Source organism: Papaver somniferum, unplaced genomic scaffold (assembly GCF_003573695.1).
Source record: "Papaver somniferum cultivar HN1 unplaced genomic scaffold, ASM357369v1 unplaced-scaffold_21, whole genome shotgun sequence".
Lineage (NCBI taxonomy): Eukaryota > Viridiplantae > Streptophyta > Magnoliopsida > Ranunculales > Papaveraceae > Papaver > Papaver somniferum.
The window spans coordinates 18,182,431-18,254,347 of NW_020631041.1; the positions used below are offsets into that span (position 1 = coordinate 18,182,431).

At 36.5% G+C, this 71,917-nt stretch overlaps 5 protein-coding genes and 1 pseudogene across 12 annotated transcripts; 4 read left to right on the forward strand and 2 right to left on the reverse strand.

Moving 5' to 3' along the window:
* Positions 1–2,368: 2,368 nt before the first annotated feature.
* Positions 2,369–3,817, forward strand: LOC113339874. The gene is made up of 6 exons (XM_026585096.1): positions 2,369–2,508; positions 2,639–2,772; positions 2,867–2,932; positions 3,198–3,272; positions 3,419–3,491; positions 3,606–3,817. The coding sequence occupies exons 1-6, from the start codon at positions 2,446–2,448 to the stop codon at positions 3,648–3,650; spliced, it is 456 nt and encodes a 151-aa protein (XP_026440881.1). The 5' UTR covers positions 2,369–2,445; the 3' UTR covers positions 3,651–3,817.
* A 19,084-nt stretch (positions 3,818–22,901) lies between these two features.
* On the reverse strand, positions 22,902–24,408 carry LOC113339713 (UDP-glycosyltransferase 79B30-like). The gene is made up of 2 exons (XM_026584945.1): positions 24,387–24,408; positions 22,902–24,289 (listed from the first exon to the last, which is right to left on the reverse strand). The coding sequence occupies exons 1-2, from the start codon at positions 24,406–24,408 to the stop codon at positions 22,938–22,940; spliced, it is 1,374 nt and encodes a 457-aa protein (XP_026440730.1). The 3' UTR covers positions 22,902–22,937.
* A 92-nt stretch (positions 24,409–24,500) lies between these two features.
* On the reverse strand, positions 24,501–28,117 carry LOC113340058. Of its 8 annotated transcripts, none has more exons than XR_003355283.1 (8): positions 27,853–28,117; positions 27,647–27,724; positions 27,017–27,080; positions 26,190–26,295; positions 25,636–25,679; positions 25,409–25,542; positions 25,168–25,232; positions 24,501–24,878 (listed from the first exon to the last, which is right to left on the reverse strand). XR_003355283.1 is itself a non-coding variant. In XM_026585275.1 (8 exons), the coding sequence occupies exons 3-7, from the start codon at positions 27,121–27,123 to the stop codon at positions 25,226–25,228; spliced, it is 342 nt and encodes a 113-aa protein (XP_026441060.1). In that variant the 5' UTR covers positions 27,124–27,187; positions 27,647–27,724; positions 27,853–28,117; the 3' UTR covers positions 24,501–24,878; positions 25,168–25,225. The 8 variants fall into 8 exon arrangements, 5 of the variants coding, with proteins under 5 accessions (XP_026441060.1, XP_026441062.1, XP_026441058.1 ...); XR_003355282.1 differs by having other exon boundaries at positions 27,647–27,756; XR_003355281.1 differs by having other exon boundaries at positions 27,017–27,187; positions 27,647–27,756.
* Positions 28,118–36,970: 8,853 nt separating this feature from the next.
* On the forward strand, positions 36,971–38,972 carry LOC113339714 (annotated as a pseudogene).
* A 488-nt stretch (positions 38,973–39,460) lies between these two features.
* Positions 39,461–41,505, forward strand: LOC113339886. The gene has a single exon (XM_026585106.1). It carries the CDS (start codon positions 39,946–39,948, stop codon positions 41,170–41,172), a length of 1,227 nt encoding a protein of 408 aa, XP_026440891.1. The 5' UTR covers positions 39,461–39,945; the 3' UTR covers positions 41,173–41,505.
* A 5,848-nt stretch (positions 41,506–47,353) lies between these two features.
* On the forward strand, positions 47,354–57,069 carry LOC113339918 (endoribonuclease Dicer homolog 3a-like). The gene is made up of 25 exons (XM_026585141.1): positions 47,354–47,738; positions 47,835–48,006; positions 49,112–49,225; positions 49,350–49,484; positions 49,575–49,644; positions 49,719–49,783; positions 49,895–50,026; positions 50,117–50,269; positions 50,447–50,582; positions 50,717–50,822; positions 50,906–51,098; positions 51,204–51,364; positions 51,611–51,829; positions 51,932–52,197; positions 52,274–52,548; positions 52,804–53,324; positions 53,603–53,700; positions 53,864–54,102; positions 54,215–54,424; positions 54,718–55,200; positions 55,327–55,587; positions 55,706–56,032; positions 56,147–56,360; positions 56,476–56,587; positions 56,675–57,069. The coding sequence occupies exons 1-25, from the start codon at positions 47,563–47,565 to the stop codon at positions 56,880–56,882; spliced, it is 5,046 nt and encodes a 1,681-aa protein (XP_026440926.1). The 5' UTR covers positions 47,354–47,562; the 3' UTR covers positions 56,883–57,069.
* Positions 57,070–71,917: the final 14,848 nt, after the last annotated feature.

Below are 71,917 nucleotides of genomic sequence, written 5' to 3' on the forward strand. Positions count from 1 at the left end.
GAACTGTGTTGTTGTGGCCACTATCTTGAGTTCCAAAATAACCGAACTTAGCCAATAGAGTTCGGTTTTTTCGCAAAAAATTTAAAACTACAAAGTAACCGAACTTAGCCAATAGAGTTCGGTTGATTCGCAAAAAATACTTTTAACCGAACTCCTTGTATTAGAAGAACATAAGTCCATAAGTTTGGTTCCTTCGCAAAATAAGGATATCACCGAACTTTAGTTTACGAAAATAATGAGAAGTCCACAAGTTCGGTTCGTTCGCAAAAATGTTAAGTTTTCTTTGTAACCGAACTCTACCTTTGAAACTTCGTAACCGAACTCTACCTAATTCGCCAAGAAATAAATTTCGTAGTAACCGAACGTTTGCCTAATTGCATATATGCATATATAAGCCCAGTTCGGTTGATTCGCAAAATATGTTGAAGTTTGCGAACCAACCGAACTTCTAACACTAGGTTACTTTTAACTTGCAGTTCGGTTGGGAACTTGGTTGCGTTGAAGTTTGCGAACTAACCGAACACTCAAGATGTACCCAAATAAATTGTTAAGTTCAAAGTTCGGTTACCTACCATTTTATCCTAGGTAACCGAACATTACAATGTACGACCAAAACCTCCATTAAAGAGCGAGTTCGGTAACCTGCGTGTTTGGAAAACGTAACCGAACTACACTTTCAGGTGTGTTCGGTTACATGTTCTTGACATATGACAACCGAACTGACCCAAATCTACATAAAACTTTTCATTTTTTTTGAAAGTTTGGAGCAATTCAACCAACATTATCTAAGTTTGAAGCACACCTGGGTATCCAAATACCCTTCCTCCGGTTGTGGTTGGTAAAATCCATCGTTTTTCATGTTTTCCTTCTTCATCTTCTCTAATTTTACTCTCTCAATAATTCTACTTCTTTAAAAAAAAACCATCTGATTTTTTAATCTCACTAATTATCTTTAACTTAATCATCTCACTAATCATTACACTAACTATTATTAACACTAACTAATCATCACCCAAAATTAATCAGGAGGATAATTTAGGCATTAATATAAATATCCAGATAAGGGGTGACCTAGATTTACTTCTAATGTCTTTACCCAAAATAAAACCATGGTCCAAAAAATCCATGGTCCCCAAAAAATCGTTCTGTTCCTTACTTGAACCGTGAGTCCGAGACTCATGATTTGAATTTGACTCGGCCCAAGTCATATTGGATCATTTATTTCTACTCCTTCTGTCCAAGTTATATAAGCGGAATATCTATAAGGGGATGATCCAATAACATGGTGTTTTTTTTTTTTGAAAATATCCAATAACATGGTTAGAATGACATTATCATGACATGGTGACTCTATTTATCCTACAAAACCCAAATGACGATAAATTTGAAGCTAATTTTTTGATGATATGTTCCACTTATAAATCAATGATCGCATTCCGAGACGTATCAGAATACTATCTACCATTTTGAAATCAGTCGTTAATGATCAATGGTAGAAATTAAAATTTGTGGATGTTGAAGTTTCGTATCTCAGAATGCTCTCATTTTTGTAGGAATGTAGAATTTCGTAAGAGGAACATAACGCCAAAAGATTATCTTTAAATTCATCACTGTTTGGATTTTGTAAAAAAATATAGCGTCACCATGTCATCATAATGTCATTCTAATTATATCATTGGATCCTTCCCTCCCATTTCTATATATCTGATTATCTTCCATTAAAAGGAAAATATAGATTTCATAACTTTATGTCATTTTTTTAATTTACCCTTAACCTATTCCCGATAGTTAGATTCACTAAACTAATTTTAATGATACTCATCAATCACAAATAGGATACATTTGCGAAAAATTATCTTCGAATTAGAACTCCCCCTACATAACTTGGATGGAGGGAGTGTTTATTTTCTTTTTATTTCTGACTCGTTTCATACAGTCAGGTACAATTTCTTTGGACATATATCTGACTGCATTCGAAATTTTTTCTATAATTCTACCGGGGAATACAGTAATTTTTGAGTCAGATGATTTTCAGAAAAAAAAAAAAAAAACAAACCACCGTAGTATGTACAGTGAAGTATATCATCAATCACTGAGCCCCAGATTTTCAAATCAATGGTTAATTCTATAAAAGATTCTCATTCACAAGTAGCAAATTGCTTTTTGCCATATAAAATCTACAAAAGATAATCAATTGCAACTGGCAACTGCTTTTGCAATATGAGATCTAGCAATAGAATCCTCCTCAAGCAATAACATTTAATATAGTTGACAAAATCTCCAACTAGAATATGAAACATATAAAATCTGTAATAGTATCCTCTCTTTAATGGGTTTTAAATGCAAAAAAATGTATATAAGCTCTCCTTCTTCTTCATAACATGCATCAAGCAATTCTCTTCATTTGGTTTCGTATTTCCCTTTGATATCATCTCATTGAGAGAAATGCCGATGTTACAGACCCTCAAAAATGAACTTGCTCAACTTATGGCGAAGAATCGCGAGGATGTACGTGTAAAAGATAAATTTCTTCATTCATTAGCCATTCATCTTCTTTTTGTCATGGATGTTAGATTTTCTTATTGAAATGTTAAATCGTCGTCGGTGATTGCTATACTCTCTTTTTTAATGAATGCAGGGAACTTTCGGAAAGATGCAGGATGAAATGGTGACCAAATTATGTGGCGAGGAACCAGAGTTTATGGTCGATGTGCTGCAAATTTACAGTTATGATACGACAGAGAGGTTAACCAAAATCGATGACCTATATATGTACGTAATATAAATCAGGAACAAACAACTAGTTTTCTTAATTATTAGTCTCATTTTCGGTTCGCTGACAGATCTTATTCCCATAAAATTGCAGGAACTCTCAAATGAATATCCGCGCACTTAAAAGCCTAGTTAGGCAAATAAAAGAGAGCAGCCTTAGGTGCGTATATCAGGGTAGTAATCATGCAAAAAAAAAAAATAGTATTTGGTAGTTGATTTATTTTTAATTTTATATTGGTAAAGAAAAAAAATTGGACCAAAAAAATAGGGCTACAAGAAAAAGCACCACAAATGGTGGAATGTGCAGAAAAAGAAAAAAATTGTACAAAAGGGTAGTTTATATATTTATTTAGCTTCATGAATCAAACAAATCGATTGCATCTGCAAGTTGAATCATTTTCTGGGATTGGTGTTGGACGTTACAGTGTTGGCTGTGAGAAAGTAACTCTTGCGTGTACTGAGTTCATGAAAGCTATCGAACAACAGTCCAGCGTAGATGGGTACGTACTTAAGTTTGCATTTTGTTGATTTATTTGTGTACCTTGTTATTTACTTCCAGTAAAAATATTCAAAATACGTATAAAATTTGATTTCTTTGGTCGTTCTTTCACTGGTATCACTACTTCATTTCGATGTTTTTCATTAGGTGTGAGAGGGCATTGACACAGATCAAACGTGAATTCGATCACATAAAAGCTGAATTGAAGGAAATCATTGAGGTGACAATTAACAAGTGCATAGTTATACCTCTTCATTCTTGAGTATCAAGGAAATTAAGTGCTTTTCTTGATTCATTTTTTTTCTCTTGTGTGCTTCTCTTCTTGGATGTGCAGCTGAACCGGGATATCCGCATATTGTCTACACCACCCCAAGATTAGAAATATGCGCAATAATTTAGTACTTCGCCTTCTGTCGAAAAATGGCTGAAAGTTAGCGACTTCCTGTTGTCTCAATAAAAAATTCGAGGAAAACTTAGTACTGTCTCTTCTTTTGTTGGAAGCTGAATGTGTTTTGGTTTCAATAATGAATAAAATATCGGTTTATATCTGGTGCTTTAATTGTGTTATCCAAGTGATACATCATGAAACATTATTTTATACTTGCGATGCGCCAAAATCAATTAGTTTCAAAAATGTGCCGAAGCACCATAGACGCCAATCTACAGCGGCTGCTTGTAGTATTCCCTCAGTTCCGAAAAATATCTTTATACCAAGAACATAGGCCGGTTTCCATAGAAAGTACGAGTTTACTAATCCATTATGGAAGGACCATTTCATCCTCTCTTTTCTCTCTTAATACCAAAAATGGGACCATGCTTCTATTTCCATTTTTTCTCTAATAAAGAGAAAAAAAAAACTTATTACATTTAAGTGTTATTTTCTCTAATATATATATATATATATATATATATATATATACAAAACTAGTCATAAAAATCCAAGGTGACCAAACTTGTGGTACCAAAATCCCACTCAAATGTTGGGATCCATTAAAACTCCATCTTAAATAAAATTGATACAAAAACCCCAAATTTTTAAAAATTGATACAAAAACCCCAAATTTCAAAATTGGTTTCATCAAATTTTATGATGAAACCAAAATTTGGTTTCATCAAATTCTTTGGGGTTTCATCAAATTTTATGATGAAACCAAATTTTGGCTTCATCAATCGCGAGTTACCTTTATTTTGTTGGGGTTTTTGTGTTACTTTTGTTTTGATGGGTTTTTTGTGGATGGATAGTGACACCTTTGGGGTTATAACTCGCGGACCGATATATATATATTTGATAAACAAGGAGTTTAAGATCGAAAATAAGAGAATACGAAGAAACAATATCATGCGGTAAGAGAACAATACCGAGAAATTCGACAAGAAAAAGAGATGGATTATCGGAGTAAGACAAATACAAGTATGAATAAGATCCAAATAAATCGGAAGAATATTGGTTCTCTTTTTTTTTTTTTTTTTGTAAGTTGGTAATGCATTAAAACGACTAACTAGGGGAGTTAGGAACCCCTACAACATTAATGGTAGAGTTGTCTAATGTAGAGATATGGTGTTTATCCCTTACATTAGATTTATCTACTTCTAATTTTGACAAAATACAAGTAGGAGGGTTCTTGTCCCAATTAACAAAGTTTACATAAAATTTGGCTTCCTCAGCAAGAGTGTCGGCCACTTGATTTGTATGTCCAGGAATATAGAAAAAACCCAAAAAAAATTGTTGAAATAGTACTTAGTTTCATCCATAAGCGATTGATTCTTCCATTCTATTTGAGATGGTTTCCCATTCAAATAGTCAAACAACTTTTTGCAGTCACCTTCCACACTGAAATTTGACAATCCATTGTCCAATGCCCATTTTGTTCCGTGCCACAAACCTAAGGCTTCCGCCTCTTTAGGGGTAGCTGCTGAGATAGGACCTGCTCTTCCTTGTTCGAAGTCTCCTGTATCATTTCTTAAGATTAAAGAAAAACCTGCAGGCAATGTATTTGATACCCAGGCAACATCTATATTATGCTTAAATTGAGATTTCCAGGAGAAATCCATTTAGGTGGTTCTACTGCTGTAACTATATCCTGAACCAACAAACATTTGTCACTGTTCCAAAAGTCTAAATATCTCTTTATTTCTGCTCCTAACTGGGTACTCGTCTTTTGTTTATTTTCAAAGACTTTGTCACATCTTTCTTTCCATATAAAACATGCTTTGGTTAGAATTGTTTCTAAAGAGATATAAGGTTCTTTCTTTCCTATCTATTCTTTACAAATATCTAGAAAAGTTATGGAAGAGTTAAAGTGCAAAGTGACAGGGGAAGGCGAAGTTGCCCACACAGCTTGAGCAAATGGACAGGAGAGAAGAAGATGTTCTAAAGTTTCATTTTCAATATACCCAAAGGGACAACTAGGATGAACATCAGGCATGAATCTGGACAGTTTCAAATTAGTAGATATAGCATCTTGTAAACATTTCCATGCAAATATTTTAATTCTTTGGGATACATTAAGTTTCCAAAGATGAGACCAAAAGGAATCAGGTTGTCCTAAGTTGTGTAGATTTTCGGTTCTTTCATTGAGTTTGTTGTACATGGATTTGACAGTGAATATACCAGAATTGGTAAGAAGCCACCTGAGCGTATCATATTTTCCTTTGGCTATTCTGATATTGCATATTTTCCTAGCTATATGATCTGGAAAGTGTCCAAAAATAATTGTAGAATTCCACTTCAATGTCAATGGATCTAAAAGATCATTCACAAGTGTTAAATTAGAGTTAGTAACAGTTTTGTAACTGCTAAGGTTATTTTCCATCTATGGTACCCAATTATCTTCCCAGATGTTTACACTAGTTCCATCTCTTATTTCCCAAATGCTATTCTGTTCCACTAGTTGTATTCCTTTACTGATGTATTTCCCTATCCAATAACTAGAAGTTGGAATTTTTGCCTTCAATGCAGAAGTTTTTCTGAAATATCTAGGTTTTAATTGTGTCACCCACATGCTTTAGGTTCAGTTAACAGCCTCCATGCTAACTTAGTAATCATAGCTAAATTGAATTTATGAGCATTCCTAAATCCTAGTCCTCCATTTTTTAGAGGTTTACAGAGACAAGAGTAAGATTTTGGGTAATATCCTCTATGATTAGTTTCTTTTCCCCACCAAAAGTCTCTTTCAAAGTCATCTACTTTTTTTGTGATTTTGTTTGGCAGAATAAAGCAACTCATTTGGTAACTAGCCATACTGGCTAAAGTGTCTTTATTGAGAACCAGTTTACTTGCCTGAGCTAAGGTTTTACCTATCCAACCTTGTATTTTTTGCTCCATATTTTCTACTATTCTTTCAAAAAGTTGAATTTTAGCTCTACTAATGAAGAGAGGTGTTCCTAGATAAGTATCTCTTGGGTCAATTTTTTTTTATCTTTAACAGTTTACTAATCATCCTTTGATGCTTAGGCTGGACTTTTTTACTGAAGAAGACACCAGATTTTTCGAATTTATTAGTTGGCCTAAAGCTTTACTAAAAGTTTCTATTAAGGTTAGGATATTATGACATTCTTTAAGGTCGGCTCTAATAAAAAGGAGGCAATCATCAGCAAAAAATAGATGAGAAATGGGGCTATTTTTTGGAGTAACTTTACCTCCATGAATAGTTTTCTCCTCTTCACTAGTTAAAAGCATTCTAGAAAAAATTTCCATACATATTATAAAGAGATAGGGAGATAAAGGATCTCCTTGCCTTAGACCTCTAGTAGGTTTAGAAAAATCCCCAGGACTCCCATTGATAAGGACAACAATTGAGGAGGTAAAGATGCATTGATGAATTAACTTACAAAAATTCGAATCAAAACCAAATGCTCTCATTGCTGAGATTAGAAAATCCCAGTCAACCCTATCGAAAGCTTTAGACATATCAATTTTGATACCCATTCCAGCATGTTTCACTTTCTTTTTCTTAAAGGAGTGAATTATCTCTTGGGCAATAATGATATTATCAGATATTTGCCTTTTAGAGAGAAAAGCTGCTTGGAAGGGAGAAATGAAATTATTTAGAAGTGGTTTAATTCTATTAGATAGAATTTTAGCTATAATCTTATACATGGTGTTGCACAATCCTATAGGTCTAAAACCACTTGGGTCTTTAGGATGTCTACTTTAGGAATAAGAAAAAGAAGGGTTTTATTAAATTCTGGATGTAGGGTTCCAGAGATAAAAAAAAATGTTGAATGGCCGAAATGACCTGCTCTCCTACGGTTTCCCAATTTAGATTGAAAAAGCTTGCTGGGAAGCCATCTGGTCCTGGTGATTTATTTGGTTTAAGCTGTTTTATTACTAACCAAATTTCTTCACCAGAAGGTACAAAATTGAGGAGAACATTGTCCTCCGAAGAAACACAAGGAGAAATGTTCTGAAAAATATCATAACCAGATAGAGGAGGAGGACAAGGAGCTGTAAAAAGATTCAAAAACAAGTAATTTCAGAGTATCCTGAATCTCATGTCTTTTAAAAGTTGTTTCATTATTACTTTTTTTAAGACACTCTATATTGTTCCATTTTCGTCTTTTTAAAGTTTTGGTATGAAAAAATTTAGTGTTTTTTTCTCATTATTTGATCATGTTATCCCTAGACTGCTGTTTTGCTATAGCTTCTTGGGAGTCATAAAGATTTTCCAATTCAGAAAGTTTTTCCTTAATCTTATACTCTTTCTGAAAAACATGCGAAGAATTATTTAGGTTATCTATTTGGTTTAGAACTCTCTTAATTTGTTTAAAAGGTAAACAAAAAATGTTTTTCTTCCAAAAAACAAGATTGGTTTGAAGCAACTTAAGATTCAAAATTAAGGATTCAGTTGATGAATCTCTGATAATATGATTCCAAGAATCCTTAATAGTCAGCACACAAGAGATTTCCTTTTGCCATGTGTCATAAAACTTAAATGTAAATTCCATTTTAGAGCACTTAGTATCTAAGTTTAAAGCTATTGGCCAATGGTCTGAGCCCACTCCACAAGATGAGATAGCTCAGAATTAGGGAATTGAGAAGTCCATTCTAAATTGGCTACAACTCTGTCTAGTCTTTCCTGGATATTGCTAGCTCCTTCTCTATGATTATTCCAAGTATAATCATATCCTATAAAGCCTAAGTCTGATAACCCTGCATTATTTAAGATGTTATGATAATAGCTACAATCAGATTTTTTGAAGGGTAATCCTCCACACTTATCATCTTTTCTAAAAATCATATTTAGGTCCCCTAAAAGGACCTAAGGCAATGAGCATTTGTCCACTTGTTCTGAGATCTCAGTTAAAAAATCCCATGCTTCATTTCTATTACTAGGATAAGGACTGCCATAAAAACAGGTGAGCAATCATTTTTTGGACTCAGAGTTAGTTTGAACTAGTACATTAATCATATTGAGGTTCCATTCAACTATTTCAAAGTAGAATCCATCTACCCAAGCTAAGGATAAACCTCCTGCCAAACCTATAGGGTTCACTATATGAGTATCAGGATAATCCTTAATTAGTCTTTTAATTAAATGATGTTTGAATTTAGTTTCTGAAAGGAATAAAATAATCTCTAGTTTATCATTTGTGATTAACTGATTTAGGTGATTTTGTGTAAATGGGTTTCCACAACCTTGGACATTTCAAGCTAAAATCTTCATAATTGTTACTAGGGCCAAAACAATAGAACTCTAAAATCAAACAAAGTAATGAAAGACCATCAATAATCAGAAATAAGGGCAAAGAAAGTAAAGCAATGAAAACAACCTTATCTATAACATGCAAGCAGATTAACTCATTAAAAGAGTATAAGTGAATAATTGAATTAGATAGAAATTAGAGTTACCTGGAATTCAACCTTTTGCTCAGATGGGAAGTCCAAAAAGAAAGGTACTGGTAAAATGTCATCTTCATCCTGTTTCTGCTCCTTTAGATTAGAGCCATATTGATCTAATTGCAATAGTTCATCTGAATTCGATACTAGGATGCACAAACCCTCATATGAAGAAGAGGAGAGGTATTCAGGGATTGCAATATTGAAAACCGACCTAGGTTGAGTTCTAGGAGATGCAATAGATGATTGTGATGAATGTATGACATGATGAATGGGACTAAAATGAGATGCTTTAATAGAGACAGAGCTAGAACCCATAGATACTAGAGAAGATAAGTTCTCCTGAGCATCTTCAAAAGATGAAGATGAGAAGGATAATCTTCTATTGACTAAGCTAGGAACTAGAACAGGGCTAGCTCCAACAGGCGGATTAAAAACTGGTTCAAGATTAGGAACCGGTACCTCATCTATAGGTTCCATATTACTGATGACTCGACGAGTTTCCGAGTTGCCCGATTCAGCCGATCCAGAACGAGATCCATGCAACGCAATAAAATTTTCAGGAACATTGAATGGGAAAGTACGCTTGCCTAGGATCGAAGAAGATGCAAGAGGCATATCTTCGTCATATGTCACTGGTCCTAATACTTCATAGTTACTATTATCTTCAGGGGGAACCAAAACTTGATCTGCAGGCAAAGGATGTTCTTCTCTAAATAACTCATACAAAGTTTCTCTATTGCCAAGAATTTCCAAGAACTTCTCAACAGATTCCATATTTCCATGAACATCAGTATTGTTAGTAGGGTTCCATAATTGGATAGGAGTATCATCTAGCCAGAAGTTATCATCTCCTGGGGCTGGTGAGTGCTGCGATACATCATAGATATCCTCTAAAGGTCTATGCTGATGGATAGCGCAATTGTTGACCTTATGACCAAATCGAGCACAAAAGGAACAAAATTTAGAAGGGAGATTATGGTAGGTAAATGCAAGTTCCCTAACAGGAAAATTATCTACCTTAACTAGCAGCTTTAGAACTAGTGGCTTTTCAATATTAATCCAAACTAAGACTCTTGGTATGCAATCAAAGCTCCCTGTACCATTACACACTTGACTAACTACCCCCACTCTGCTAGATATTAACCCTAGTCTTTCTCCAATTCTGTGTTCATGTCTACAGTTAGAAGTAATAGCCCAGAGAGGAATTTCTTTAACAGCCTCGGTAATTATTTGCATACCTGGAGTCGCAGTAGTAGCCGAGAGTACATTACCATAAGGATACCAAGGACCATTCAATGTTATCCATTTCAGATCATCCGCCTTACGAAAAGTAATGATAAAGAGATTAGGGTTCGTTTCTCTTATTTGAAAACTTATGTTGGGCCCCCAGAAGTGACGAAGAACTCCTCTTATATCTTCTACTAAATAAAACTCGGTCGAGAAGATTCTAGCTAAAATGTTGTTCTCTTTAATCCTATAGTCTCTCATTAATGCAGGCGTTACAGGAAGTATACCTACATCAGTGTAGTTAGCGTAACGCCGTGCAAACAATCCACTGAGGTGTTTGTATAAATCATAGCTACTCATAATGAATGCAAGGATGAAATGGAATGAATGCACTAAAAGGATAATAAGAGAATCACAAAGGAGAGAAGAACATTGCCAAAGAAACTGCAGAGAAGAGAAGAAGAAAATTGGGTGATCAATTAAATTCGCAACTGCTAAATATATCTAACTCAGAATCTCGAGAAACAAACCTTAAAAAATCGACAGAGAATATATTATTTTAAACCTCGTCCAATAGAAACTCGACAACCAATTTAGGTGAGAGTCAAAAAGAGCTTTTGAAGGAAATAAATGCAAAGGAGGGAAATAAGTGAGATTTCAAACTATGTCAGTGATAAATCCTTCAAGCAAACAATCAGCCGCAGAGAGTTAATGCATGCTGCAAACTATGGAGTACTAATGCCGCATGAGCCTAGGTAACGGATTAGCTAATAGGCTAGACTAATGCAGATGAATCAGACGATAAATGCTAATAAATGATGGATGTAACAAGACTAAAAGAGAGGATTAAAATCTCGAACAATGGTCGACAATAAAATCAAAACCCAGGATACTAATGCAATAAAAACAGGTGCATGCATCACTACACAGTTCAGATGCCACTAAGCAAAATAAGCCTGCCCAAGCGTCAAACACTAGAAGATTAGACGTCTGGGCATCAAAGAAGAAACGTAAAGAAAAAGGGAAGGCGTTACTGTTTTGGGAACCCAAAGGATTAAAACCCACTATAAAGAGCATCACTCTCGTACGACCAAAGATAACAGAGAAGAGAAAAGAGGGGAAAGAAAAAAGTCGGAAGATTTTAATAGAGTCATGGCTTGCAATCACTATAGGATTCCTTTGGGTGTGCGAATCTCATCCACAAAGGCGATTCGATGCAATGATGGTCAGCTCCATCGAATTCAATATTATCGATGCACCGTGTGCCATCGAGAAACTTTTATGTACCCTGCTCAAGCGCAAAGATTGGCATTATGCAACTTGAGCCCAGAGGAAAAGGCAAGATAGGGAGCACAAGCTATCAAGGATTTACATACTAGACTGGCAACCGGCGTTCCGGTAACCGCAAACTATTTTCTGTCGGAGTATCCACAGGCATGGATTACGCATGTGTCCATGAAAAATCAGCAATTTATCAGCAAGAGAGAGCCGGGGGAATCATAGAAGTTGAGGAATCAGACGAAGAGGAGTAGAGAAGTCTATTACAAATAATGAAGGCTTGATGGAATCCAACAGTATCTCCTATCTAAGAGATCTAGTAATTAAGCAAGAAAGAAATATTAGAAATTTGCTGTAGTAATTTGTGTCACTATGTTTTTATTTTCGTTATTAGTTTGTATTTTGGTACTTAATCTAATGAATGGGTATAGATAGAATCACAAGAAGAGGGGACGAATCACAATTGAAACAATTATCAAATAATTAGAAGCGTAGCAGACTTAGCAAATATAATTCAAACGAAAACCCTGAAATTCCGATTCACTAATACTAAGAGATTGAAAACTAATGATGTGAACAAAAAGGTGCAACCGATGAATGTAAGTTGAATTCTATTTTGAATGCATTATGATGCAGGATGCATGATGAATGATAGTAGCAGAACTCAAGTCACTAAGAAAGGTCGAATTCAGAATTCCTAGAGAATGATTATAGATCAATCGAAATAAGGACATGGATGAAGATTAAAAGTTGTTTGTACCCCTTTCTTGGACCCCCATCTGGTTTGGGGTTGAATCCCAGACAGGGGAAACTACTCAGAAGTCATCTAAGATCAAAGGAAAAAGAAATGGATGAAGAACAGAAAGGAGAAAACTAGCCGTTGAGGAGGAGAGAGGGCAGAGCTCGAGCCTGGTGTGATTTTGAATATTGGTTCTCTTTGGAATTAAATTTCAACCATTTTGTTTGATTTTCTTCTATAGAAAGATGTGCACCCAACATAAGAGTGATTCGCTCAAATCTCTTGTAGCAAGGTATGAAGATTCTCTCTTCAAAAAAATCACTTCTGTAGTTTCCATCGTCGGATAAATAATGATGAAGATTTCATCGCCGTAAATAACAAAGATGAATGTTTCGTCGTTCGAGAACATCCCTATTGATCTTAAAGCCCAACTAATAACCAAGAACCGTCATTAAATCACAGATAAAAATAAGAAAGGGTGTTAAGATAACACCCTCACAAGATATAACAAGAGATGAACAACGGGCATAGATAGCTTAAAACAAGATTACTCTCTAAACAAACTCGCCTAATGGAATATAAAATCCTCAAACTCTATATTCCTAAATAAAACAACATTGATGGACCAATTATGTTACACTGCTTTAATGTCTATGATAAAATAGTCCAGTATTTTTTTATTTGTTTTTTGACAATTAGAATGTCATTTCTTTCCAACCACACAACCCACCGTGTAGGAAACGACATATAATATCTCAAGTAAACAAGAGGCTAGATATATATTTTAAGTTTCCACTTTGGTAAGAACTTGGGTATACCATCGGATGAACACAAACAATGCACAACTGCATTAATGAGATGTTGTGTATCACACAGAAAAAAACTAGGATATTCAATGAATTTCCCTTCATTTGGATATCATAGTATTTGGATATGACTATAACCAATGGAAAAAATAAACATCACATTACTTACTTTTAATGGTCACCTTTAATGAGATTCAAAATCTAAACAACTCTAAATTATGTTAAAAGAAATTCGTAGAATAGATTTGCCTTCAAAAACATTCACAACAATTTGAGAAGTTTTTTTAATGACGCCCTTTCTCAAGCACCAATTTAATCCAACCTGACCATTTTGATCCACATACAAAATAAGAAAAATGACCCAATATTTCAATTTTAGCCTCATCATTAACATGTTCGTGCATCGGTATGATTGAAATTAAGTTTAATGGATTGGAGGATGACATTAATGTTTTGGGTCAAAATAAGAGAATCATTTGATGGATTACAATAATCATTTGACAAAGTCAACACCGGTAAAAAAAATGTAAGAAAAGGTTGGAAAAATGAAAATCTTATCACAAATGGGTGCTAGTAGTTTCCACTATGTAATGTTTTTTTAAAAAATAAAACAATTTATTAACAAAAACAAATTTACAATTGGATAAAAGGAGCACCTGAAATAACTTAAGTGGGAAAATGCATCCAAACCTTAGTTACAACAGTTTTTCGAGTTAGTTTAGCTAACTCATCAGCTTACCTATTATATTTTCAATTAACAAACACACATAGTTTTCACAAAAGAGGTACATTCGACTTTGTTAGAGCACTGCTCGGTCGAACTCACAAGCATTGCTATCTCAAGGTTGTTTGTCAAGTTTAGTTGCCAAAACTATAAGTCTTGATTTATAATCTACTTATAGCTATGCCTCAGATTAGGATAGAATGTGTAGTTGAGCTTTAGACTTCACGGCGTTCATCGATTGAAGACGAAGAAACTACTAAGTGGAGCTTGTGGAACTTCATACACAAAAGATATGTGGAAACTTGAACTCATCTATCACTTAAAAGTTTGTTTCTATTCTATCTCATATTGAGACAAAAGTCGTATAGCTATGTAGACTTTATATTATACACATTTGATATTTCGAGTTGAGTTTAACTCGCGTACATATTTATCGAAATATGTGTTCGTAAGCTTTCTCTTTAACCAAGTTCATCTTTATTCTTGACGAAAGTCAAAATATGATCATGTGAAAATCGCCTGGTAACATCTTACATGATTTGTATGAGACAGTCATTTGATGTAGGCTCGGAATGTATCGTATTGATCTATTGATCACTTGAAAATTACTTTGAAGCTAATAGTTTGTGTGAGACAGCTATTCCCGTCTTCCAAGAATGTTTCAATGATTAACATGGAGTTTAGAACGATTAACCATTGATTGGATATAGCACAGTATGCGTACTTGTATGCTAACGGTTGCAAGTTATTCAAAGTCCGGGAACCATAGTATACATACCCGTTTGCGCACTAGTTTGGTAGTTCAAGTCCGGGAACTTAGTATGCATACCCGTATGCATACCGGCTGAAAAGTTCAAGTCCGGGAATTCAACTGAGTTAGGTCACGTACGACAGTATGTGTACCCATTCGCATACTGGCGAGCCCAGACCAAGTCCGGAACTTTAAGTATGTGTACCCTTTTGCATACTTGAGTGGGTTAATTTCTAAAATCGGTTTTTTCATGAACAAATACATTTATACATTAAGGAATGCAATTTTTTGCAAACCGTGGCTATAATGTTCATGAATTGATTCAAGTGAATCAAAATCTATTTTTCTTCAATTTTATCTTGTATACTTCTATGAGAATATAAAAAAATTAAACAACTCCATAACTAGTTTCATTTGAGTCATCTGAGCTAGTTGTGATTAAGATGAACAAGGTTGATATGAAAGTGTTCATATGGCTAACTTCGGTTAACTATTGTTGAGCCAACTATGTGCACACGTTTGGGTACGGTTACTCATACTTAAATGAAATCACATTTCATTTGTGTATAACAAGATAAGTTCGATCTAACAGTTGTGAAAAAGCGGGGGGTCTAACAACCACACCCAATATTTCGCTTAACAATCTGTATGGACTAACTCCAATATACTCTTAAGAAAATCAACTAGACAGTTAGATTCAATCTTAATAAAAAGTATATTAAAGAGTTATATCTCAATTTCTCGATTCAATCCTCACTCAAACAAATAGGAATTTGCGAGCCTGATTGAATACAGGAGAAATCACTTGAACGGTACCAAAGACCAATGTTCAAGGATCAATCAATTTCAATCAACAACCAAAGGTTGGATTTACCAGTTGATCGATTCAACGCACAAAATATAATGCGGAAAAGATATAACACAGACACCAGAAGTTTTGTTAACGAGGAAACCACAAATGCAGAAAAACCCCGGGACCTAGTCCAGATTAAACACAGACTGTATTAAGACGCTACAGACACTAGCCTACTACAAACTAACTTCGGTCTGGACTGTAGTTGAACCCCAATCAATCTCACACTGATCCAAGGTACGGTTGCACTCTTTACGTCTCTGATCCCAGCAAGATACTACGCACTTGATTCCCTTATCCGATCTCACCCAAAACTAAGAGTTGCTACGACCCAAAGTCGAAGATTTTAATAAAAAAATCTGTATCACACAGAAAAGTCTACAGGAATAGATAAATCTGTCTCCCACAGGAATACCTACGAGTTTCGTTCCGTCTTTTGATAAATCAAGGTGAACAAGAACCATTTCGCATACTTAGTGGATGTGTGGTATTTTCTATCCACAGAGACAAAACCTAAGAAGGTAGAGGCACAAATTGCTTCCTTCCTATAACCTCGTAGTGTATCTTGGAGATTGTGCAAGAACTTCACAAGAATAATGTTACACTGAGGTAGTACACACTACACCAAATCTAGGTTTTTGTAACAATGACTTTCCTAACTAGTTTTATTTTGCTAACTCAAATGATCCATTATGATTCTAGTAACCGTTATAAGGAGTTAGCAAACTAAGAAATAGTTAGCATAATTAGGAATTAATTCATAAAAACTAAATAACTATTCATGGTGTTATATTATTAGTTATTCATCTCTAACACACTTTTAACTAAATTACTATTACAACTATTTCTACCCAAAATTGGATGTATACTAAAATGAACCCCAAGTTTATAACTCTTTATCATTTTTAATGGTAACACACTTTGACATACCTAACACAATGATTTATTTTCAAAATTAGAAAATGTAAAATAGAGTTTTAATATTTATAAATCTTTTGTTTGGAACCAATTTAAGTTGTAGAACCTTAGAATAACTTAAATCCCGGAACCAGGATGATGTGGGAACCGAATTCTTACTTAGCTATTCTTCCCAAAGGACCCGGCCGACAGAAGCAAATTCATTATCTATATCTCTTCTCCAATCAAAAACCTGAGAACAAAATTCTTAAATTGAACTCAAAGAACCCAGATCCATTATCGTTCTTATTGAGTGTTTATGATTGATTAAATACCAATCGTCATTCTTATGATTGATTTCTATTTCTATTCAACTCATTAATTTCAGAGGAACTTGAAGAGAAATAATAACTGGTCGAATTTGTTTTCTTCAACTCATTCAGTTGCTGGTATGATTTCTCTTCTTCTTCTTCGATTACTCTTGTTACAATTTTTCAATTATCAACCTAGGGTTTGAACGGGATTTTTAAAATTCGTTTTAATTTGGGGGGTTTTGAACCTAGGGGTTTTTAAATTTTTCCTTAACTTAATTTGTGAGTCTTATTTGGTTTCCTATTTATACAAATCTGTTTGTGAATCTAAGAGTTCATTTGTTGTGTATGATTTCATATTCTAATAGTTTGGATTGACAGCTTTTGATTCAGTGAGAGATGTAGCTGTTCTCTTGGAAGTTATTAGGGGTGATTCTATTCGTCACGATTTTGAATCCATCCAGAGTAATTTCTTATCTCTAACTTGTATTACAATTGATGGTGAAAGTCTCTGTTAAGTTATGTTTTTTATTTCAAATTGCCGTAATCTTTGTTTCACATTGAATTCGGATTGGTTTAATGTTCTCATCGATGTTGCCAGTGCTTGGTAGTTTAGTGGTGTGCTATTTTTGCATTTGGATTCGATTAAGCATATATTGAGTTTTGATGATTGAATGCATGTTGCTAAAAATAGTCTATAAGCTGAAGGGCGAAGGCCTCATTGCAACCTTAGTCATTTTAGGAAGGTGGTGTATGGATTGAGTTTACTTTTTTTGTTGTTGATGATGTTATTGTGAACTGGTTTTAAGAACTTACTATCACGGTTGCATGTTTTGAGGATCATAAGAGAAACAACACGATTGTATTGCTGTTTTATGAGTGCATAACTCTGAGTTTAATACTTATTGTTTTTCTAGAGTGATGCAGGACTTTGGGATATATAAGTTCATGAGTTTGTTGGACTATCCATGCCCAAAAAACAAACCTACTCTTATAAGCAGAATGACATTTTAATGCAGCTACATTGTGGTCGATTTCTTTGCATCTGAACAACAATATGTGGCAAATGGGTTCTGACACTCTAAAGACCCTCTAATACCGATTGGACTATCATTTGGCGTATGCATTTAATCGATATGCATTATTTGAATGAGTAAATTTTAGTGCATCTTGATTTTGGTTTGTTTTTCCTGTGCTTGAAACAAGGAATTCCATTCTAAGTACTATTTCTTTTATAGGGAAAAGCTTCAAGTCAGCAAAGGTTCATAGTGCATTGTCTTCGAGTTGGTCTTCAAAATCGTTTCAGTCGAGCGAGCAGAGATGCTATTGAATCACATGACCCAAATGAGCCGTGCAAACCTGGTGCCTACTGCATCACACTTGAAAAGATCAATGCTGAGGAGGAGAAGCTATATAAAGAAATTAAGGTAATAAAAGATAAAATGCTGATGAGGAGAAACTCGGCGGTGTCTTCTGCTTAAGCTGCGCCACGTAGCAGGTACGTGCATATGCAGGGGTGAACCTGTGGCTTGAAGTGGATGGTAGAGTGATTTCTAAAAATGTTTTATTGCAGGCTGCAATTATGAAATTCTGATGGATTTCTTTTGTTATTAGATACTAATGGATTTCCTGACTAACTTAATGGTATGGAGTTATCTTTGGCAGGTCAGTCGATCATCAGGGGCATCTGAGTGGTGTTTACTGCTTAGCTCTCCATCCCATTGATGTTGTACTTACTGGAGGAAGGGACTCTGTTTTTCGGGTATGAAATATGAATTGACCCTTCAATATGATTTCTTATCAAGTGTTGCAATCCTGTAATTGACTTCTGCAGATTTGTTCAGTGAAAGATGGAGGTCTTAATTTCAGCTTTTTGACATCACAAGCTGGTTGTTATATGCAAAAGAAGTCCTATTTGTTGCACATAAATTTATGTTCTTTCTTTTTGGCTCCACAGGTGTGGGATATACGTACGAAGATGCTTGCCTATGTCTCTCTGGACATCAGAATACAGTTTGTTCAGTTTTTACTCGGCCTACGGTAAGAACTGAGCTTGTACTTGACCATAACATGTTATCTTTTTGTTACTTCTTGGACAAAAAATAGGTTGTTGTTAGAAATTCGAGGGAGATTAGTCTCTGAACTTTTTAGTTGACATTGAACTAAAATATCCATATTAACTTAATCAAAATGCTGGAACCAGTGGGAGTTTAATTTCCTTACATATAAGCTTAATTTTCATTATCTCTTAATCAACTACTAGTAGTAGCATACTGCACTCCGTTGTTTCTTCTTGTTTTCTTTGCCCCCAGCTTTGATTTTTGTTTTAGTTGAGCCAAACTTTATTCTTTCATCATAGTTGTTATGTGTGGTGGTCGACCACGCTGAAACCTGTATGCTTGAGCTTTGTCTCTAATATCTTTATTTATCCATAGCGTGTCATTTACCGTATTGTCAATCTTTGGAACCATAAGATGGATCTTTATTTGTTCTTAAAGGCACTTAATAAGGTGGTCATACGAGTACTATCATCCGGGTTCTGTATTAAGGATTCTTGAGAAAGATATGCACATATAATTCAATACAGCACCACCAAATGGGTATAATTAAGATCCTTTAATTTAGAACTTACCTCTCGTATTACTTGTCAACAAACTGAAACAGCTATGTGCACCAGCTGAAATTGTTGATGTGTCTCAGGCGAGGAGAGATTGTCACAGCATTTATTGTATGTTATGCTCTTACTTTTTTCATTTCGACCATGTGAGAGGAGGGTTTTATTCCAACAGTGGTGGTATGTTTCTCTGACTCACTCCTGGGACATGTTTGGTTTCCGGCTATAAAGTAGATGATCCATTGCCTCATTTTTTTCATTATATCATTTAACTATCTGCTGATACCTCATTAACATATTTGAGGTAGTAAATTTTCCGTGAACTTCTTCTGACTGAATATATAAATCAGTCCAAAAGACATCAACAATGTGGAATCATGTTGGCTTCTTGCCGAGTGCCGACTGCATTAAACGCCCCCACTTTGCTAGTGTCGTTCTATACTTTTGTATATCACTTCCTCATATGTGCTAAATTGTCGTTCTAGACTTTAAAGTGGGTTAGAAAATGATATAATATGTTAGTTCACTTAAGGTTAACAATGAGGCCTAGTTTACCTGTAAACTTGCTTGAGATCAGTATGGTTTCTGCACTTCTACTTGTTGATATAGTTCTTGATAAGAAGAGTTTAATGCTTAGATGATCTGCAGCCTTTGCTTTCTTTGATCCTGGCGAGATCTTTTAAATATTTATTTTTTGTTTCCTGAATCAGGCGTACTGATCGAATGTCCACAGACTTGGTTGGTATTGATTCTGTAATCGTATTTCCATCTCGATATCACTTGGTTTTACTTTAGAGATTTTGTGGGCTTAGTATGTGGCAGAAGTTGTTGGTGCTGAGATGTAAAGCATAGTCCAAGGTTTCATGAAAATATTTGTTCAATTTAATTTTTGTGCTAGCTTGAGTTTGTTTGAGTGAGTTAATGTTTTGGCAGGTGACAATTTCGCCAGCTAATTATATGAATCTTGTAAAGTTACATGGTTCATATTACTCATGAACCTGTGGTGCAATGGTAGCTAGGTATTGATTCTGTAATCGTGTTAATCCATGTGATTCTTATGTTTGCCTGAACTTTTTGTTTCTCTAATTCTCGCATCATAAAGAGCTCCTTGGAGCGCTCGTGGTCGTTAGATAGACTTTAAAGGTACTATTATAAGTCTAAAAGTTCGTAAGAACGATGAATCACACCTTTTACGGGTAAAAATTCTTGGGAATATTCTCAGAAACCTTAAACACACACGAATTCGTCAACTTCGAGAAAGAAATATGTCAGACTATTATAAGTTTGGAAATTCGTAAGAACGATGAATCACACCATTTACCGGTAAGATTCCATGAGAATATTCTCAGAAACCTTAAACACACACGAATTCGTCAACTTCGGGAAAGAAACTGGCTCGGAGATCGAAACCTGGCCAGGATCGGACTACTATAAGTCTGGAAATTCGTAAACTGGAAATATATCAAATTTCAACATCTCGGGTTCAAAAATTACTCGATTTGGACCTGAGATTCTCATTCTGGTGAACTAAAGACAAAATATATCAGATTTCAACATCTCGGGTTCAAAATTACTCGATTTGGACCTGAGCTTCTCATTCGGGTGAACTGAAGACGAAATATATCAGATTTCAACATCTCAGGTTCAAAGATTACTCCATTTGGACATGAGATTCTCATTCAGGTGATCTAAAGACGAAATATGTCAGATTTCAACATCTCGGGTTCAAAGATTACTCGATTTGGACCTGAGCTTCTCATTCAGGTGAACTGAAGACGAAATATATCAGATTTCAACATCTCCGGTTCAAAGATTACTCGATTTGGACCTGAGATTCTCATTCAGGTGATCTAAAGACGAAATATGTCAGATTTCAACATCTCGGGTTCAAAGATTACTCGATTTGGACCTGGGCTTCTCATTCAGGTGAACTGAAGACGAAATATATCAGATTTCAACATCTCGGGTTCAAAGATTACTCGATTTGGACCTGAGCTTCTCATTCAGGTGAACTGAAGACGAAATATATCAGATTTCAACATCTCTGGTTCAAATATTACTCGATTTGGAGATTACTCGATTTGGACCTGAGATTCTCATTCAGGTGATCTAAAGACGAAATATGTCAGATTTCAACATCTCGGGTTCAAAATTACTCGATTTGGACCTGAGCTTCTCATTCGGGTGAACTGAAGACGAAATATATCAGATTTCAATATCTCAGGTTCAAAGATTACTCGATTTGGACCTGAGATTCTCATTCAGGTGATCTAAAGACGAAATATGTCAGATTTCAACATCTCGGGTTCAAAGATTACTCGATTTGGACATGAGATTCTCATTCAGGTGATCTAAAGACGAAATATGTCAGATTTCAACATCTCGGGTTCAAAGATTACTCGATTTGGACCTGAGCTTCTCATTCAGGTGAACTGAAGACGAAATATATCAGATTTCAACATCTCCGGTTCAAAGATTACTCGATTTGGACCTGAGATTCTCATTCAGGTGATCTAAAGACGAAATATGTCAGATTTCAACATCTCGGGTTCAAAGATTACTCGATTTGGACCTGGGCTTCTCATTCAGGTGAACTGAAGACGAAATATATCAGATTTCAACATCTCCGGTTCAAAGATTACTCTATTTGGACCTGAGATTCTCATTCAGGTGATCTAAAGACGAAATATGTCAGATTTCAACATCTCGGGTTCAAATATTACTCGATTTGGACCTGAGCTTCTCATTCAGGTGAACTGAAGACGAAATATATCAGATTTCAACATCTCCGGTTCAAAGATTACTCGATTTGGACCTGAGATTCTCATTCAGGTGATCTAAAGACGAAATATGTCAGATTTCAACATCTCGGGTTCAAAATTACTCGATTTGGACCTGAGCTTCTCATTCGGGTGAACTGAAGACGAAATATATCAGATTTCAATATCTCAGGTTCAAAGATTACTCGATTTGGACCTGAGATTCTCATTCAGGTGATCTAAAGACGAAATATGTCAGATTTCAACATCTCGGGTTCAAAGATTACTCGATTTGGACATGAGATTCTCATTCAGGTGATCTAAAGACGAAATATGTCAGATTTCAACATCTCGGGTTCAAAGATTACTCGATTTGGACCTGAGCTTCTCATTCAGGTGAACTGAAGACGAAATATATCAGATTTCAACATCTCGGGTTCAAAATTACTCGATTTGGACCTGAGCTTCTCATTCGGGTGAACTGAAGACGAAATATATCAGATTTCAACATCTCAGGTAACTATCTTTTTAAGTTAGACAAATTTCTAACACATTATATAACAGCCTATCGGTAACTATCTTTTTAAGTTAGGGAAATTAGCTTTTATTTTACGGTAACACTATTTTTCCATGAAGAAATCTTGGATTTGGTGTAGTGACACACATATAACAAATGAAAGAACTTAAAAGTAGAAGAAAGTTTCACGGCTCTATTTCACTTACAAACACATTTTCATGGAAATGAACATGTTTGTTCACTTGTTATTGATTCAACAAAGTTAATAAAACACTGAATCACAAAGACGGTACTAATATAATACTAGGAATCATCTGTTCAGACTTGTGAGAACTCACTCACTGACGGTCACTGTAGCAGATCTTGAAGCTTGGAGATGAATTCATCTGTGTAAGAGGATTCAAGATTATCTTTTAGCAAAAACTCTTTCCATTTCGCATGGTGGAGTCTGACTTCTTTAGAAACTTCGCCATTTTCATCCATCACTAACTTGATAGCACTGCAGATACTGTCTTTAGTAAACCAATCTTCCTCTCCTCTCTCAACCTCAACTCCAACTTTTAAATCCCCTGCCATCAACCTCGCATTCATTATTTGGTCACCAAATTCTGGAAATAATACAATCTGGCAGTCATTAACTAATGCCTCTGTTATCGAGCCTGATCCACAATGTGTTATAAAACACCCGATGGAAGGGTGACTCAGTATCAGTTGCTGCTGAACCCATCCCCCATCCACAATTCCTCTCCCTTTCACTCTGCCTGTAAACCCTTCTGGAAGCGCTTCCTCGACTGAATTATTTCCGGTTGGTGGTTTCAGTGCAGCCAGGAACGGTAAGCCAGTAAGTTCCAAAGCCAAAACCAGATCCAGGAACTGATGTTTATTCAAGTTGGATTGACTTCCAAGTGCACAATAGACAACTGATCCTTTCTTGAATCCACCTAACCACTTGTCCCACTTCTTATCTAAAGTGGAAGTGGGTGTTTCAGGAATTAATGGTCCAGCGAGAAGAACGGGTTTTCTGAATTGTCTCTCTAAATAGTCACAGAACGGTCCTTCCATCTCCTTGCAAGCTTTGAAAGCCATGGCGTCACAATCCTTTAACGATGCCATAATACGATTGTAGAACGACACACCGCTACCAAATTCTTTCATCCTAAAGAAGGCATTTGCCTTAGCTTCGTAAGAGCGGAGCTTCACAGCCGAGGGTGGGAAGCCCAAAGGTGGGCATTCCAGGTTCGGTGGGGATTCATGCCCTCGTTCTGGGGACAATGTGTAAGCTATACTTGCTGGACTGGCTGTGCAGTAATGGATAGCTTTAATATCAAGTCGACGAGCCAGGGCTGGGATCCAATGAGTAAAATCAAAGAAAACGAAGTCAGGTTTAAGGTCAAGTAAGATGGATTCAACGGTGGTCTCAGTATGATCCATGGCTGTCATGAGGTGAGTTTGCAAGGGGTATGGAACGTCCGCAGTGGTTTCTGCATCAGATGGGAGGCTATCAATGTGTGGGACATTTAATGGAATGAAACTGATGAGGCTCGGATTAAGGTTGAACGAGTTGAGATTGGGTTGTGTTTTGGTGGGTATTATGAAAGAAACTCTATGGCCTTTCGCTGCGAGTTTGTTGGAAGCGTGAAGGAAAGCAGTTAAATGACCCATTGCAAATGCTAGGAATTCAATTATGGGGTAATCCAATTCTTGAAATTGGATGCCAAGGAATTTGATTCACATCCAAAAAATTCATATTCAGTTTGAGGTAATTCAATTACCTTTGTTTTTACCCGGAATCTGGACCAATGCGATGGAAATTTATCATTTTGGAGGGAATTGGATTCCTACGAATTAAAATTCCCAATTCCATAGAGTTCATTTCCCCCGTTCGGTGTTCGGTTAAAGGAATTGGACACATTCCCAGGAATTGGATTCCAAGGAATACAATTCCTTGAAACCAACGGGTTGTAAGTATCAAATTTCTAAGGGAATACATGGTGTCAACAGTAACTTGTTGTATTCTTTCAACAACTACTTAACAGAATTCCTAAGTTTTAAGGAATACAACATCTGCTTAGAAACTTAAGAGAATTCCTAAGTTATGTGCGGCATAATGCTCATACAACAATTGTTTACAACTAAGAGCATATAAGAATAAAACAAGCACATAACTCGCATAACGGTCTCTGCCTTGTCTTGGTTAGTCTTTTGTTGTCTTTCGCTCTCAAATCTGAAACACTACCCATAACCTGCTCTAATAATACGTCTCAGCACCTAGAGGAAGTGAGTTGGTACCTGAGCCAATTCAAAAAAGAGAAACAAAGTTACGTCCAACTGGTGCCAAGGATTGAAAATTGTATCAGTTTGAAAAGCTCAATGAAAAAGAGTCTGCAAACACTATCTTAGCCAGACAAACAAGTTAACAGCATCAACAACAACAAAGTTCAAACACACTCACTTGTACAAGCTGGTTGTGCACAACAACATCAAACACACTCATTTGTACAAGCTGGTTCTGTACCTTAGTAAAATATACACAATTGCAGAAAATGCAATAACGTTGCCTAGAGAGAAAAAGACTTACTGGATAATAATTTCCAGCTATGGCTGAGTAACTGAGACGGACCAGACTTCTCTATAATCTAACACCTGTAAAGAATCATATTTACATATTTCGGATGAAACATTATTGAACTGAACATCTCTGCATTTTATAGGCTTTAAGTTGAAACAAAAATGCATTGAAGACTTGGTACGAGAGAGGAGTACAAAAGGAACTAACATGGTTGCATTGGTTCATACTAAAACTAAGTGAAGAGACTTACATGAAACTCAACCTCAGCATGTTCCTTTTCTTTGTAAAGTCTTCTCACCTGAGTAGTGTATGTGCAAATTTAAGATCCGCCATGTTTAGAGACCGAGGTAACCATGTATTCCCTGGTAGCGCTGACCCTTCTTCCTGAAATTGTTTAAGAAAATAACACAAACACTTTAAGCACTCAGCTAAGAGGTTATTGATTCTCGCAATTCAGATTCGGATTTTACTTTTTACCTTCTTTTCCTTCTCTAAGAGTTCTCTTATAGGGCAGTGTGCAGCTGTAACACATAAATTCTGAGACCATTAGAGAACTGCAATTATAAACCAAACACTAAGACAATAATGATTATAAAAAATGTTGACCATCTTGCGGTTGTGGCAAAGGTTGATCATCTTCAAAGTAAAACAAGAGACGATCAACAATCAGTTACTATAAAAAAATTGAAAAATGCATAAATCAGTTTGACTTAGTGGCACATCAAACTCAATTGAATTTTCTGAGGAAAAGAATCATATTCAATGGAGAAGCTGAACCATAAACATGCAGTTATCCATAGAGCTTTTCTAACTATGCGCATACAAAAAGGTTACGGTTCCAAGACGAAGACAATTCAATACTAACAAACAAAAGAAAGCTCCTGGTAAATGGTTTGGAGTACTGAATCTAGACCAAGTTATGCACAAATACTAAAGAAATGAATTTTATAGCACATATAAGAGACAAGTGGAAATGTTTTATGATGGCTGACAGGCATAAAATGTCTCTATATCAAATGACCACTAGTTACCTTCCGTTTTACGAGCATGTGCTGGGGTATATGCTGGAGCACGGCCTGGAACATGTCCTGGAGCTTGGCCTGCTGTTGCTGATACAGGTCTTTTATCCACCAAAAGCTGCAAGAAGAATGATCAATGTGAGAATAAAATATGTGAAATAACAATAGTTAGTGCTAGTTCCTGTGGGGCTTCCTGATGGCAAATTTATGAAGCCGAATGAATCCTACCCATGACCCTTTGACAATTTCCTCGCTATAATTGCATAAACACTAAAGACAGGAAGTTGTTAACATCAGTGCTGGAAACCATTGGAGGTCATGGCATGGGTTCTGAACATATAGCATGCCTGGGAGGGAGTTAACAGTTCAAATTTTTAGACTATAGAGTGAGCTGTTGTCAACAAAAAATGAGTCAAGTTAATGTAATCACAACCAAGGATATCAAACTACATAGTAAGTGTTGAAAACTGATATACTAATTAATAACCCTGACCAAGGCACCTAAAAGGAAGTACAAGCTAATATCTACTAGTTATATAGTTTATTAGTCACATGGAGGTTAAGATAGTACCCACAAACAGATTGATGAGATAAAAAGCAACATATAAGAAAATCAAAATATTAACTGGATTTGCGAGAAGCCAATTTTTCATGTGTCATTAATATGTGTAGTCGTTATTGTCACTTAATTTCAGAAATGATGCTTCAGTTGCCACTTGCCAATTTGGTATAAAGACGTTGTCAATATAAATTTGGGCAGTGAAAAGATTGTTACACGCTATAAAGACTACTAACGGGATTTAAGTACAAAACACATAAAGAAATGAACAAATTCTAACCTCAATACCAATACAAACGGCAATTCAGAGCGTTTTCCTTGTGGATTTGATGGGTTTCTTTCCCCTGCATCAGCATTAGTAGATGGATCTTTATCTTTGCTATCCATGTTCACTGAATAGCCCACACATGCATACTTAAAATCTGCAAGCCTTCTTCCCTCTTTAATGTTACTAGGTATTGGCCAAAAAATACAGAAACTTAACCAAAATCAGAGACTATTTTGATAATATCACGAAGCAAAGAGGTAACTTTATAACAAAGAAAGTTAGAATTCCACAATTATGGAAAAAAAAGGTTCATTTTTTCAACAAACCCAATTTTTTAAAAAAGAAACAGAAACATAATCAAACTCAAAAAATCAAAACTTTATCTTTGTTAGTCTCCATGCAACATGAGATACAAGTGCAAGAATTTCTAGGAATTCAAACAAACAAAAAAAATCACATTTTTTTACAAAATTTTGACAAACCCATGATAAAATTGAAGAATATAACAGGCTTACAGTAATCAGATGACTCATAAAAATGGGTTATGATGATATTAAGCATCGTTTTTCTAATTATCTATTAGAGATTAAAAAAAAAAAAAAAAATACCCCCAAAACAAGAAATAAAGGTAAGTTTGGTTACCAGCAATTAGGGTTTCTTGTTCAATCACTCTTATCCGTTAAATGAATCTCCATCGATTGAATTTCGGACATGAAAACGCTATGCAAGCAAACATCGTTGAATCAGAATCACTGCATCACAAACTCATAACCCTCGATTAAACACGCAAAACACTTTCATCTCCAAAAAAATCAATTGATAAAAATCGAGATAAATAGAAATCAAACCTTTGCATAGTAAGAGATAATTCAAGCAAAACTAATCTAATAAACCAGACTTTATCTCTATAAGAAACCCTAGATCTAAGTTTATCTGTCGATTTCCAAATCTTTCTCGAACAATCTCCATCCTTTACATAAACATCGATGCCGATAATCGATTGCTCAAGAAAAATCAGAATAGCTGAAGAAAAATCTCTCCATCAGTTGCCGCCGCTCTAGGGTTTGGGAGGAGGAGATGAGGAATGAAGTTTGGGAGGAGGGGAGAAATGAAGAGGATGGAAATGAATGGTCGAGAAGGGAATACCTAAGTAGGGGGAGGAAATATCCACTAGTCCAACAAATATTGGGTGGAAAAAAAAATGGCACACAAGTGAATGGCACACGCGACAATATGCCTGTTACGACCCGAGTGTGAGGCTAACCCCTATGGGCTAGATTGAGCTGCTAGATTGGCCAAAAAATATTACGACATAGACTGAAAAGGGCTAGGCTAACCCCTACGCGACAATATGCGTGCTCGATATTTGTGACATCTTTTATATATATTTTTTAGTATTAAGTCTGAAATCAAATCTTTACAAGTCTTTGAACGAACTTTATTTACCACTTGAAAAACTACATCAACACCATCATGATAATTACTTTGTTTACCAGGATAGATACATCAACACCTCTTGGGAGGTGTCTGTTAGCTAGATACTTGATGATTGGTGTCCTCCAATCATCCTCTGGTAAACTTTCTTCCTGGGCCACTGAGTCAGCATATCTGTTGATGTTTCTTTCCAAGGGAATGGAAGGGAGTAAGACCCTTTCAACTCTGACATTGGTAGCCTCAGGGTTTACTGCCATAGAAGCTAAGAATACTAAAGCGTCAGCATATCTGTTGTTGATTCGATTTAAGTGGCAGAACGTGATGTTTGGTATTTGTTCAATGTAATGTTTGGCGAGTTGGCGGTATCGCTGCAAACATGGGTCCGAGGCTTGGTACGTTTCCGTCTATCTGTCTGATAATGAGTTGGGAATCACTTATCATACGTACGTTATGGATGCCCAACGCGATGATTACTCGGAGGGCATGTATTACTGCCTCGTACTCAATGATATTGTTGGTGGCTGGGAATTCGAGCCTTAAGCTATAGACGATTCTTCGGCGAGTTGGGGTTGTAAAAACCATTCCGATGTATGATCCTTCCGAGTTACACGACCCATCGACGAAGACTTCCCATCGGCTGGGGTCCTCGGAGCAAAGTAGTTCGGGAGGGTCATCTAGTTCATCTTCCATTCCTGGGATTTCCTCGATTTCGTCAGCATCGCCGATCGGGAAATCGGCCAGGAAGTCTGCGACCACCTGGGTCTTGATTGTCGTTTGGTCTGGGTATTTGACACCAAATTGTTTGATTTGGGCTCCCCATTTGGAAATTCTTCCTTCTCTGTCAGCATGATCGAGCACAGACTTTATGGGGGCCTTTGTGATGACTATCACAGTGTGCGCATGGAAATAAGTACGCAACTTTTGTGTTGCGTAGACCAAAGATACTACGATATTCTCGATCTTTGAATAGTTTTTCTCAGCTGACGTCAGAGTTTTGCTGATGAAATAAATTGGTTGTTCTACTTCTGTATCTATGCGAGTGAGTATTGCACTGATCGAAGTATTGGTCGCCGATAGATAGATGTAGAGATTTTCACCCGGGTTGGGTTTTTGGAGAATTGGCAAGGTTACTAAATGTTCCTTGATTTTTTGGAAAGCTTCCTCACATGCACTTGTCCATGAAAAATTTTCACCCTTTTTTAAGGTATTGAAGAAGTCTCTGCATTTGTCGGAGGATCGGGAGATAAATCTACCCAAGGTCGCCAGTCTGCCATTTAGTCTTTGCACATCTTTGATCGTGGCTGGGGAGGGCATTTCTACTATAGCTCGTACCTTCTCGGGGTCGACCTCAATTCCTCGTTTGGTGACTAGGTAGCCCAAGAATTTACCTGAGGTCACTCCGAAGGCACACTTTGCTGGATTGATCTTCATGTTAAATTTTCTCATTTGTGCGAAGATCTATTTAAGATCGTATGCATGATCTTGTGGGAGCTTTCTCTTAACAAGCATATCGTCTACATATACCTCTAGGGTTTTATGTATCCAATCGTCAAACATCTTTTCCACCATTCTTTGGTATGTGGCCCCTACGCTTTTTAGCCCGAATGACATTTTGGTGTAGCAGTATAGGCCACGGTGAGTGAAGAAAGCGGTGTGCTCTTGATCTTCCTCGGCGAGGGGGATCTGGTTCTAGCCAGAGTATCCATCCATGAAAGATAGCAATCCATATCCTGAGGTTTCTTCCACGAGTTGGTCGATGTTAGGGAGTGGGAAGCTGTCTTTGGGACAAGCTTTGTTAAGATCGCTAAAGTCAATACAGATCCTTACTCCTCCGTTCTTCTTTGGTACGATTACCATGTTGGATATCCATGTTGGATATTGTACTTCTCGTATCACCCCTGCTTCTTCCATTTTCTTTAATTCCTTTTGGATGGCTTTATGATATTCCGGTGCCACCTTCCTCATTTTTTGCCGCATGGGCTTATGCATGGGATCGATTTTTAGATGATGACTGCATACTTCGGGGTCTATTCCTGGCATATCTTCCATGCGACATGCAAAGATATCTTCCACCTTCCCTTACATCGGAGAGGTTCTGTACGGGTCCCATGGGTGAGTCCGATGGGAGGTCTTTGTCTGTCACGAATTCGTTGCCTAACCGTCTTACCTCGTTGGTTCTAGCTATGTAGGCATCGATTTCGGCTTGGTGTTTGGCATTCTTAGCTCGCCTCTTTTTTGCTCTGACAGAGTTTACTTTGTTCGGCTTGGTGTTTGGCATTCTCCAGTGATTTCTGCCACCCCATCAGGCGTAAGGAATCTTAGACTTTGATGGTAGGTCGAGGCTACTACTTTGATCCCATGGACCCAGGATCGCCCCATGATGGTTGTGTAAGGCGATAATACATCTACCACGCAGAATCTGGTTAGGGTGAGAATCTTTCCCACTCGAATGTCTAACGTTATCTCACCTTTCGGGCAAGTTGATGACCCGTTGAAGCCAATATATTATAAGCAGTGGGTACGAGACATTCGTCTTTGAGACCCATATGTTTGAATGTTTCATAGAACAAGATCTCTACTGAGCTGCCGCCATCAATCAAGATTTTGGGCACTGCCCATGGTAGTGCTCTATTTCTTGCTTCCTCGCCCTCGTGTTCGAGGAGTGCAATGGCCATCGTGACCACTAAAGGATCGTTGTGGTTGTGTCCTCCTTCTGGTGCCTTCGAGGCTGAAAAGCTTATGGGGAGTTTCATCCACTCCGCCGTTGGGGGTTCTCTGTCTATACTGAAAACTTCATCACCTTTGAAGTTGCGCTTGTGGATACGCCCTGTAATGTTTCCTTCTCGTACGGGGGCGGTAATCGCAGAGTGTGATATGGTATTGCAACCTAGGTACTGTGTCCTGCGGGGAGTTCCACACGTTGTATGGGTGCCCCGACGAGCGTGCCCTCACTTGTCATACCTCGTGGCGCTTTCGTTAAGCCGTTACACGAGTCTGTCGTGTGGCTATTGTACTGATGGTATTCACAGAAGTCAGTTCCTTTTTCGGTTCGTTCTGGTTGTTCGCCATATGACATAATTCTGGGACGAGTTGTCCTCAAGCTCTCCAATTGTTTGGGGATTGTGACTGCGAGATTCTCGGTCTCGTGGTGAATTTGGACTTCGTCGATTTGGTCCTCTTCTCTTCTTCGTTTGGGATTAAAGTCTGGGGACCTTTCAGATGGACTATCCTTGTGGTCAAGATCACCTTGGCTCCCCTTAGGAAACCGATCTGTTGTTTCCTCGTTTGAGGTGTCAGGGGCGTTAACACGTTTGTCATTTTGTAGCTGTCCAAAGGGACTTTCCTCCTCTGAGATTTCATCGATAGTATTGAGTGTCACCTTCTTCTTGGCTTTCTGTTTTAACCTCATGCTACGCCTTTTGAGTTTCACCATTTTCTCACCCTGAGCTCTTTGAGCTTTCGGGATAGTTGTTATGGCAGCATTAGCATCGCGCGAGATCTGAAGGGTTTTCCTTCTTGACCTCAGTGTTCACTACTTGCCTTGGCAAGCGATTCAACCCTCCTGGTTGAGTAAGATGGATTTCATCATGCTTCTCGAAGGGGTTTCCCTCGCCTTCGGAGCTAGAATTGTCAGTTAGTCCTTCCCGATACTGGTCATCGGGTTGTCCCTCGTCTGAGACCAGAGATTCTCCTGGCTCCGTATCGTCGAGTCCTTCTGTTTGGGCTCCACTATTTTCACCTTGGCTCACGCGAGAAGATCGTCGTGTAACCATTACCTTCCCTACAACATATGTAATAATACTTAATTTGTTTTTTCTTCATAAAAGTGGGACCCTAAGTTTGCAGGTCACGTGCAATTACTAAGCCATAGTTCAGACTGGACAGTTCAGTACAAGAAGACTTTGCAGTAAGTTTTGGAGACATGTGAAAATGTCAAAACATTCCCTCTTTTCATGAGGTGTTGATGATGGAGAAAAATGTGTTTTTCCAGTCCCCTTTTTTCGAGGAAATATCTCCTTCAACACACCATACCCTTAAAGGGAAAGAATCTAATTATGACGATTGAGTACGTTTTCCCATTCTAAGAAATATACCTCATCATCTTTTCACCGTTGTTTTCAAACAAACTCAGAGTTTGATGAATGATTATATACTCATTAATTCCTTCCCTTGACTTTAACTTAGACTTTTAATAAGGAGATCGAAGATTATGTTGAGTTTGATGATGAACATCATGAAAAATTCGTCTTTTCAACTCTCATAAGGTGATTTCTTCCTTATGTAGCTTATTGACTAGCATCTCTTCCCAGCTCTTTCATGGAGGAGATCGTTTGAGCACCGAAGCATTTGAAGCTCCATATTTGTTCTGATCTACAACTCTCCTGAGCTACTTGTGTAAGGCTTAAAAATCTTGAAAATAATAAGAAATCTTAAAGAAAAACGGCATAAAATTGTAGATCTGTTGATTTTGAGGTTCTACTAGACTTCTTAGATCGTGAAGATCATTTTTGATTCCGAGCTCAACTCATTTATCTCGACAGAAATCTACTTTGTAGTGTGAAAACACTTCTCTTACAGAGATTATGAAAAACAATATATGTTGTCGTTAGGGAGGTAGATTAGATCTTCATACCTCCCTGTTTCTAGCGCCAAAATATAGTTGCATCTTTTCTAACTACTACACCCAAGTGAAATTAAAGACTACAAACTACTTAAACATACAAGATTCAATATGAATAAGATGTAAAGAGCATGAAATGTAAAGATTAACACAAGCATATAACGTGGTTCGACCTTGAAGACCTACGTCCACGGAGAAGAAGATGTTTTCTTATTGATTATATGGTCTTACCCTTGAAAGTGTTACATATATCTTCTAGATTCCTCACTTTCTCTCTGTCTAGATCTCTCTCAGGAATTCTCTGTAGAAAGACCATCTAATACTACATAAGTTGTCCATCTCCTTGTACATGGACTGGTATTTATAGTCTAAATAAACTCGTGATGGCTTGATCATCCGAGCTGGTTGAGCTGTCTTCCATCGTGCTGGTTACCTCGGGCTGGCTCTATATTATCCCTCGTGATGGCTTGCTTGGTTCTCCCTTGGAGTTATCTCGCTCTCCCATGGATCGTGTTGACCTTCTGTGGAGAACCTCGCGCTCTATTTCCTCGAGGTCGTAGTATAGATCGTCCGAGTCTTTCGTCACGATGTGCAACTACCCTTGTCCTGTTCTTATCCTTCATTAAATGCGGTCTTGCTTTTTAGACTTGATCGTCTGAGCGGATTAGACCTTTACCTACACGCGTCATTCATGTGGCGCCTGTGCAGTTGCCTCGACTGAGACAAATCCTCCTTTTTAGAGAATGATTCGGTGCTCATACCTTATCATCTCATCATGTATTCATCCGTTGAGATGTTTACACGATCGGGTATTTTACCCACACATGGGTGTTTCGTGACTTGCATCAGAAAGTTGAACTGGCTAGCTGAATGAAAAGTTATCAGATGATTTCTGGATGTTGTATTGTTCTCCTGACCAAAACTTGTTCTTTGGTGGAAAATAGGTGAGACTTATTTATACAAGTCGCAACCAAACGTACCCTGGTCTCGTGGGAAGTGGAAACGATTGAGTGGTGGAAGAAGGGAGTAGCGGGTAACTCCTGGAATTTATGTTTCCATAATGAAGGATACGTTTACACCATTACTTCTTGCCATTACTAACCGCCCCGCTTTATGACACTTTCTGTAACGAGCGTATTGCACGCCGCACGCTGTAAACCGCCAGACCAATACCCTGATGAGTATCCCTCAGTTTGTGACATGTTTTGATGTCTCGAGTGTTTTCGTGGAAAACATGTAGCACTTTTCTATGTGTGGCAAGTTAAAAATAAGAGGCTTGTCATAGGTAAAAAGCATATGTGATACTAGGCTCGTTTTGTCTAGTCGCCTAAAACTTGTCACGAGCTGAACGGCTCAGTGGTGAATTTCAATGGCTGAGATTACGTCTCATGAGGAAAAGTGGCCATTGATTATGGCTGCATCTTGTTGTATAGAGAAGTGGCGCCATTGGCATAGTAGCGCCTGATGGATCCATGGCATAACGACATGCTAGTGGCCGTGTCATGGCGGCATGCTAGTGGCCGTGGCACAACGACATGCTAGTAGCTGTGGCATGGCGACATGCTAGTAGACGTGGCATGGTGGCATGCCAGTGGTCGTGGAATAGCGGCAGTGGCATGGTGGCATGCCAGTGGCCGTGGCATAGCGACATGCTAGTAGCCGTGGCATAGCGTCATGCTAGTAGCCGTGGCAGGGTGGCATGCCAGTGGCCGTGGAATAGCGGCATGCTAGTAGTTGTGGCATGGTGGTATGCCAGTGGCCATGGAATAGTGACATGCTAGTAGCCGTGGCATAGGGGCATGCTAATAGCTATGGCAGGGTGGCATGCCAGTGGCCGTGGCATAGCGACATGCTAGTAGCCGTGGCATAGCAACATGCTAGTAGCTGTGGCATAACGGCATGTCAGTGGTCGTGGCGTGGTGGCATGCTAGTAGCTGTGGCATAGTTGCATGCCAGTAGCTGTGGAATGGTGGCATGCAAGTGGCCATGGCGTTGTAGCATGGCCAAAGTTTAAGATTTTGGCTCCGTGACTAAAGTTAAGGATTGGCGGCATGGCCAAGGCTAGGGCTTGGCGCCGTGGCCAAGTTTAAGAAGAATTGATGAATTCATGAATGTAACATAATCAAGGCACATATTTCAGTATTACGTACTCATGGATCGAACCCAAAAACAATGGCAAAACTATGAATAAAATAAAATCAGAAGAAGTTTCTATCAGTACATCATATAAGTACTGCGTATTCATGAATTAAAAAATCAAACCGCATGTAAAGAATAAGTGATGAATCCATGAATATAACTGAATCAAAGCACATGTTTCAGTATTACACATACGTACTCATGGATCGAACCCAAAAACAATGGAAAAACTCTGAATATAATCGAATCAAAGCACATATTTCAGTATTACACATACGTACTCATGGATTGAATCCAAAAACAATGACAAAACTCTGAATATAACCGAATCAAAGCATATATTTCAGTATTACACATACGTATTCATGGATCGAACCCAAAAACAATGACAAAACTCTGAATATAACCAAATCAAAGAAGATATTTTAGTATTACATATACGTACTCATGGATCGAACCCAGAAATCAATTAAAAAACGCGGTGCAACACAAATACACTCATGGATCGAATCCAAAAACAATGACAAAACTCTGAATATAACCGAATCAAAGCAGATATTTCAGTATTACACATACGTACTCATGGATCGAAAAAACAATGACAAAATTCTGAATATAACCGAATCAAAGCAGATATTTCAGTATTACATATACGTACTCATGGATCGAACCCAAAAATCAATTAAAAAACGCGATGTAACACAAATACACTCAGAGATCATACCAAATCGACGAAAGTAGACTCTTCCAGTTTACCATCAACATCAGATCCAATACATAAACATTAGATTTTTCTATAAACATGAAAATTTCTGTAATCCGAGGGAAAAAAAACCTAAATTAAAATAAGCTTTTGAAGAAGAAAGGAAAAATGAAAACCTAAACTATACCAACAGTAAGGAAGTGAACCTACCGATTAATCTTAGTTTGAATTCACGAATTGATCAACAACTCAGAAGATCTTCATAGCGAGAGATCTTCACCAAACCACAGATGAGAAAATGAAGAAGAAGAAGAATAGATCGAGAAAATGAAGAAGAAATGGATTTGGTTACTGCTTTTATATACTTGAGGGTGTTTTCGGTATTTAAAAATACGTCCTCATATGTTTCACACGTGTGCAGGACCAGGGCTTAAAAAATTGGGTCCATTCTTCGGTTACTGGGCTTTAGTGGATGGACCTGTCACTAACTAAGAACACTATAACAGTATCTACAGGTAATTCCTACTATTTGTATATATCATTGTATGTAGTATTTCAGTAAAGTCTTCTCCGTCTGTCAAATCTTGTTAATAACTAAATGAATGGCTTAATTAGTACTGACGATGATGTGATAACAATGTCATTAATTAATCATCTCATTTCCCCACGACACCAGATGACGATTTTTATTGATTTCTTCTCGATTTAGATAGATCAGATCAGCGGTAAATCCGTATATATATATATATGTTAGCCAGATTAGATGATCGAGGTCGATCTTAAATCGTGCAAAGCGACGTGCAAAACATGCATGAGTGTAAAGAACGGAATGCTTATCTCCTTCACTACCATAACTATTTTTATATTACACATACATCGTCGGTTCCACGTAAGGGAAAGGGATTAGTGATAGAGTTTGAGTAGCATGGTTCACATTTTTTTTTCTATATAAAGAAGCCATGATTAGCTTTTCTTATCATCAATCATTTTCATTCTCAATCTCGAGTACTAGTACTAATCCAGTAGTCAGTCACTGCTAGAGAGCTAGTTTTTTTAGCCAGGCTTTACAATGGCCATTCCTTTTTCTCAGTTACTGTTATTGATCATTGGTATATGTTCTAGCTTATTCATTGTTAACTGTCATGGTTTCTCCATAAGAGATGCCACTGTAGAAGATTGTCAACAAGGATTCAAGGATAACACCTTGACATCTAGGCAACTCGTTGAGTTTTACCTCCAGGAGATTCAAACTCTCAATACAGTTCTCCGTGCAGTTATTGAAGTGAATCCGGATGCGTTGAGTATTGCTGACAATTGCGATAGAGAGAGAAGATCTAGTCCCACTCCACTGGGAGGATTGCACGGGATACCTATCCTCCTCAAGGACGACATAGCAACCCAAGACAAACTTAACACTACAGATGGATCATATGCACTACTGAACTCTGTGGTCCCACGAGACGCTGGAGTGGTGACAAGGTTGAGAAATGCTGGAGCGGTGATTTTGGGGAAGGCCAGCTGCAGCGAGTGGTCTGGTTTCCGTGGCACCGGTGTTTCCGCTGGATGGTGTGGAAGAACTGGACAGGCCAGGGTACGTACGTAGGATAATTTCGAATGTTGCTTTACATTCTCGTATATTCATGCTTTTAATTCCAAATGTACTGGGTGCTTCTGTTGTTGGCGCCATGTAGTCAATGTTGTTATTGATGATGATTATGTATGTGGTGCAGAATCCGTATGCTCTTTGGAGGAGTCCATGTGGTTCTAGCAGTGGATCAGCTATATCAGTTGCTGCAAATTTAGCAACAGTGTCTTTGGGACAGGAAACTGATGGATCAATGCTCTGCCCAGCAAGTTCTAATTCGGTTGTCGCAATCAAACCTACAGTCGGACTCACCAGTAGAGCCGGAATTGTTCCAGTCTCACCTACACAGGATACGGTGGGGTATGTAGTTGTGGCCATCTTCTTTAATTTGTGCAAAAGTTCTCATCACCTTCTATAAGCATATGGATACTCTAAATCATGTCAAATCTTGACATTAATAAAATGGCGGGTTAAACAGACCAATGTGCAGAACAGTATCTGATGCTGTACACACACTGGATGCAATTGCCGGTTGCGATCCAAACGACGGAGTAACTTGCACCCCAGCAGCGGCCATACCTATAGGTGGTTACAAGCAACATCTAAAGAGGAATGGCCTTCAAGGCAAACGATTAGGAATAGTGAGGTCTCCATTCTTCAATTTCCCACCTGGATCGTATCTTTCCACACTCTTTGAGGGTCACATCCAGACGCTAAGGTATCCGGTTTTTGTAACTCTTTTTTTTTTGAGGTTGTAATTAGGTAGTTAAAGAAATGTCAACGGGTCTGGTTTGAACCAATATATATTATTATTCTCTCTGTAAAAATGAAGGCAAGCAGGTGCAATTGTAATTGACAATCTGGGAATCAACAATATCCAAACGGTTCTCAGTCCATACCAAAGTGGTCAACAACGCGTGCTGTATTCCGAGTTCAAGCAGTCTATAAATGTCTACTTGAGCGGACTAGTATATTCTCCTGTGAGGTCGTTAACTGATATAATCAACTTCAATAACAATAACATGTATTTGGTAAGTTCCAAGTTACTAATAAGATTAGTTACCCATTTTACAGTTGTAGCTTTTGCTAATGTATCTCATCACGTGTATATCAGGAAATGCCGAATGTTTACAGTCAGGATCTTTTGGTAACGGCTGATAACATGTACACTGGACAATTGATAGAGAGGCAGCAATCCCTTTAGAGTATGCAGAATCTTGACAGCAATGGATTTGTGAGACTGATGAATGTCTTTAATTTGGATGCAATTGTAACTCCAGGATCTGCGTTTTCAACTGTACTTGCAATTGGAGGACACCCTGGAATTAGTGTTCCAGCAGGGTATGATATGGATGGAATGCCTATTGGTATGTGCTTCGGTGGATTAAAGTTTACCGAAGCAAAGCTGATCGAATGTGCTTACGGATTTGAGCAGATGACAATGATGAGGAGACCTCCTCATCTTACCAACTTGAGCATGAAGTAATCTATAACAAAATCTTAGAAGCTGTACGTAGCGAAATCACTCTAGTAATTACTTCAAGAACCATCAAGAAGTTGGCGTATTTAAATTTGAATTAAATAAAAAAGCAATATGAATAATAAATCATCCTTTTATGTTGCTCATTTTGGCTTGACTCCCTATCTTCCACACTTTCTTGAGCACCTAATAACTCCAAACATTTGTGTTCTTGTAATACCACATCACTAGTACTTCTCTAGTGTTTTAAGATGGCTACCAATATATGGCAGCATATTCTAGGATTGCTCGATGCAAATTGGAAGCTCAAATTCAGCTCGAAAAGTTAGTACGTAATCAGTTTAGAAACTAAAATGTGATTTCTTTATCCATAAAGAATAAAAAAGTACTATATTACCGTAAAAAATTGCACGTGCATTCATTTTGTGCATTGGAGGGTTAATACTAGAGGAAAATTTTTCTTGGCTAATTATGGGCTCTATCCACCTGGTCCACCAACATTATCTCAATCCGATGAAAATGCTGAGAAGAATTAGTACTTGCAGAATTTTCTTTCCATCACATGCACCACCACCACCACCACTACCATTCCCTTTCTCTATTAGATTACATTAGCTTCTTTTCTCTCGAGGTTGTCGTCTCTTGTTAGTTTCTCCATTGATCTCTAGTTAGTACTTTTAATTAATCAATACGTTTCAACCATAGCGTCCTTAATTCTCTCTATTGTTAGATCTCTTTTAGAAATTAATCCACGATTCATTCAACCCTTTGTTTCAATCATACAGCATAGATCTTTTCCGGGAGTGCGGGTCATATTCAGGATGTACGATCATTTTGCTGGCTGATCTTCCTCAAATGGTTGCTGGTAATTTCAGCTAACGTGTTGTCATATATAAGTTTTCGTATGGGCACAAAATCATAGACATGTAGGAAAACATAAATTCTACATCAGAGATTGTTATTGAAAAAGGAAAACAAAATGAAAAAATCACAAGAGTGGCAGCGTCTAGGCATTTCGGATTTACCGCACATTATGCCAGCGGCGCAACGCCACAGACAACCTATAAAGGGGACAGTTTGGATCATTACACTGATTTCTTTGATTAGCATCTTTCTAATTGGTGTATATATCTATCCTCCAAGAGGATATTTATCTTGTTATGTTTTTTCTGGAATCGGTTGCAAGTCTATCTCAGAGTGGCTACCACCTAACATACCTCCAACCAGGGAATACACTGATGCTGAGATCGCAGCTCGTGGTGTCATTAGAGATATCTTGCAGACACCTCCTATACAAACAAAGACGCCTAAGATCGCTTTCATGTTCTTGACTCCGGGTCCGTTACCTTTTGAAAAGCTATGGGATAAGTTCTTCGATGGGCATGAAGGCAGATTCTCCGTATACGTGCACGCATCCAGGGAAACACCGGTACATTTGAGCCGTTACTTTGTCAACAGAGACATTCACAGTGAAAAGGTGGTCTGGGGTAAAATTTCTATGGTTGATGCAGAGAGGAGACTACTTGGATTGGCCTTCCAAGACCCTGACAATCAACATTTTGTACTTCTCTCAGACAGCTGTGTTCCACTTCATAATTTCGATTATGTCTATAACTATTTGATGGATACAAATATGAGCTTTATTGATTGCTATGACGATCGAGGACCCCATGGATCCGCTGGCAGGTATTCAGAGCATATGTTACCTGAAGTTGAATATAAGGACTTCAGGAAAGGTTCTCAGTGGTTCACAATGAAGCGGCAGCACGCTATGATAGTCCTATCAGATAGTCTTTACTACGAGAAGTTCAAGCTTTATTGCAGACCAGGTATGGAGGGAAATAGGAATTGTTACTCTGACGAGCATTACTTTCAGACACTTTTCCATATGATGGATCCTGGAGGCATAGCAAATTGGTCAGTGACATATGTCGATTGGTCTGAAAGGAAGTGGCATCCGAAAGCATATCGAGCTCAGGATTGTACCTATGATCTCATGAAGAACGTTACATCTATTGATGAGAGTATACATTATACTAGTGATGAAAGGCAAATACTGATGGATAGAGCATGCACGTGGAATGGGATGAAGAGGCCGTGTTATTTGTTTGCTAGAAAATTCATGCCGGAGACTCTGGACATTTTGATGCATTATTTATCCAATTACGCAACTGGTAGAAACATCGATCCTACCGTTGATTATTAATTCTTCGGTCGAACAACAACATTAATTCGACCCTCTCACTTCACCAACTCGGCTACTTTGTAGATAATATTAGAACATTACTACTGGTAGCCAGATTTGATAGATTTAATGTAAGGAAACTTCGTTTTGGTTCATGTACATTGGATCTTCGTATATAGAAATATTATGTACAATGACTCGCCCCAATAATGATGAGACGATAATGCCAGCTTAAATTTTTTGCTGTATTTGGTGTTATTTTTTCCTTTCAAAGCACCCATTTATGAGTATGGCGCATCAGCATTATTTTCATCTTTATAAAATAGTCTATATAAGATCTTCATTTTTTTTTCATCTTCCAATACATTAACAAATTCTCTTCTTCTTCTTCTTCTCGTTTCATACTTGTCTTCTATTATTTGACTCATCTTATAGAGAAAATGACTATTGGGAGTGAATATGGTCAGATCTTAGCAAGGAATTTCAACAATGTATGATAAATTCTTCTCTAGTATACTCGTTAGTCTTTTTTTTTCTTTTTTTTTTAATTATTGAATCTGGATCTTTTAGGTTTTGTTAATGTGAACATTGTATATATGTTGTACTTGTTTCATGAATGCAGGGAACATTGATAAGACAGCAGTTTGACGAACTCTTGAGAATGCGAGGTGTTGGTGGAGTCGATTTTATCGTTAATGTGCTTACAAGCTTCTGCGATGATGTGGAAGACTTAATTAGTAAAGTTGAATCACAACATAAGTACGTAATAATCCTCAAACAAGCCACCTTTTATTTATTTTTAATGGTATTCTCATTTTCGGCTTCTTATTCTAATCATGCAGGAAGGAGCGTCTGCATATCCGCGCACAATGGATCGACATAATTAAAGAAAGCAGCCAGTCGTACGCTACATATCATGATAGTTTATATATAGACTTAGATCAATATATTGCATTTGTTGCTGGATCATCGAATCTTTTGAAGGTACACTGAGATGTTGTATCTTGAATTTTCTTGGTGTTGCAGTGTTGGGTCCAATAAAGTAACGCAGGCTTGTAACAAATACCAGAAAGCTAAAAAGCAGCGGAAAGCAGCCAAGTACAGATGAAACTTCAATTCATTTAGTACTTTTCTTGTATTCCATTACTTTCTTCTCACTAATGATTTCCAAATGTCAATGTATTTCGTTAGGTGCGAACGGGCTTTGTTACAGCTCCGTCAAGAATTCGATCATGTAAAATTCGAATTCCTTGATATTATAGAGGTAATAATAATACATAGTTCTTCAATTCGTTCTTCAGTACGTAGGATAATTCTTTTTGTTAATTATTATCTGTTGATTTTTTGGTTATTTTTTGGTTATTTTTTTCTTTTTTTTTGATACCTGCAGCTTGAACGGAAGATCATCCGGATTCAACAGCAACCTCCGGATACCCCCACAGAGAGTACTGGTTCATCATCTCCCTGAAGATTTCAGTTTTTTACGTCTTCTCTTCTTCAATAATGTAATATCTTGGTTCAAAAAGTGAAATGTTTCTCAACTGGTTTTGCTTCTGCCAAGTAGATGTTCGTTCTTTCAGTTTTATTGTTGTCAAAGTCCAAATATGTAATGGAAATATGGTTGCCAACGCAAACCCTATTCAATTGTTTTACCTCTAAGACTGATATATGAGCATATCTGAATTGTATCGACGATAAAAAGCTCCAACAATTTACACAATGAACAACAAACCTCCAAGGCACCAAAGAAGGCTCTAATAACCTGCACTGAGTCACATTCAAACCAAATGCGAGTCATCCGTTTCGTACGGGCAATCTTAAAACCCAACATAGCTCCCCAAAACTAGCAGAAACTGAGTTATGTATTCCAGTTTACTGCGACATAACTGCATTCAATAACCCTGGTCATTTAATTTGCTAGTTTTTGTTTTCCGCTCACCTTAAGAAAAATGACTTGGTGAATCTTAAGATTTTTAAATGGTACTGGCTTGTTGGCGTCACAAGAAGTTACTGTGACCTGGTAGGTTTATATTACTAGACTAATGTATTCATTTTTTGTGCGCACAAAATCCTGGTGGCTCAAATTCCGTTATCATCAGATTCTGCATTTAATGTATACTGGATTCTGTCATAAATTGGAATTCAAATAAATTTGACATTCAGAAATTGTATGATACTTCAAATATGTGTATCGAAAAGGTATGATTATAAAGTTTTATAACTCTTATCCAGATGCTTAGACGCTGAGTTGTCATTCGCCAAAAACATTAACGATGCATCCTTACCAACAACCGGGCCATTTATTTCTCTTCTTCTTATTTTGTAATGTCTAGTCATCGTTCATTAACTACACAGTAAATGGATGAATTAAGTTAATACTCCTAGTATTTCCATTTAAACACAATGTACACTCAGCACTTGAGTTTGGTACAAGCACATCGAACGTACAAATCTATTATGTGCTGTACTTAAGGAAAATAACGCTGAGGAATAAATGACACCATTAAGAGCTTGTATCATAAAGCAATCCTTTTCTTCTTGTATATATCTTCTGGACACAAAAAAAAAAAAAAGATCTATCTTCTGGAGCATATCCAATGGCAGTGTTCGCTCTCAAACAAGAACTCAACTGGTTCTTGTCTCGAAAATTCTCTGACGTATAACTCCTTAAAATCTTTATCTAGTCCTTAATTAGTCTTATGCTTAGGATGATTTGTTTTGTTTTTATCGGTTTCTATAGAAAATTGTTTTAATTCTACAGATTTTGTTATTCAGAAAATGTTGCAAATATAGTACTGATGTATGTTATACTTGTTGATTGGATGCAGGGAACTTTGAACAGAAGTCAATATGAAGCATTACAAAATCAGCGTACCGTGCTTAACCCTTGGTATATGGTTGAAACGCTAACAACATTTTGTACTCTGACCGAACAACGGCTAGAAGATCTCGATCAATATATGTAATTATTCATTTTCACCTTTTCAATAGTTAGTACTCTCGTCTTTCTGCTATACGTTTACTGATATTTTTGTTCTAATATTTGCAGTAAACCTGAATTTAACAAACCAATCAATAGAGCTTTTGTCACACTCTTAAAAGCAGTCACTGAGCTGTGCGTATCGTAAACATTTTTAACGAAAACTCAACATAAATCGCTTATATTTGGATCTAATAATAACTTTTTAAAACTTACTTTTCATGATTAATTTGGTGTTACACAGTATTGGATGTCAAAAGCTAGCCCTGGCTTCTGACAGATTTCTTCAAATCAGTGAACAGGAAGGCACATCTGATGGAGAGTAAGAGCGAACTTTGTTTCTCATGCGTTAACAAATGTTATGAACATTGATTTTTGTTGGTTAATTAAGTCTGATTTCTTTTAACTATTGATATATCTGCGAAAATGTTGATATATTTCCTAAGGTGCCGGGTCTGGTTGCTCAGATTAATGATCGAGTTCTATGATACCAAGGAGGTATTGGAGAATATCATTGAGGTAATATACATTGTTAAAACCCATCATGATGTCTTGTGAATACAATACGAGAACAAATTAACCAGATTTAAACCATATTAATCTTCTTATTTATATATCTTTCGTTATTCTCTGAACAGATAACGCGACTTTAGCAAACACCTTATAGATCTACACATCTTTTAAATTGGTTCCTTTAATGTGTGCTTGTTTCTGGATGTGCAGTTGGAAGAGAGAATCAACATTTTGGCTGCACCTTAAACGCCGCGGCGTGGTCTTCTAGAAACCCTGAAAATCTAGTTTCTCTGCTCTTTGTGGTTGGGACATATATACATGAGATGTATTTTGGTTTATTAGTCCAGTCTATTACCTTGCATGTTTCGTCATATAACTTCTTATTCTTCTATCTTTATTGTGTCCCGAAGGGATGCATCATTCTCATTTATAATAGAAGATGACTTGGTAGTTTGATAATAAAAAAGGGTTTAACTCATTTGTGTAATCTCTTGCTAATACCTGTATTTGGGTGCAATATGTTGATATGCTTAACATGATTCTTGGTAACGCGAGGAGTCAAATTTGGTACTCCAGGGTTCCTATATTCAAGATGTCCATCCACTAGGTACTACAGGTTTAGCTTTGGAGCCTATTCCGAAAAGATATACACTACTTCATGCAGGTGATCTCTATACTAGAATCTTTTGTTGTTTTCCAAATGACATAAGGATGAAAAACATCTTTGTGATTTGTAGGTGAAGCCATTTCTAGTTTGATAATAAAATCGGGACTACTTCTTCCTACATCTGTAATTCTATGCAAAATATTGACTTTCAGCAGTATGTTCTTTATGTTGGATGCGCCATGGGAAACAATAATTCTGAGCAAGTACCCTCAGTGACAAGTTTGATACTCTATGCTTTTAGGCTCAAGGCCCTTAACTTTGTGCTTCAGTACCCTACGGAAAAGATCCACTGCACCATTCTAGCTAGTCATTCCAGTCTCTCGTATGTCTTTTGTCTTGCATGGGTACGAAAACTAGATATTCTGATAAGCATATTGCAAGTAACTGTTCATCCATTTTGTGCATTGAAGGGTTGACATTGTAAAGGCATTTTTGAGTGAAAGTTAGGGCTCCATCAATCTGGTCTACAATATTAGCACAATTTGGTACTGAACCATGCACAATGGAAGAAACCTAAACAAAATCTTTAGCAAAATTCTGTAATTAAATGGTTTTAAATGCAAAAAATCTTATGATTTGGCGCCGCAATAATTATGAGATGGTAATTGATAGAATTTTGGTATACTTGGAGTGATTTCTTCCTTTCAAAATCAAAGCACCTATTTATGAGTATGGATCAGAATTAATCACACACTAGTTGCCTCTTACCTATTCACTTTTGGTTCACACTATTTTCAAGCAACACACTTGATTCTTTTTCTCAGCAATCTCCTTGCAAACTGAAAAAAGAAGATCAAGTACAAAATACACAATTTAAGAGAATCAAAATCAAGATTGATGCCAGCAGAAAGATTCTGGTAACTTAATCAAGAAAGAAACCATCAAGGAGCCGATCTGATCAAAAAGAAAAAAAATATCATTGAGGTAATATATATCAACATATATATGAATTTTGTTTTACATATATTTGAGTGGTTCAATGAATTTTCTTCTAGCCTGTTTGCATCATCTTTCATCCTTTGTACTTCTTGATTCTCAATCACCTAGCTATATCTAGTGTAAGATACACAAAGAAGAAAAGATCTGGTAATGTGTTTCATTGTTTTGTTGTACTGGTAACAAGTGGAAGTACTTTGGGCATGATTTATGTCTTCCAATGGAATATATTCCGAGCCTAGAAATTATTGGATTCTCTGACCTGGGCATACTTTAAAAATATGCATAAGTCTAGATTTAAATGTGAGACTGTTTGTTTTTTCATTTTGTGGTTCTTAGTGTCTGACTCGGAATGTGACTCAGATGTGGTTAAATCAAAGTATAACTATATACCTGACTTGCAACTTACGTACATTACTAGTCTCAACAAATATCTATAACTCTATAAAATTCCAAAAATTCGAGTAATGTGCAATAAGTTTAAATACTTTATCATAATTCCAATGTCTGATCTAACACTCTGATTGTTTGGATTTGACTCAGAATCTAACTCAGCAGTTTATCTTACTTTATCTTATTTGATTATTATCTGATCTCTGATTTGGTTCATAAATTTGACTATTGAAATAAAATGCCTTTCTTACCTAACTAGTTCCGTACATTTCTAACTGGGTTTAGAAGCCTTTCTTTTATCATAACTCTGTCATTCATTGCCATTGAGACAGATTCAAACTAGTAAAATTCAGAAGAATCAAATTAATAGCACAGTTGGATGTGCATTTAGAAATAATTTTTTGATTTTTATAAATCAAAAAACAAAAAATCAGTTTGGGTGGAAATTTTTTAAACGCCTGGATATAAGTTATGATAGAAATAACATTTTCCCAACCCTAATAAATCCTTCCAACCCTAATAAATCCACAGTAACATCATCACGTGTGGTAGATATCCAACATAAATACCATTTCCATACCACTTTCCTCCTGTCAGTAAAAAAAACGACAATTCACTTCCCGGAATCTGAACCCACTTTCTCGGATTCTGTTCACACTTTCCGAAACCTGGACCTACTTTCATCCACATGTCAAATCTTAATTGCTGCATGTACCAAACACTCCCAGTTCCCAACGGCAAAACCCTTTCTATTTATTTGCCGCGCAATAATAATTCCTAGTTTCTAGTAACCCCCGGGACTTAACAGTCCCAAAAAGGAAACCCCTTGTTTCGAAAAGAAATTTCTAGGGCATCATAAAATTCTCATCGATTTAAACACAAAAAAAAAGTTTCAATCTTGAATCTTTATTCTGTTTTTCTAATGGATTCTTCATCAACAATGGATATCTCAACAGGGATAATAAACCCTTTGAAGAGGAAATTTCAAGACATGGAAGAATCATCAAACCCTAATGGTTTGATCAATAGTGGGGGTGATGATTCTGATCAAAAAGAGCTTAATTTGGATTTGAACATCAAAGATGTTGATATAAGAAGGTAATAATTTTATTACTGATTAGTTTTTTTTTTCATAAAAACCCCTAATTTTTTTATTTTTGTGATGTTTTTGATTTTGGGGGTTTTGATTTGTAGTTATCAAAGGAAGGTATTTGAAGTAGCTGTGAGGAGGAATACAATTGCTGTATTGGATACTGGGTCTGGGAAAACAATGATTGCTGTTATGTTGATTCAGCATATTGGGATGAATAAAGAAGATGGGAAATTGATGATTTTTCTTGCTCCTACTGTTCATCTTGTTACTCAGGTACTAATTTTTGAAGTTTTGATTCAATGTGGGGTTAATTGAGTTGATTGGGATGGATTTTGTGAGTTCAATTTTGTCAATTTCTGTTTGTTGATTCATGAATGTCGTGTGGATGAAATTGGTTATTTCTTGATGGTTCTGCATTCAAATTTGGCTGTTTTTCGGGTTGGAGTTTTTCTACAAATGTCTTTTGGCTACTACTGGGGGCTGCATGTGGGATGTGTACGAGTTTTTGAGAATTGTTATATGTATATATCTTTATTTTTGTGATTTTGGTTGCTATTGGGATTGAATGAGGGATTCGTTCGAGTTTACGATAGTCCTCTGAGGGATGTATCTTTATTATTATGATTTCGGTTGGCTATTGGAACTGAATGAGGGATTTGGGTTTGTGATTTCAGAGGCAAGTGTCATTCTAGGGGTTTATCTTTGTTTTTATGATTTTGGTTGCTATTGGGACTGAATGAGGGATTTGTTTGAGTTTTCGGGAGTCATCCTAGGGATATATCTTTCCTTTGTTTGAATGCTGTGTTTTATTTTTTTGGATGAAATTGGTTGGCTTAGTAAGAAAGGTTGTGCGTTTAGTTTTTTCTTGATGGTTCTGCACCCTTATTTGGCTGTTTTTCGGGTTGGAATTATTTTACTAATGTATTTTGGCTGCTAGGGGCTGCATGTGGGATTTGTATGAGTTTTCGAGGGTTGTTATAGGAATGTATCATTGTTTTTGTGATTGTGGTTGCTAATGGGACTGGATGTGGGATTTTTTTGAGTTTCCGAGAGTAGTTATAGGGATATATCTTTATTTCATGATTGTGGTGGCCTATTGGAACTGAATGAGGGATCTGGGATGTGAATATGCGATCTTGACAATGGAGGTGGTTAGGGCAGTGAGGATCAATTGGTTTCTCTAATGGGTCTCTGATTCTCGGTCACCATATGTTTCTCCTTAATGCTGCAGTTTTAATGTTTTAATTGGAGGTGGTTGGGGCAATGATTTTGCATTGCCACCAATAGGATCAATTGGGTTCTCCAATGGGTCTCTGATTCTCGGTCGCCATGCGCTTGTCCTTAATATTGGAGTTTAAATGTTGTTTTTGCTTTGCAGCAAGCTGAAGTGTTAAGGATCAACACAGACTTTAAAGTGGAGGAATACTATGGAGCTAAGGGGGTTGATGTGTGGACTGCAGAACATTGGGAGAACGAAAGAAAAAAGAATGATGTAACTATTTGATTCTTTTGTCCAGTCGTTTTTTAACTTATATTTAGTATGCAACTTAGGTTTGTCTTCAAATATGTAATGCCTTTTGCCAATATTTTATGATTGCTCTTTAAACGTATTGCAGGTAATGGTAATGACCCCTCAGATTCTATTGGATGCTATGAGGAAAGCATTCCTTAGTCTAGATAATGTGCGTCTACTGGTGTTTGACGAATGTCATCGTACCACTGGAAACCATGCTTATGCAAAAATAATGAAGGTAAAAGTCTCATCCAATATTATGAGAAGTACGTTACTCCGTGTTTGATATTGGAACATAGTTAATCATTATTACTTTCTATTGTTGTAGGAGTTCTATCACAGGTCTGCAAACAAGCCAAAAATATTTGGAATGACCGCTTCCCCTGTTACAAAGAAAGGCAAGAAACTTCCTCAACCATTATTGTGCAGTTTATATGTCTTGTATCAGTCTTAAATATGCCTCTACATTCAGGTAATTCGTCTGCGGAAAACTGTAATGACCAAATGGCTTCACTAGAAAGCGTCTTAGACTCCAAGGTCAGTTATACTTAATTGCTCAAATGAAAGCAAATCTTTTATACTCTCTACTGAATGCGTAGTTTAAACGATGTGGTTGGATTCCAAACTTGCTGGTATACTCCTGTGCAGATTTATACAGTAGAAGACCGAAATGAAGTAGAACTGTTTGTTCCTTCCGCTAAAGAAATCAAAAGATACTATGACCCTAGCAAGTTCTCTCATGAAGATTTGAAAACACAGCTGAAATCTTCCTGGTCAAAGGTATCCCCGGAGTCTCTCTCCCTCCCTTGCCATTTCTTTATAACTATTGCTTGCTTGTAAACATCTCATGGTGTTCTTCTGCATGAACAGTTTGACAGTTTATTGGTTAAAGCACAAAATTTGAAGTCAAGTCAGTTTAGAGACGTTGATGAAACATTTAAAGCATTGAAAAAGAAGTTGTCTAGTTACTATCTGAAGATTGTATATTGCCTTGAAGATCTTGGCCTTCTATGTGCACATGAGGTATGCCTCAGTAACTGATGTTTAAAATATCGGACTCTTTATTTACTATGATGTGCGGATCCACTTCACTATAAAAACACACCTTTCTTACAGACCACTTTGTAGACATGCTTGTGCAGCTGTGCTTGATATCGAAATATTTTAATCTAATACTGTTCTGTATATTCTTGCTTTTAGGCTGCTAAAGTCTCCATAGAAAGTATTTGTGTTTCCGACATTTCAATGGAGTGCGAATTGTATCAAGAATGTTTTGTGCAGTGTAGATACTTTCTTGAAGAGGTTTTGCTTATACTTGAAAAATCTTTGCCGCCTGGTATGTTGATAATAGCTTTTTTTGTTGATTTTTTTAAGCGTATTTAATCTGATCTTTACTAAGAAAAAGCTTACATTTTTTTGTCTTTTCTTATGATACACTTACCTGTATAATTCTGCTTTTCTTGTTTCCAGGTAGTGACAAGCTTTTCAATATAGAATCTAGCATTTCAGATGCATCTAAAAAGGGTTATATAACTCCCAAGTTATATGGGCTCGTTCAAACATTTCAATCCTTCGGGTAAGAAGAGTTCCATTGGCTCATCCATTCCTGACATTTAACGTCCTCTAATCCGCTCTATATATTGTACTTTGTGCATGCAGGGATGTTAAAGATTTACTCTGCCTAATCTTTGTTGAAAGGATCATCACAGCAAAAGTGATTGAAAGATTTATGAGGAAAGTAAGTTACCTATCTCATTTCACAGTTGCATATCTGACTGGAGGAAATGGTGCGATGGATGCACTGAAACCAAAAGTACAGAAAGAGACTTTGGATGCATTTCGCTCTGGGAAGGTAAATACCTTGTTTTACTGCTCAAATGCAACCTAACATAAGTTTTTACTGGTACTTGTCTCACTTCAAAAATTTAACTGTTTTTGCATACAAAATTTCCTGTAGATAAACTTGTTGTTCACTACTGATGTGGCTGAGGAGGGACTACATATACCTAATTGCTCCCGTGTTGTAAGGTTTGATCTACCTAAAACAGTTCGTAGCTATGTTCAGTCTCGTGGTCGAGCTCGGCAGAGTGATTCACAGTACATCTTGATGCTTGAAAGGTAATATATATTAAGGCCCCATCCTCAAAGGGGGATCCGAGAATCAAACTTGCATTTTGATTAAGTCATGCACTGCATGTTGAGTCTCTCTGGTATTATTGAGGTTGACATGTTTCAGAGTTGAGGGAATTGCTTTCCTTGTTTTGATGTCTGTATAATCTTTCTTGTTTCAACAAGATTCTTTAGTTCTGTTTTGTTACTGATATCACATATTCAACACAGAAGTTTAATTATATGTTTATATAGGGGAAACACAATCCAGAGAGATTTGTTATTTGATGTTATCAAGAGCGAGCAATCTATGACATCTGCCGCTTCACATAGAGATCCGGATGCTGGCATTACTAAGTTATGTTGCGGTGAAGAGACTGAGCCTTATTATGTGGAGTCTACTGGAGCATCGGTGACTGTTGATTCTAGTGTTAGTCTCATCTATAGATACTGTGAAAAGCTACCTGGAGACAAGTAAGATTTTTATTGTTTTATCAATTTCTCAGTTATCGTTTATGGTTGTCATTTCTTGGCTTTTTATCTGGTACTTCCATGACCTGTTTACTTTTGATGTAGGTACTTTTCTCCGAAGCCTATTTTTCAACTTTCATTATTTGGAGGCGCCTATGAATGTATATTGATTTTACCCCCTAATGCGCCGTTTCAAAGATTAGTTGGTCCTAGTGTTATAAATTCACACTTGTCGAAGCAGTTGGTATGTCTTGAAGCATGCAAGAAACTACATCAAATGGGAGCTCTTGACGATCATCTCCTTCCTTGTATTGAAGAGCCTCTGGAAAATGATCTCATCAAGAGCAATAAACCTTATTCTTCGGCTGCTGGTAAGGATATTTACATTTTTTGGCATGTTCAGATTTGATGTTTTGTTATTCACCCACCTTCTTTGTTTTCCTGAAGGGACAACAAAAAGAAAAGAATTACATGGGACAACAATTGTCCGTGCTTTATCTGGATTTTGGGCGGAGAATTTGAACGGCGTCACTTTGCATGCATATAAATTAGATTTTGCTTGTGATCAGGTTGACGTATTCTACTCTAGCTTTGTTCTCTTGCTTGAGCCAAAACTAGATGATGATGTAGCAAATGCTGAGGTGGAACTTTTTTCGATCCCTAACAAGTTAATCAAGTCTTCTGTGACCCCATGTGGACAATTCCACCTGGACATGGAGCAGGTACTATAACTAGGACAACATAATTTCATTCGGCGATTGATCTTCTTATTAACGTACCTCTTTTAGACTGTGGATATCTGAGCTGAACTGTTTTCCTGAGCAGCCTAACAAGTTTCTACAGACAACAAAACAGTACGAAATAGCTTGTTGGGTTTTATAAATGACAGGCCATTTCAGAAGTTTTTGTTATCAGCGATTATGGATCAACTTTATGAACTTGAGCTGAAATCTCTTATTTATTTGTTTACGTAACAGGTGAAGAAAGCAAAGATTTTTCAGGAACTTTTTTTCAATGGTTTATTTGGAAAGCTTTTTGTTGGATCGAAATCAACTGGAATTAAAAGAGAATTCTTACTTAAGAAAGACACAAGCTCTTTCTGGAGCAATTCAAATTTGTATATGCTTTTACCGCTTGAATCAACTGTTCCAAGTCATGAATCTTTGAGAATCAACTGGGGAGAAATTAGTGCAAGTAACTCAGCAGTTGAGTTTATGAAGACACATTCTGTGGAAGATAATAACTGTTCCTCCAATTCTAATACGGATAATTCATCATTTGGGACTGAATGCAAGAGCTCAGAAGATTCCATCAATTTGGCTGATTGTTCAGTTGATAAAAACTCAGTAAAAGACATGGTCGTCTTGGCAATTCACACTGGAAAACTTTATTCTGTCCTTGAGGTGATGGCTGATAAATCTTCTGAGACTTCATTTGATGGAAACACAGATGAGGCTCCATCAAGCTACACTTCCTTCAGGGATTACTTTAGTAAAAAGTGAGTAATTTCTTACATTTCTTGCTGACCCTTTACTTATTACGTCGAATGGTGTAAATTTTTCACTATTTAGACCTGCTTAGGACCTCCCATTGATTGGTAGGAATTATGCATTGCCTTTCTGACCATTAGGCACCGTTAAAATTCCCACCCATGGCATAGGTGGCTCTAAAAGATGATGGCCTTGCGTGTTTTCATGCCATTATTGTTCTGTTACATTTATTTTTTTCATTACTTTGCATAGAACATATCCATCTTATCTACTCATGTTGGTCTAGGTATGGCATTGAGCTGAAGCATCCAGAACAGCCCCTGTTTTTATTGAAGCAAAGCCATAACCCACACAATCTTCTTCTTACAAAGGATACTTATGAAGGTCAGTCAATTTCGTTTGGTGATGTATCAATTTATATTATAGTCTCTTAATGGTACTGAGAGCTGTAAATTTCTGCATGTATACCACTTATAAATTTAAGTGTGTCCATTTCATTTTCCTTTGCAGATTATGTATTATTTCATTAAGCTCTTGTTGTTTTCAGGTGCTCCAACGAACAAGAAGAAAAAGAAAGGTAGCTCTAACAGGATGGTAGAGAAGCCCCTGTTTACTATTCACATGCCTCCGGAGCTTCTAGTTAAAGTCGGTGTATCAATAAGCGTCTTAAAATCTTTTTACTTGCTACCATCTTTAATGCATCGGCTGGAGTCTCTAATGCTGGCCAACCAACTTAGAGAAGAAATTTCTTGTCCTTCTAACAGTACCCTCATATCAAGCACTCTGGTGTGTCACATAAAACATCCCTTTTAGTTTTATTCTATGATATTTACCTTCAATCTGAAAAACCCCACAGAATGTCTATGTCATCATTAATGAGAGCCTTTGTTATCTCTAGGTACTGGAAGCAATTACTACACTCAGGTGTTGTGAAAAGTTCTCTCTCGAGCGCTTGGAATTGTTGGGTGATTCCATACTGAAATATGCTGTTACTTGCTATCTATTTCTCAAATACCCGGGGAAGCATGAAGGGCAGTTATCTTCCCAGAGATCGCACGCCGTTTGTAACTTAACATTACATAAGTGTGGGACAAACCGAAAAATACAGGTAGGTTGGAGTAGGTGCATTAGCTCTTTTACATGCTCTACAGAGACCTGTTAAGCATTTTTTTTTTCTTTTTTTTTTTCGTATGTTCTTTTTCTAGTTTTCGCTTGCAGATATATTTTTTTTCTTTAAGCATAGCTTGCAGATATATGTTACAAATGTATTCTTAATTTTGTTTTTCGTGAAGCTTTCTATGTCAATGATACTAATTCTTCCGACATTCATTAGATTAACTGGCTTACGAAAGTTCTTTTCTATTTGTCAATAAAAGCTAATGTTTGGCTTCTGCTGCACAGGGCTATATACGAGACAGTGCGTTTGATCCACGTCGTTGGGTCGCTCCAGGACAACGTTCTATACGTGCACCTGTTCCTTGTCTTTGTGGCGTAGATACTTGTGAAGTGCCTTTAGACAGTAGATATGAAACTGATGATGCCTCTGTTATGGTTGGAAAGCCTTGCGATAGCGGTCACAGGTGGATGTGCTCCAAGACTATAGCAGATTGTGTTGAAGCACTGATAGGAGCATACTATGTTGGTGGTGGATTAAGTGCTGCATTCCATGTGATGAAATGGTTAGGTATCCCTTGCGAGTTTGAGCCATCATTAGTTGATGAAGCCATCAATAAAGCATGTCTGTTATGTCCTGCGCCAAAAGTGGATGAATTCAACATGCTAGAGTCAAAACTTGGATATAACTTTTCCGTCAAGGGTCTTTTGTTGGAAGCAATTACACATGCATCTTATCAGCAAGAAGTTGGGGTTGGTTTTTGTTATCAGGTACGGGAAAACATCTGGGATATCGTCTATGTAGTCTTTATTCTTCGGGTTATCAGAATTTTTTTCTGTAAAGACTACATGACTGATTAGCTGAATAGCTGATTATCTTTCCATCTTGTGTTTCAGAGACTTGAATTTCTCGGCGATTCTGTGCTGGATGTGCTTATTACTTTGCACCTTTTCGAAAACCACACAGATGTTGATCCAGGGGAGTTGACTGATTTACGTTCGGCTTCTGTTAATAACGAAAATTTTGCTCAAACTGTCGTTAAGCATAATATTCAACAACATCTTCATCACTCTTCTGGACTTCTATGCGAACAAATAACAGCATATGCACAGTCTGTCCAGAAGTCCAAGAAAACCCAAGGAATTAAATGCCCCAAAGTAAGTTTATATCTTAATATCGGCTTTACTTTTTCACAAGTTGGATGTGGATGGGTGGAAAGTCATCATTCGATTTATTTTTATTTTTCTAACAATCATTTCTGTTTTTCTGCTACAGGCTCTTGGAGACTTGTTAGAGAGTATAACAGGGGCAGTTTTATTGGACACTAAACTTAACCTTGATATTGTCTGGAAAGTATTTAAACCACTACTCTCTCCGATTGTTACACCTGAGAAACTTGAGTTGCCTCCATATCGAGAACTAATTGAACTATGTAGCCATTATGGGTTCTCTTTAAAAGACACATTGACAAAGAATGGGGAAATGGTTCATGCTGAGCTTCGCTTACAAACAAAAGATGTTCTGTTGATACGAGAGGGATCTGATAGAACCAGAAAGACTGCTAAAGGCCAGGCAGCTGTTCATTTATTAAAAGACTTGGAGGTTTGTCAACACTGAAGCTTTTGGCGCCATATTTGGTTTATATTCTGAACCTTTAGAAAATGAAATTATTGTTGATGCTTCGTACTTACTTTTACCAATATGTTAATGCAACAGGCTAGAGGCATCCTCCATGTACGATATGATTATATGGAAAAGGCTCATGAAACACAATCTCGCGAAGGTTCCCCTACTAACATGAATATCGACATCTGCCAAAAGTCAAATGTTGAAAATTACGCTGGCCCTGTTAGTAAAAAGATAAAGACAGCAGAAGGCGCAATACCTGTGAAACCAACTTCTGACAAATCCAGTTCCGAGGACTCTTTAGGTATGGACGAGCATGTTCTTGACCACCACAAATTTTCTATGCTAATATATTTGCTTCAGCTGACTCGACTTCTTTTGATCAAAATTTGTTAATTTCTTTGATGTTGTATTTGCAGTTAATGTCATAATTAATATGAAGAAAGGAGGTCCCCGAACATCTCTTTACGAGCTCTGTAAAAGTTTGCAGTGGTCAACGCCAACATTCCAATTCGAAGAATACAAGTCCAAGTTAGTAAAAACAAATTCCTCTGCATTTCACCATCACATTTGTTTGGATACAATTGGGTTTAATACTGGTTTCTAATTTTTGTGCAGAACTGAAATGATATTTGGTGAAGGTTCAGAAAGACGGACAGGTTTTAATGCCTATACGTCAACAATAACCTTGAACATACCGAACTCAGATGCTATTAAATTGGCAGGTGAACAAAGAGCTGATAAGAAAACTTCTATGGATTCTGCAGCACTTCGTATGCTTTACGAACTTGGTAGACTAGGGAAATGCTTGATCACCAATCTGTAATAAAGCTTTGTATGTAAATTAATTCGTGCATATTTGCTTGGCGAAATGGAAGGACAAACAAATGTGTGTCATAGCCCATCATAATCTGTATTATTATTGTTTCTCTCTTCCATAGCTTTTCGTATGCAATAAATTAACCTTTGTATCCTCCCAGTTGATGCGAATACTCTTGTTTTTCTTTACCGGAGCTTGTTTTTTTAACTTCATCTTATTGTTACTTCCTACAGTCCAAGTTTTTTTCCCTGTCCTTAAATCTCTAGTAGATCTTATAGTCAAGAGTTTAGTCAGCAAATTGTAATTATCACCTGTTAAAAACAAATTAGCTTCTAATTATTTTACATTTGACCCCTTGGGTTGACTTGACTATATACCTCATCGGCTCTCCTGTTTATCAACTTTTTTGGTTAGATTGATGATGGTCTGGTTTGGTACAAGAATAGCAAGGTAGGGGACCTTTTTGATCGCTATCCTAAGAGTAGGAATTAACATTTAGTCCCACAATTCTGTTGGTCTTTGAACACTCTAGCTCTACCTGCTCAGGCCTGGTACTGGTTATGTAAATATACGGCAATTAGCTAAATCTCATTTAACTGATAAGTGAGATTTAGGCGGCGTAATAACTTAATCAAAGATATTGAACACAAAATATAGTCATTAATGAAAACTATAATTTGCAAATGATTTTAGTATCATCGAATAGAACACACAAAAAAACATGATTGATAAGGGCTGATACCGGAATTACTGGGCTGATACCATTTAGCCGATCCGACGGTCAGGATTGCTTAAGACCTTTTTGTCCTATATGAAATGGTATCAGTCCCTAACAATCTGGTATCAGCCTATATCAATCGTGGAAAAATATGCCTTTTAGATTGATCACGTGAGTCAAAAGGTCTTGCATTTGTAATCGTAGAATCTTGCCTTTTGGTGAGGTGTATTTTCTTTGGCACTTTGATCATACTATTATGACCAAGTCACATCACTAGAGTATTATATACAATATATACAGCTTCACATGTTATGTTTTCAATATAGCACGACTTGAAAGATACGTTAGGAATGGAAACAAGAGCAAGTCAATATTACTAACCTCAAGTGGAAGGATGATGGCGTCGTTGTAGTCGTTACTTCTTCACATTCTTCAGGTATTCGGAGTAACTAATGGAAATCAGGAGTTTCGTGACCGACGAAGCAAGTCATTTAACTCGTATCTATGACTTGCTTTGCCGGACGAAGAAAGGGTCGTTGTTTGAGCGTCTTTTTCAACTATGACGTGTCTCTCGGGGTCGTTGAAAATCTTATATCAACGACCGATTTTGATGGTCAATATTTTATGACTGACTTTCTGTCATTCATAGATATAAATCTTAATATAAAAAAAAAATTGATTCAGATTGGCTGTCTGGCCTGACTGAATCTGACTAAATATGAAATGAAACTCAAATGAGAATCAAATGAAAACCAAATTCAAATGAGAACCAAATGAAACTCAAATTAGAATTCAAATGAGAATCAAATGAAAACCAAATTCAAATCAAATAAAAATGAGAATCAAATTAAACTTGCACACAAATAATCATTCAATTTAACATTCATTGATTCATTGGTTTCAAATTACACAAAGGATTAAAATTTGTAGTTCTGACCAGTGTAATCTGTAGTTCTAGGATTCGGTTACAAAACGATGAACTAAAAAACTATTGATTAAACAACAAAATTATAAACTCCGATGATGATGAAGAACTTATTCCTACTTCATAATGGTGTACCTGCACAACAAAAGCCATCAGCTGATTAATGTGGGGAGGCCACAATACTCAAAAAAAACGCTTATAAAAACAATAACCATGCCATACACATGAGAATACAATGATCTATAAAGGTGGGTATCCTAACCAATATGATGTCAATCTCTTTACCTGCCTCTGTCCAACATCGACACAACGACACAAACGTAACTAGTTCATTAATTCACGACCTTGACATATCGCGAGCACAAGATACATAATGGGTTATACATGGAATCCTAATGTAAGAACGGTAACAGGTATTGCAGGTAAGATTGCAGAGAGTCCCCAAGATGAATAACCAAAAGTACTCAATAGTTTTGTTCTTCCTACTGATAAACCAGTTGTTATTAGCGCAGTGATTGAGAAAAATATGAGGAAACAAATACCTACTGATGAACCCATTACTACTAGAAACATCACAACAGGTGTTTAAACAATAAGCACCAGCAGGCTCACAAACCACCATGTACCAATACCAAGAGATACACTTCTACAGCTTTGCATTCTTATGGAAAAACTATCTGATATATAGTCGCAATCAAAAATACAATGAATATAATTTTGATAGAGCGTGCAAGCATGAGAACTCAATATTTGATTGGTTTAATGACAAAATTCGTAGGAGGATACAATTGGAGACGGTGAAAAGAACCCATTTGGAACTAGCTAGAACCACATTATCTGAACCTAAATATTTGGGACTTGAATACAATTCAGAAATTTAGACTGCATAATAATTTTGTGTAAGTAATCGTTATAAGTCCAGGAGATCTCTTTAACATTATGAAGTGTGTTTAATTCAGAAAAATAAAACAGACCTGAGAGCTCCATTGTACTTCATTTACATCCATTTCGTGGGCCTTCTCCTTCCTTAGTTTATGAACCTGTAATGCATAACATATATATAAAAAAAAAAGATATGCATCGCCTTTATGAGATGTACAAAAGGCATTGGTAGGGAAAACTCGACAACCAACTACATAAATCAAATGTATCACCATAACAAAAAACAAGTCAAACCATAACAAGAAATAGGAAACAACAGAAGGCTCTGAAATAGGAGTTCCACTAGCAATTATCCCTTCCCTGTATAAACAAAAAATGTTCCAAATTTAATATCTTAAATAAAAACTGAAAACAACTGACAAATGGATAATTGGGATCAGACTTGCACAACTAAAACATATACCCTTTCTATTACGGCAAAATGCCAACTAAAAACAATATACCCCTCCTGTCAAAATGGAAGCAAGGTAGAGTTCTTAGCAATTCTAATGTATCAACCATATTCACCGATCAAGAACAATGAAAAAAATTCAAACCCACATCGAACACAACAACACCAGAAAAGGGTGAAACTAAAAGAATTTTCTTAATAAAATTGGACGAACAAAAATTCACGCATATAAAGTAGCATCAGTAGTCTCAGGGTTATGATAACCAAACTAGATGAACATCAAATTGTTTGAAGTTGTTAACAAAACCAGGGTACAGATCCGAGAAATTATCAACACCATAAGAGTTTGAAGTTTAAAAATTGAATTGCTACATCAAGGTGTAACTACTCATACAGTTCAAGAAAATGTTCCAAATCAAACTACGCAACATGTTATTGTTTCAAGCCAAATGAATCCCTTCAATAACAAATCGTATAGATACGCAATCACAACGTGGGTGCAACGTTTACCTTTTGCTGCCTTTCTATTTCCATTATATATTGTTCAAGTAAGCTGAACTTCTCGGCAACCTAAAAATGTCAAGTGAAAATCAGTTCGTATAACCACAAGACCTTGTTACAAGTGTACAAAACAGAAAACTTAAGCAAAAAACAAATGTTAAGCAAAGACAAGTTAACCAGAAATCATAAAACTTAAGAAGCTGGTAGTTTACCAGACTATCGAAATCAACATGCTCAACTTCTCAAACATCAGTATGAAGTTGGAGGAAGTGCATTGCCTGGAGTTTCATCTTTCCATCATCACTAGTTGTAAATCTGAACATAAACCGAAGTATATCAAAACAAAGGCTCAAACATCATTGTTACTGGAAAAGATAACACAGTGACAGAATTATTAAAAACATATTAGCTTCGCCTTCAGTGATTTCTTAGTACTGTTGGTTTCGTCTTGAAGACCTTATAGAAGGTCGAGCCCGATCTTAATGCAGCAAAGTTTGTAACCAGGTGATAACTTAGAGCCAAACAAGGGTTCTTCACACTTGCATCATCAAACAATAAGTTTTTAGAGAGAAAAAACTGTTCACGTTAATACAAATTACTGAGGTATTTAGCACTTACTACATGTTAACTCTCATTAGTTACATCTTACTAAATAATGTTACAAGATCAGGCGCTTCAAAATAAAAGAATTTAAAATTTGAAACCAAACAAAGCAAAACTTTTGTAACATATCCAAAATCTAGATGTTAAATACAAAATGAACAAGATGATGTTATGTTGATAGCCTGACCCTAATTAATTTACCTGACATTCCTTCTTTAATTATATTCCTCCCAGTTTCTATTGTTTTTTTCTTTTGGGTAAGATCAGTTGGTTCTTTTTTATCATGAAATCGTACCCAAAGATCCCTAGTGACCAAATTAGCATCAATATAATGATCGTCAAACAAGAAAACCTTTGTTAAAGCTAACTTATGGAAGCCTGCCTTAGTAAGATAGCAACAACTAAAAAATGTGGAAATCTAGGGTTTATGGTTATTATGAAAGCATGTGATACTAAAAAGAAAATCATTGTGACAATTGAAATGGAATCAAGTACATGTCGTATATGAAACTAATAAAGAAAAACAATGCATTTGGTGATCGGTTAGCTGCTTGATTTCAACATGCCATAATTTGTTTAATCTCAGTATAAGTTAGAGAATCTAAAAATTACTATCAGCTTGAGGACTGTCTAAAAATTACCCACCAGCACAAGAGAACCATTATCATGAGCAATCTCAGCAATTTTCTAAAAAAGAAAATAAAAAATGTAAATGACATCCACTTTCAAGTGTCAAGCACTAGGTAATTTAGTACATAAACTTCCCAAGGGAGACAAAATATATATCTAAAAAATACTTATTGTTGCAAGCTCCATGTTTTGAGATTAAACAGGGTGGCAATCTTTCGCTTACAAATTGGAAAGATATAAGCGTAAGAAAGAAGCAACTCCTCTAAGTATGTACTACAACTAAATGATAAGACAAATCATCAAATGAGTTAGTAAAAGTGAAATACTTTCAGTTTGAGCATACTGGGAACTGATTCACTTTTGTCAAGAGGATGCAGAGAACTAGTTATTTCCTGCAACGAGAGGAGTAGATCTGTTAGCATAAACATACACACTAGAACATTGAATTCAATCCAGCACCAACTATGTGTATAAATATTCATTTATAGTTTATAGAAAATAAGAAGATGCAGGACAATAACAATTGCTAATGAGACGTCATTCTTAACATTGCAGACTTCATACTTCATCTAAAAACCTATAGAAACACATTCCAGATAAGTGACAAACTCTGATTTCAACAAGCCTCCAGGAATAAATAATTCAGATATACTTTAATTGTGTTAATAATGACTCAACTAGTAAGAGTAAAAGTAAAGGTCCCTGCTAAGAAAATTTAATATACAAAAGTGCGAGTTACATCCAGTAACTGCACTTCTCAGTAGCGGTGACTGCTACATATACTTAACCAAGCAAATTGAATAACTGTAGTTCAGCAGTTTTTTACAAAAAAAAAAAAAAAAAAAAATCATAAAGTTTTCAGAAATGATGATGGGTCTCTTTTAAACCAGATGTTAATACGCGCACCACTTCTTTGATTTCTCTAGATGCACAAACGAGTATGAGCTTACATAAAAGAGGAATCATAATAAAATGGTTTATATCGACTACTTGAATACTAAAATAGATTGAAAAGAAATTGTTCAAATGTAAGCATAACACAAAAAGACATCTTCTTTTTTGTTGCTTTTGTATACTGAAAAATATAACTTAAACCCGTCAACCGGAAAACATAAATTGTCATGTTATTGAAAATGAACTATAGATTACTATTTCTCAAAGAATAGGGAAATCAAGTATACCTTGGGGTTTGAATGGATAATCATCTTGAAATGTAATACCAAGAAAAATACAAAACACTCCTCCTTCGTATGGTAATCCTGCAAACGGTAACACAAAACAAAGAACACAAAAAATTAGGTTTCATAACTTCCTAATATCAAAACAAATATGAGATACAAATTATTGCATCATAAGCAATCATTCAACATCACTAATAATACCAACCAATCTAGTTACTAACTTACTAAATCCTGAAATTAATACCAATCGATGATGGGGTTAAATCCTTCTTTGCAAATTTGCAGATGTTTTCCTCAACCTAAAAGACTCAAAAGAAAAAAAAACGGTCAGTTCGGGATAAAAATCAAAATGATTTATACTTATGTTCTAAATTAGATTTAAGGGTTTTGTTTCTTACAGGAGTTAAGATGTTCTGCCCTTGTATAGTTCTCTTGTAAGGGAAAATAGAGAAAGAACACCTTACTGCAACAACGAAAGAAAATTATGAGAAAGAAAATTATGAGAAATTAAATCGTTTATAATACTAAAAGTTCATCAAATTTATGAAACAAGAGCAAGATATTGATATTACCCTGGTGATTTCAAGAGCAAAACAAATAGATCTAGGATTACAAAGTTTCCTTTTGATTTCTGCTGATGCATGGGTCTTGATTTTGAGATATGGGTTAGGATAAAGCCTTGGTTTCTAATAATGAGTTTCAATCTGTGAGGTAGAAACAATCCAGATTTATATTCTAGGGTTCTTGGGGGTTTCCGTTGATTATGTGTATGCAAACTAAATCAAGGGAGAAGGTGCTGTTATGATGATGGAAATAGTTGATGGTGGTTGTGTGATCTGTGGAGGTGAAGGAAGTGGTGTGGTGGTGATGGAAGTAAGCGGAGAAGAAGAATACATATGTAGTCTCTCTCTTGCGTAGAAGAGAAATAAAGAGATATGGAAAATGGAGAGAATGGTCGCCTCGAAAATTGGACCATCAAAAAATGCGAAGTTCACCAGTCACAGAGTGGGTTATTGATTGAAGAATAAAATATTAATAAAAAAAATTAATTCTGCGACCAACTTAGGCACTCGCCGTATTTTTTAAAAATCTTTTACCGTCTTGACCGGTCCGCGGTCAACTGATCGTCAGTGAGAGTCGCGGTTGTGGGTTGAAAATACCCCATTTTCCACAAGTGATATACTTGTATGTCTCAACATTCCTAGACTTTCAAGTCTAACCTAAACGAAGTTGATTCTAGTATTTAATCAAGTGACTCTAGATGAGTTTTGATACTAAAATATGACAACCAAACTTGACATACCAACCCTCGGTGAGTTCAACCGAGATATGTTCTAACACAAAGGATGAACCAGTGGATTTTCAATCCCGAAGTAGGCATGACTTGTCATTAAAAGAAGCGGGAACTCTTGTAACGTTTTTCTAATCATTGAGTTTCTTTTAAATCTGCGAGTATGATGTGTCTTTATTATCTATGAGTATATTTGGGTTTGTTGATATGCATTATATATCTTGTCTCCCCGCGAGGGGTGTCTGTATTTTCCACATATCCTCGCTAAGTATTTATAGGGCGCATAAGAGCATGAAATATTAACCGAATAGCCACGAGATGTCGTGATAATATTATTACTTTTATGGTAATTTTATATCTTATTATTATAGGTGCAAAGACACTCAATATTATTTATAGGTGCGGACGGGCATGCAATATTATATAGGTGCGGGAGGGCAATCAATATTATATCCATATACCATGTGTTAGAGCACTGCTCGGTCAAACTCGCAAGCGTTGCTATCTCAAGCTTGTTTGTCAAGTTTAGTTGTCAAAACTATAAGTCTTGATTTCTAGTCTACTTATAGCTATGTCTCGGATTAGGACAGAATATGCAGTTGAGCTTTAGACTTCACGACGTTCATCGCTTGAAGACGAAGATTTACCAAGGGGAGCTTGTGGAACTTCATCAACAAAAGGTATGTGGATACTTGAACTCATCTATCACTCAGAAGTCTATTTCAATTCTATCTCCTATTGAGACAAAATTCGTATATCTATATAGACTTCACTTTATACACATTTGATATTTCGAGTTGAGTTTAATTCGCTTACATATTTCTCGAAATATGTGTTGGCAAGCTTTCGCTTTAACCAAGTTCATCTTTTATTCTTGACGAAAGTCAAAAGATGATCATGTGAAAATCACCTGGTAACATCTTACATGATTTTTTTGAGACGGTCATTTGATGTAGACTCGGAATATTTCGTATTGATCTATTGATCACTTGAAAAGTATTTTGAAGCTAATAGTTTGTGTGAGACAGCTATTCCCGTCTTCTAAGAATTTTTCAATGATTAAGATGGATTTTAGAACAAATAACCATTGATTGGATATAGCACAACATGCGTACTCGTATGCTAATTGTTGCAAGTTATTCCAAGTCTGGGAACCATAGTATACATACCCGTGTGCGTACTAGTTTAATAGTTGAAGTCCGGGACTTAGTATGCATAACTCTATGTGTACCGGATTAACAGTACAAGTCCTGGAATTCAATTGAGTTTGGTCGTGAACGACAGTATGCGTACCCGTTCTCATACTGGAGAACCCAGACCAAGTCTGGCTACTTAGGTATGCGTACCTGTTTGCATACTTGAGTGGGTTAAGTTCTAAAATCGGTTTGTTCATGAAAAAATACATTTATATAATAAGGAATGCAATCTTTTGCAAACCGTGGCTATAATGTTCATGAATTGATTCGAGTGAATCAAAATCGATTTTGCTTCAATTGTGTCTTGTATACTTATATGAGAATATAAACAATTGAGCAACTCTATAACTAGTTTCATTTGAGTCATTTGAACTAGTTGTGATTAAGATGAATAAGGTTGATATGAAAGTGTTCATATGGCTAACTTCGGTTAACTATTGTCAAGCCAGCCATGTTTACACATTTAGGTACGGTTACCCATATCTAAATGAAGGAACATTTCATTTGTGTGTAACAAGCTAAGTTCGATCTAACGGTTGAAAGATATTAGCTTGAATCTAATCAGGTTTTCATCTAACGGTGAATATTAAATGTTTTGTTACCAAGGTAACATTGATTGCAAACCCTGATTTGAAGACTATATAAGGGAGAACTCTAGCAACTGGGAAACCTAATCCCCACACCTCCTGTGTGATACTAGTTGCGACTAGAGTCGATTCTCCTTTAACCTAGGTTTTTCTAAAACCATTAAAGGTTAACGACTTAAATACTTCATTGGGATTCTGAAGCCAGACCAAACTATTTTCTCTGTAGTTGCGTGCTCTGATCTTACTTTGTTCTATTGTATTGAGTACTATCTTCTCTAAGATTTGCTGGAGATTCAATCTCCGATAGGTAAGATAAAAAGTAGTCACAAACATCTTTGTCTCATCGTTTGTGATTCCACAATATCTTGTTCCACTTCCAAACGGTTAAGATAATTGTGAGGTGATTGATATTACTAGGTTTTTCTTCAAGAATGTAAGTCTGGTGTATCAATTGGTTCATGTTCACCTTGATTTATCAAAATACGGAACAAAAACTCGTAGGTATTTCTGTGGGTGACAGATTTATCTATTCAATAGATTTTTCTGCGTGAGACAGATTTGTTTATCAAGTCTTCGAATTTGGGTCGTAGCAAATCTTAGTTGTTGGTGAGATCAGCTATGGGAATCAAGTGCATAGAGTCCTGCTGGTATTCAGAGGCGTAAGGAATGCGACTCTACCTTAATCAGTGTGAGATTGGTTAGGGCTCAACTACATTCCAGTCTGAAGTTAACTTGTAGTAGGCTAGAGTCTGTAGCGGCTTAATACACTGTGGTGTTCAAATCTGGACTAGGTCCCGGGGGTTTTCTGCATTTACGGTTTCCTCGTTAACAAAATTTTTGGTGTTTGTGTTATTTCTTTTCCGCATTCTATTTTCTATATAATTGAAATATTACAGGTTGTGCGTAGTTCAATCAATTAGATAATCCAACCTTTGGTTATTGATATAAATTGATTGACACTTGAACATTGGTCTTTGGTACCGTTCAAGTTATTTCTCATAATAATCAGGCTCGCGGATTTCTATTTGTCTGATTTGCTGATTACATTGAGAAACAGAGATATAACTCTTAGATGTATTTTCCTTGATTGAGTCTGACTGTCTAGTTGATTCTCTTGGAAGTATATTGGAGTTAGTACATACTTATTTCCTAAACAAAATATTGGGTGTGGTTGTTAGACCCCCGCTTTTTCAATTGGTATCACAGCAGGCAAACACGTTTAAGACCTCATAAGTCTGTGCTTATAGCAATCTGACTCTACGGACAGAAACGCTATCTCTATAAACGTACCTTCAGTCTTTGATGAATCGAATTATCTATGGTGGAAAATTACTATGCGTTCCTTTCTTCAAGTGCGTGATTTTCAATCATGGGTTCGTTTAGTTAATGGGTATGATCCTCCGGTTGTTGCAGAAGGCGATGTAACTGTTCCTAAGGATATTGGTGCTTATGATCCTGCCGAGATTCTTGTTTCAAAGAAAAATTCCGATGTATTAAATGCTATGCCAGTACCCCATACCTTCAGCACCAAGTTACTACGTGCACTAAGTCGAAGGAAGCCTGGGATATCTTAGAAATTGTATTCGAAGGAAATTCTTCTGAGAAAGAAGATAGGCTTCAAAACCTAAATTCTGATTGGGAAAACCTTCGTATGGATGATGAAGATTCATTTGATGAGTTCAATCACAAATTTTATGCAACTGTTAATGCATCTTTTGCGTTGGGTAAGACTATTCCTGAAAATGACATTGTGATGAAAATTCTCAGATCGTTGCCAGCCAAATACGATTCTATGAAGCATGCCATCGTTGAAGTAAATAACCTTAATACCTTATCCAGAAATACTCTTGTTGGGAAGTTAAAGATCTTTGATCATGAGCATACATCCAAATCTGGGAAGGATATTGCTTTCAAAGCACAAAAAACACTAAATTTCTTGCCAAAGTAAAAGTGTCGGAAACTTTGTTATTGATCCTATTGAGTCTGATTCATCAGATGAAGATCTTGACAACACAGTTTCACTGACCACAAGATAGTTTAGGGATCTTCTTTTGAAGAGAAGTAAACGGTTCATCAGAGATAAACCTAGGTCATCAGTCAAACCTCATGACTGTGCTCCTCCTAAAAACAGGGACACCGTCGATACTGATGATGAAGATATTCCACAGTGCTTCAAGTGTAAAGGTTTTGGTCATTTTGCTAATGAGTGTCCAAATCGTAGAAAATACACTGGGAACAAAGGTCTTGCTGCAACTCTTGATGAGATGTTTAATCACTATAATTCAGATGAAGATGAAAAGTCAAGTGTTGCACTCCTTGGTGAAAATATTGATTTTGATAACTGTAGCAATACGTACATCAATATTGATATTCTTCCTGGAGAAACTTCGTCAACCACTATGGAAATAAAATGGATTTTTCCCTGTTTACTGAAAATTCTATTTCACATGTTTCAGGTACTTTTGTTTAGCAGCATGCTCAGCTATGGTTTCTGAACCGTCCTCCACATTGACATGTTCTTATTGTGCTTTTACGGGTCATGAACTCTCTAAGTGTTACAAGTACAAATATAAAATAAGATATGTCAATAAATTTCAACGAAGAGCAAATCGATTAGCAAACAAGCTCAAACTTGTTCAGAAGTCTAATTCACCTGAGGTAAGTAAAAAAAACTCAATTCCTCTCCGAAAAAGGTAATTTCTAAAGATTTAATTAGACCTCTCCAGAAAAGAACAAGGTCTAAACATTCTGTGAAAAGGGTATTAAGAATTCCGTACAAGAAGTGTATGGTGGACAGACTATTATTCACCCCAACACAGATTAATTGTGTTGAAAGTGCGTCTTGTCTCATGTGCCTCACTTCAAAGAGACAAGAGTTTGCACAGTTCATTAGGAAAAGAATTGTTTTTTTTTTGTTACTGTTTTCTGGAATTCTGTTGATCTTTTCATATCATAAATTGGTATTGAAAAGAATTTCCTTTTTCATTAAAAGAGGGTTAAAATAGACAATTCTACCTTTTCTAGGGTTATGAATTGGTCGTACGTGAATCCTACTCTGTATATAGGTTTCATAACCCAACATTCCTTTTTCCTTCTCTGAAAAACTCTTTTTATCACAAGATTGCTTGTTGAGCTTTATTTGTGTACTTCTTTCACAATTCCATACTTGTATGGAAACTCCAAGCATCATGTCTTCTGATGGAAAAGATGTTAATATGATTGTTAAGCCATCAATCATGAAGGAAAAAGATAAGTCTCCTTCCTCTACAACTTTGAAGAGAAAAAGGAAGAATATGAAGAAACCAAGGGCTATCCCCTCTAATCTTCAGAAGTTTTATGGTGTTCTTGAAATCCAGAAGGTTTGTTGGAATTGACTCCTTTCTTCATGAACCTTATGTTCTAATGGCTGTTGATGACAAGGAGTTCGAGGACGATACAAAATTTTTCAGAGGTCTTAATGTCTAGGAAAATTCTTATGAGAATTTATTCTTGTGTTTTAAGAAGGATAACTAGGGTTTGGAATAACATATATTGTGATTACACATTGCCATTGCCAATGATTTTCATCTTATAATGTTTTTAGATTTATTTATTTAAATTCTAAAGTTTTTTGGAAGATTAGTTTGCAGTATTAATCTTTATTGGTTTTATATATTGCAAATAATATTATGAGATATGAGTGTTTGCATCCGCGAACTATGATTCTCCCATATACGTCAAAAGTTAAGTCTATTATGTCATTATGCAAATATTGATGGAAGATAGAATGAACATTTGATGTCAAAGATTAAGTCTATGGTATCATTATGCAAATATTGATGAAAAATAAAATGAATCTTTGAATATTCCGCAGTATTGATCTTTCCCTGATCCACTTCTATGTGAAAGTACTGTATGGCTCCGTAAGTTCTCTTATGTTGAGAATTTTCGATTAAATTAATCATGGGTTCTCTTGTGGTTAATGTCCAAAGAAATCCTGGATACAAATTCATGTTTCATGTGATTTGTTAATGTCCAAAGAAATCCTTATTTTCTTGTACAATTAAGGTCGCTCTTGTTGTTCTTTCGGGAATGAAATTTTATGGAGGAGAGTTCTTAACTGAACTTGTGCTTAATTGCCAAATCTTTATGGGGAGTGCGACTGTGGAATATTGTAGGATTTTTCTTGTATCTTTATAAACTCCTTGATACTACACTAAGTTTCGACTATGTGAAATCGTCGAAACAAAGTTGATATGTTCTCTTTTAGTCATGAAGTATCTCTATGAGAATTTCTTTATGATCCCGCTAGTTTTCATACCTTTGCCAATTTATATTGACAAAAAGGGGGAGAATTATTGTGTAGTTCACACTACAAATACATATGGTTTACGAATCATTATGTAAGGGGGACTGGTTTTCATTGTGAGATGAAGTATTGACTAAAGGGGAGTGATACATATCACAGTATTATTATTGTCAAAGTTGTGATACAATTAAACTTTGATGTTGTGTAATAATACTATGACACTGTATAACAATGATTGATAACAATTGTTTTTTTATTGTTATGACTACGAATCTTCAATAACTATGATGCTGAGTTGAACACGTTCGGAATCACTAAGTATGGAAGTGACGAATATTTCGAGTAATGTTGAAGAACCAAGGAAATCAAGCATTTGGATGAGAAGCTACAAGGTTTATTTATTTTGTAATCCATATGTATTGATAGTTCTGTCATTAAAATTGAAAAAGGGGGAGATTGTTAGAGCACTGCTCGGTCGAACTCGCAACCGTTGCTATCTCAAGCTTGTTTGTCAAGTTTAGGTGTCAAAACTATAAGTCTTGATTTCTAGTCTACTTATAGCTATGTCTCGGATTATGATAAAATGTGTAGTTGAGCTTTAGGCTTCACGGCGTTCATCGGTTGAAGACACAGAACTACTAAGGGGATCTTGTGGAACTTCATCAACAAAAGGTATGTGGAGACTTGAACTCATATATCACTCAGAAGTCTATTTCTATTCTATCTTCTATTGAGACAAAATTCGTATAGCTATATAGACTTTACTTTATACACATTTGAAATTTCGAGCTTAGTTTAACTCGCTTACATATTTTTCGAAATATGTGTTGGTAAGCTTTCGCTTTAACCAAGTTCATCTTTTATTATTGGCGAAAGTCAAAAGATGATCATGTGAAAATCGCCTGGTAAAATTTTACATGATTTTTGTTAGACAGTCAATTGATGTGAAAAGACGAGGGTACCCAAATATACCTCAATCTAAAACTTTTCCACCTATAAGTCCTTTCTCCGAAAGTGATTGTTTATGGACTGAGTCGATACAATACAACTAATCGGTTCACACTTCGTGTGATCATCTATGGATACGAGATCAAGACAATACGACAACAAAATAACTTGTGTGATTGACTATGGATACAAGATCTAAAAAATACAACAACGAAGTATGTTTACTTGATAAAAGGTTCATACTTAACCAAACACAATAGGATTTCTATCAAGTAAATAGGAATTTACGTTTGTGTATTTTACTTATAATTATAATAAAACAATTATAATTGCGGAAATAGAAAAGTAAAATACACAACAAGATTTCGTTAACGAGGAAACCGCAAATGCAGAAAAACCCCGGGACCTTGTCCAGAATTGAATACTCTCAGGATTAAGCCGATATATAAAATATAAACCAAATTCGTATAGTTGAGACCAAGCAACTAAACCTATAGTTCACCTAGTTTCGTCTGTATCCCCGTGCCTCCAACTTGCAGTAAGTCACGCACTTGGAACAATTCCTTTGGTTCGTATTCCAAACAGTAAAGGAACAACAAATCTATTCGGTAAAAACTCTTTACAATCAAGTGATATGATTTTGACAAAAGGCTCTTCCGTTCATCCCAATAAACTCCTATGTCAGGTCCTTAGATCTATCGAATAACAACTACCAAAGTAATTGTCAAGATTTTGCAATCAATACTTTGAATCACAAAGAATTGTATTGATGCCGAACTACTCAACTAATCAATCCAATCTATCACAAGGATAAACCGATTATTGTTGGATCCCTTTGCA

What these genes read in the sequence shown, in the direction of transcription:
- LOC113340058 (XM_026585275.1), bottom strand. Translation starts at nt 27,123, where the DNA reads ATGGATAGCAAAGATAAAGATCCATCTACTAATGCTGATGCAGGGGAA. An exon ending in CTGAATTGCCGTTTGTATTG is followed by an intron (nt 26,296 to 27,024) that starts GTATTGAGGTTA and finishes TTCTTCTTGCAG; the next exon opens with CTTTTGGTGGATAAAAGACC. An exon ending in ACATGCTCGTAAAACGGAAG is followed by an intron (nt 25,680 to 26,189) that starts GTAACTAGTGGT and finishes TATGTGTTACAG; the next exon opens with CTGCACACTGCCCTATAAGA.
- LOC113339918 (XM_026585141.1), top strand. Translation starts at nt 47,563, where the DNA reads ATGGATTCTTCATCAACAATGGATATCTCAACAGGGATAATAAACCCT. An exon ending in AGGGATTACTTTAGTAAAAA is followed by an intron (nt 53,325 to 53,602) that starts GTGAGTAATTTC and finishes ATGTTGGTCTAG; the next exon opens with GTATGGCATTGAGCTGAAGC. An exon ending in CCCTCATATCAAGCACTCTG is followed by an intron (nt 54,103 to 54,214) that starts GTGTGTCACATA and finishes TGTTATCTCTAG; the next exon opens with GTACTGGAAGCAATTACTAC.
- LOC113339874 (XM_026585096.1), top strand. Translation starts at nt 2,446, where the DNA reads ATGCCGATGTTACAGACCCTCAAAAATGAACTTGCTCAACTTATGGCG. An exon ending in AAAATCGATGACCTATATAT is followed by an intron (nt 2,773 to 2,866) that starts GTACGTAATATA and finishes ATAAAATTGCAG; the next exon opens with GAACTCTCAAATGAATATCC. An exon ending in ATAAAAGAGAGCAGCCTTAG is followed by an intron (nt 2,933 to 3,197) that starts GTGCGTATATCA and finishes TGGACGTTACAG; the next exon opens with TGTTGGCTGTGAGAAAGTAA.
- LOC113339713 (XM_026584945.1), bottom strand. Translation starts at nt 24,408, where the DNA reads ATGATAAATTTCCATCGCATTG. An exon ending in GATAAATTTCCATCGCATTG is followed by an intron (nt 24,290 to 24,386) that starts GTCCAGATTCCG and finishes TCCAATTTCAAG; the next exon opens with AATTGGATTACCCCATAATT.
- LOC113339886 (XM_026585106.1), top strand. Translation starts at nt 39,946, where the DNA reads ATGAAAAAATCACAAGAGTGGCAGCGTCTAGGCATTTCGGATTTACCG.